General features: G+C 34.9%; 6 protein-coding genes and 1 pseudogene across 7 annotated transcripts; 3 read left to right on the top strand and 4 right to left on the bottom strand.

Annotated features, from left to right (window-relative positions):
• The first annotated feature begins 4,790 nt into the window (after window positions 1–4,790).
• Window positions 4,791–6,857, top strand: LOC126710507 (ethylene-responsive transcription factor RAP2-4-like). Its single transcript, XM_050410991.1, has one exon. The coding sequence runs from the start codon at window positions 5,431–5,433 to the stop codon at window positions 6,565–6,567; it is 1,137 nt and encodes a 378-aa protein (XP_050266948.1). The 5' UTR covers window positions 4,791–5,430; the 3' UTR covers window positions 6,568–6,857.
• A 7,953-nt stretch (window positions 6,858–14,810) lies between these two features.
• LOC126708590 (uncharacterized) lies at window positions 14,811–25,351 on the bottom strand. Its single transcript, XM_050408387.1, has 13 exons — window positions 24,956–25,351; window positions 23,796–23,869; window positions 23,346–23,429; window positions 23,015–23,095; window positions 22,536–22,616; window positions 21,201–21,293; window positions 19,249–19,428; window positions 19,018–19,085; window positions 18,842–18,893; window positions 15,809–15,862; window positions 15,631–15,723; window positions 15,407–15,473; window positions 14,811–15,304 (listed from the first exon to the last, which is right to left on the bottom strand). Exons 1-13 carry the CDS (start codon window positions 25,095–25,097, stop codon window positions 15,213–15,215), a joined length of 1,161 nt encoding a protein of 386 aa, XP_050264344.1. The 5' UTR covers window positions 25,098–25,351; the 3' UTR covers window positions 14,811–15,212.
• A 1,481-nt stretch (window positions 25,352–26,832) lies between these two features.
• On the top strand, window positions 26,833–29,887 carry LOC126708080 (pentatricopeptide repeat-containing protein At1g63080, mitochondrial-like; annotated as a pseudogene).
• LOC126708079 (pentatricopeptide repeat-containing protein At1g64100-like) lies at window positions 29,333–31,290 on the top strand. The gene is made up of 2 exons (XM_050407901.1): window positions 29,333–29,782; window positions 31,123–31,290. The coding sequence occupies exons 1-2, from the start codon at window positions 29,333–29,335 to the stop codon at window positions 31,288–31,290; spliced, it is 618 nt and encodes a 205-aa protein (XP_050263858.1).
• Window positions 31,291–51,878: 20,588 nt separating this feature from the next.
• On the bottom strand, window positions 51,879–54,109 carry LOC126709813 (U11/U12 small nuclear ribonucleoprotein 25 kDa protein). 2 transcript variants are annotated; one of them, XM_050410156.1, is made up of 4 exons: window positions 53,640–54,107; window positions 53,436–53,541; window positions 52,899–52,998; window positions 51,879–52,213 (listed from the first exon to the last, which is right to left on the bottom strand). In XM_050410156.1, the coding sequence occupies exons 1-4, from the start codon at window positions 53,851–53,853 to the stop codon at window positions 52,118–52,120; spliced, it is 516 nt and encodes a 171-aa protein (XP_050266113.1). In that variant the 5' UTR covers window positions 53,854–54,107; the 3' UTR covers window positions 51,879–52,117. The 2 variants fall into 2 exon arrangements, with proteins under 2 accessions (XP_050266113.1, XP_050266114.1); XM_050410157.1 differs by having other exon boundaries at window positions 52,120–52,267; window positions 53,640–54,109.
• Window positions 54,110–58,458: 4,349 nt separating this feature from the next.
• LOC126708078 (uncharacterized) lies at window positions 58,459–59,565 on the bottom strand. The gene is made up of 2 exons (XM_050407900.1): window positions 59,210–59,565; window positions 58,459–59,106 (listed from the first exon to the last, which is right to left on the bottom strand). Exons 1-2 carry the CDS (start codon window positions 59,563–59,565, stop codon window positions 58,506–58,508), a joined length of 957 nt encoding a protein of 318 aa, XP_050263857.1. The 3' UTR covers window positions 58,459–58,505.
• Window positions 59,566–59,582: 17 nt separating this feature from the next.
• On the bottom strand, window positions 59,583–60,773 carry LOC126708077 (uncharacterized). The gene has a single exon (XM_050407899.1). It carries the CDS (start codon window positions 60,771–60,773, stop codon window positions 59,583–59,585), a length of 1,191 nt encoding a protein of 396 aa, XP_050263856.1.
• Between the last annotated feature and the right edge of the window lie 10,690 nt (window positions 60,774–71,463).

Here is a 71,463-nt window from a genome sequence, read left to right as displayed (position 1 = left end):
ATATAGTTCCTCAGGCCATGCTGAGGGCAGATTTCCTTATCTTATTTGTGTTTAATGCTCTTAAATTGGCAACTATTATTGTCTTTCTCCTAAAATAGAACTAGTTCTTTCACCCACGCTCTACAAATTTATTGTTTGGGCTTGTTGGACTAAAACCCAATCCTATACGGGGTCCAATCCAAATTTAGTCCTTACACATTTTATAATTGAACTATTTGAAAAAAAAAATGTGGCATAAAAAAAACATTTTAAACAAATAAATTGTCTTATTTACTTAAAACCGTTTTATATCTCATTTAATCATTCTAACATGGATTTATTTTAAATGTGGTGGAATGTTTACTTATGGATTGGTTAATTATAAAAATTTTCCCTCCATAATTCTTAAAAAATTCTACTCTTAAAAAAATATATATATAATTTAGAGAAAAGTTAACAGATGTTCCAAAGGTATTTTTAGTGAAATATTTTAAGAAAATTTGAATGAGAAAAGAAATAAAACAATTAACTTTTTAACAATTTTTTATATTTTCCATAAAAATAGTATCAAACTTTTTTTTTTTTTTTAATATCTTTGAATATGTATAAATTTTTTTTTTTATATAACTTATTTTCAATTATCATAAGTGCACATATTAATGAAAAATTATTAGGTACTTCCAGAGTATCATAAATGCGTACTCCCTCCTCTCATATGAATAGTGAGTCCCACCATAAATTTAATTAGTGTGATTCACCATTCATGTGAGAGGAGGGAGTATGCATTTATGGTACTTCGAGAATATACAATAATTTCTCTTAATATAGCTCTATAATTTTATTTATTTATTTTAAAATTAATGGATTCAATTTTATTAAATTATTAATATAAAGATTCAATAATACTGCTTCTTGCCTTCTTGCTCGTTTATATCAATCAAGAAGATTAGTCCCCGGTCTTTATCAAGAAATACTCTTCCAATTTTGATGCGTAATTTGTTAATCTTTCTAACAAATGAGAAGGGGATTCTCTTTTGTTATGCGCCGCGCGTGGGTCAATGAGTAATGTCCCGATCGATCACACGATCCGCAAGATCCAAGGGTGTATCTTGCAGCATCCGGCGCCGCAATAGTAGAGCTTGTCGTCCTCCTCGCACGTGACGTGACATGCCCACTTGATGCTATCTTGCGCCGTAACCCCCGCCCGCCGTAACCAAACTAGGGTCAACGAAATTAAACCATGGTTTAAACTGTTCATTTTGGTTTTTGAGACTGTCAGTGTCATCCCACGGTTTTGCCCCAAAGTGAGAGTATTATTTGGTGCCTTTTGTTAACGTGGGTTCCTCGTAGACATGGACCATCTCCGACGTAGGATATGGTCATCATGTCGTCAGATCATTTTAGGTGGGGCCTCTTTTTCATCAAGCGGTTGTCGGGGTCACTTGGCTTTGGATTCTTGAACTTTTTGAGTCCATGTCAGCGTGACCCAACTTAATTAATTACCTTTTTTTTTGGGTTTCGGGTTAAATGATGTTGACCATTTTCGTAGCCTTATTTTTTTTTTGGAAAAAATTAACTGAATATTAGTGTAAGAAATATTTTAAAAAATTTTATATGAAAACTATTTTTTTTTATAAATATAAAATATTTCCTAAAATTGTCTAATAACAAATTCCCTAAGAGCATTTGTTAACATGATATTTATTTTTTATTTGTGGCAAATCATCACTTGTCATGTTTTCATTTTTTTTTTTCTTATTTCACTTGAGCAACTTGAATTTTTGAAATAATTTTAATTTTATTTTTGTTGCCATCTATCTCACGATAAAATATTAAGGTAGCTAATAGATTGTTTACTTAATGACAATAAAAAATAATTTAAGCAACATTAAAAAGGTTACTTTAATATTTACAACAACAAAGTTTTAGTCCAAAATTTGGGGTCGATTATGGATCTTTGACATATTAAATCAAGTTAACTACATTAAAAAGAAAAAAATAAAAAAAAAAACTACATCAACTTTTCAAAAAAATTCAGAGAGAGAGAGAGAGAGAGTAGTTTTTCTATTAGTAGAAGCTTGGGATAGAAGTAACAAGATTAAGGAGTAATGATATTAAGGAAATATAGAGGAATCATTGTGGTTGAATGAAGTGTCGTGAACAATGTGTGGATCTTTTTAAATAAAAATGATAAAAGATTACTCTTAAGCTAATTTGATAATTGGTATATTTTTATTTTAAAATTTAATTGTTTGAGTGAGAAATTTAAATCATGAATGCTTCTACTACACCATTAAAAACACAATAATATACCTGTTAAGCAATAAGGCTTTTATTAGATTTGTATAGTTAATTGTTGTCACTTTAGTTTGTGAAGTATTTATCGGAAAGGAGGGCTTATAAAAAACGCCAAAGCATACAGAGAGTTACACTGCAGGGAGGATAAGATGTGAGGATAAGATGTTTGTCATTATTAATTAATGAGTGAATTTAATGAGCTTTTGCTATTATTTTATATTTTTATTTTAGAGGCTTCTCATTATGGGTCAACTTTTCTCAAAGATGTGAGGATAAAAGTTTTTTTTTTTTTTTTTAACCAAAAAAAACTTTTCTCAAAGATAAGCTCTTATAGTTCCTTTGCTTCAGATTCCTTTTCCCACTTATTGCAAAAAATAATATATATATATATATATATATATATATATATATAAAGGATCATATTCTTTATCACGAACCAAGAGAAGAGAATTGGACCATATTCAACCCATTCAATTTTTTTTTTTTTTTTTTTTATATACAATATAGAATTCCATTATAGCCTAATCTAAGTGTATATGTGTGTGAAACTCCCTCCTGGAGACTTGAACCCCGGCTCTTACCCTCCACACCCCCCAAGCACTTATATTTATGGAGTGACTATCGCACCAAGGGTGTGCGGTGGCCTAGCCAAACTTTTAAGCAAGACTTAACTTAAGAAACTACTTTTTGCATTTTATAGTTACTCATTTTCAAATGCATCTCACATTTGACTCAATTATTATTATTATTTTTTTTGTTGAATTTGAAATGAAAAATTTGAATTAGAGTAGTCCAATGAGTAACGCAATATAAATGCTCAAATGGAGCGGCTGTCATACTCTAGCTATCTAAAAAAATGTTCTTTCAATTAGTCAAACCCAAGATGGAAGATGTGGGGAACTCATTTTTAGATCAGAAGCCCTCTATCAACTTCGCTTCACCTTGATTCTCAAAAAAAAAAAAAAAAAAAAAAAACTTCACCATTTCATCGTGTGGATAGGATTTTTATATTATATCATTTCTAATATTTATAACAAAAAGAAAAGCAGTATTTTATATAAATTGTAAATTTTAAATCTTTAGTTAATAAAAAATGCAAGAGCATGACCATAATAAAATATAGGTTAAAAGGTAAATTGTATCATCTAAGTTTGATTGAAATGTGCGGATAAGATTTTATATTATATCATGTCTAATATTTATAACGAAAAGAAAAAAAAAATAGTATTTTATATAAGTTCTAAATTTTAAATCTCCAGTTAATGAAAAATAATATATACTAAAATCCAAACTTCAGTCAAACTTAGAAAGTGCAATTAACTAATTTTGACTGATTGAAATTCATTTCAATCTTATAACTTTAGTTTTATTCAATTAAGTTTTCTAAATTTTAAATTTATTTAATTCAAGTCATTTGTCTAATTCCATTAAAAAAATTGTTGTTAAATATGCAATTAACTAATGAAAAAATATTTTTCGAAAAACAATTCTCATATAAGAAATCTATAAATATTTTATTAATTATATATATGTATATATTTTAATGTGAAAATAAATTTTTTTAATATCAAAATTTTAACAAAATTGGACAGAAAAGCTTAAAATTTAATAGAATTGAAATTTAAAGAACTCAATTAAATGAAAATAAAGTCAGAGTACTAAAATGAATTTCAATCAAATTTAAATGATGCAATTTATATCCTAGGAAACTCGAATACTGACACAGACACAAACATGGATTCGGATACAAGTATGGGTATGATATGGTGAAACAAACAATTTAAAAAAAAAATTATAACATGATACATTAATTAAGACACCATTACGATACTGATACGACAATCCAAATAAAGTGTCCCTCCATTCTAATTCATATCTTGCCTAAAATATAAAATTTTTGCTACACCTTGTAACGTGAACTATAAGTTATGCGTAAATGAGACAAAAACGGTGTATTTTGTTTTTGCTGAATAAAAAAAAAAAGTGTATTTTGTTTTGGTACACTTGTTAATGAATTGAAAAGCTAAAGCAAGTGAAAACAGTAAAAAAGTGTGAAACGTGCAAAGTGCAGTGCACCGTGTTACGATTTTCAAAAGGGAAAGGGAAAGCAAAACCAATGCATTTAACATTCCAACAACCAAAAGGAATCGCCGGTGTGAACGCACTTCTACATGTTAATGTAGTCAAGAAACTTCGGACAAATTAAGTCTCTTGGACCACTGACACCTGACGGTTTCACTAGGACAGGTGTCGGTTTTTGAACAAGACCCATGTACGTGTAACAACGCTATTGGTCATAGATCGTCAACTTGAAAATGCTCGCGTCATGAATCGTAGCTGGCTAAACGCGAGGAGGACGCTACAATTTTTTTTTTTTTTTTTTTGGTTAATGGACGCTACAATTTTAATAGTGTAAGTGTGGTTTAGAGTGAGATAATTAAGATTTAGGTTAAAATAATCTGAGATAACTAAGGACCAGGACTCCACTATATAAGAGGGCAAAGGAGCTAGCTCAAGCAGCAAAAACAAAGTGAGGTTGAGAGATATTCACTGAGAAAAAAAACTGAGAGCAGAAAAAAAAAAAAAAAAAAAGAGTGTTTCTGAGTGTTTTGGTTTTCTTTCTCATCTTCTTCTTACTCCCCCCCTCTGAATCACCCCGCTTCTCTGAATCCCTTTCTGTTAATCATCTGTCTTTCAAGTTTTGATTTTTGGGTTTGTTTTGGGAATGCAAAAAAAGCAAACTTAGAAGGATTTTCGAAAGCCAGGTGTTTTCAGAATCGAGATCCAGGTTTTTAATTATTAAAAAAAAAAAAAAAAAAAAACTTTTCTCTTTAATTTCTAGTAAATTTTAGGTGGGTTTTTAGTTTTTCTAATTTTTATTTTTTTTATTTTTCTTTGAATCAGCTTGGAGGGTTAATTTTTGGTTCCCTCAAGGTTGGTTTTTTAGGCTTCTTAAAAAAGGTTTACAAGAGGTTGTCTATTTTAAACCTCTTTGATCTTTCTTTGTAGAAAAAGGTTCTATTTTGATTTTGATTTTGATTTTCTGGTTTGTGTTTGAAACCAATACCTGTTCTTTAATTTTGATAAGAACCAGGTTGGTGTTATTTTCTTCTTTGTTTTGTCTAATTAAATATTCCTGAGTGTTTTGAAGGCATGGCAGCTACAATGGATTACTACAGTAGCAGAGCTCTTCAGTCATCAGTACCCTTCGGGGGTGAGCTAATGGAAGCACTTGAACCTTTTATGAAAAGTACTTCCTCAACACCCACAACAAGCTCTCCCTCTGAAACCCAGTCTCCATTTCTTACTTCTTCTTCTTCTTCTTCCTCACCACCTCCTCTCTCTTCTCCTCCTTACAACTATCTTTCTTTCTCTCCCTCAGTCCCAACCCAAACTCAGCCCTCTTCTTCATACCCAGATGGTTGCTCCACCTCGATGACCCACATGTTTTCAGACGGGTTCTCGACTCAAAACCTTATAGGTTTCGAGCAACCGGGTTCAATTGGGCTAAACCACCTAACCCCATCTCAGATCCACCAGATCCAAACCCAGATCCACCTCCAAAGCCAACACTTTTACCCACAAAATCAACAGCCACAGCATGGTTCTTGTTCTTCAAATACCCTCAGTTTTTTGAGTCCCAAACCTATCCCAATGAAGCAAGTGGGTTCCCCTCCAAAACCAACGAAGCTTTACAGAGGGGTCAGGCAGCGACATTGGGGCAAATGGGTCGCTGAGATTCGGCTACCAAAGAACCGAACTCGGCTCTGGCTCGGTACCTTCGACACAGCCGAAGAAGCAGCTTTGGCTTACGACAAAGCAGCTTACAAGCTACGTGGAGACTTTGCCAGGCTCAACTTCCCAAACCTTCGTCACCATGGCTCTTGCGTAGGCGGCGATTTCGGTGAGTACCAGCCTCTCCATTCCTCGGTGGACGCTAAGCTCCAAGCCATTTGTGAAAGCTTGGCTAACGCGCCGCCGAAGACAGAGAAGCAGAGTAAGAAGTCGAAGAAAGCCGAAGCCGAAGCCGAGCTGAAGAAGAAGAAGAAACAAGAGGAGGAGGAGGAGGAGGAAGTGGTGGTGGAGTCCAAGGTTTCGGAGAATTGTTGTAAGGTGGAGATTACATCCACGTCATCGGTTATAACCGAGAGTGACGGGTCGGTCGGGTCTTCACCTTTTTCGGATCTCACGTTCCCGGATTCCAATGAGCCAGAGTGGGAAATTGGTTCGGATAATTTCATGTTGGAGAAATACCCATCTGAGATTGATTGGGCTGCTATTCTATCTTAAAATTTTCCTATGTCATATGTTTATTATGTGTAATCTGTCTAATTGTAATTTTTTTTTATTTTTGTATTTTTGGGTTTTGGTGGGTTTAGTCTCTACATGTGTCTATGTTAGTGAGGTTTAGGTGTAGCTACTGCAATGGAATTTTTGGCAATTGCAGGGCTACTCTTTAGGATTTGGGGTTAGTTAATTTGAGGGTACAAAAGCAAAATTTATGTTAATATGATGTAATTCTCTACCATGGCTAGCTGGTTTTTTTTCTTTGCTAGACCAGAAGAGAGTGACTTTCATTATGTGTCCTTTCCAAGTTGGTGTTGGTAACAATTTATTCTTGTAATTGAATCTTATCTTATTTATTGTCATTAAATATGTAATATTTAGTTTGCAATAAATATCGTTTCCCTTTTGTTTTGTTCATGATTTTGATTTTGATTTTTTTATTATTTTTTTTAGGATAGGATTCGAGATCGTGATTTTATCTTTTCTGGATAATATTTTAGTGGTACATATCTGAAACGAGGACGTGGTTGATGGTACAAAAATATTATAATATGGAATATTCGGTGGTGGAAAGTATGAAGTATGAACTTCTATGAAAGCTACCTTGGGTGTTTTGTAAAAACAATTGAAATTAAGATTGAGAGTGACATGATTTTTAAAACATTAACATGATTATAAAATCCATTCATTATATAAGAAATTTAAAAAGATTGTGATATGAGAGACACTTCAATCTTCATGATTGTGAAATTTATTTATCCTAATTAAGCATATAGTTCCATCACATCAATTATAAATCAAATACTAATTCGGTTGATGCACCGATTATAAGCCAATTCATCTTATCTTATTTTATTATACATATTTGTCATGAAACGTTATTTTTTTTAAATTTATCTTCTCTAAAATCAATATTAGACACAACTCCAAGCCATTGCTATGTAATTTCGCATGCAAAAAAAAAAGGCTACATAAGAATTGATGATCAATTAAAAACCGAAAACCACGATTTGAACGATAAAACTATTGCTAAGATTTTGGTGATTACAGAAAAATATTTAATGATTGAAAATTTGAAATAATCGTAGCTAGAAGTGTGACCACTAAATTTTTTTTGACGGAATATATTGGACATCCACAGATGTGAATTAATGGTTTGGTGGGGATGTTGAAGGTATGTGGATGAGATCAATCTTCAAAATTTCAAGGGCTTTTAGAATCGAAAAAGATAATGAGGTAGCCATCGATCTTAGCGTGATGTTTTGAGGGCATGGACCATGAAATTAAAAAGAAAAAAAGACACAGAAAAGGAGTGATGCAACAAATTTTCAAGAGTTTTGAGCATTGAAAAATAAAAAATGAGGTATAGCTTTTAGGGTGGAGTTTAAAGGAAAGAATCATGAAATTCAAAAGAACAAAAAATTTAAAAAAGGCTTAATGTTATTAATAGTTTAATAGTTAATACTATGGATATGTTTGATACACTGAATGTGGATTATAACAGGAATGATAATCTTTATTACCAGGAATAAAATATGTTGTAATTGAATAACTAAAACTATTCATTAGTTTGGTTGTGAGTTGTAACATTAGAATAAAACTTATGATCTATTTTAGAAAATATCTCATTCATACAATTATATTTCCTAGAAAATAATATAATTTTAATTTTAGAGAGATGAATTATTTTTTGATGATTTTTTATTTCTATAATTGTTAGGTGGATATGGAAAGTTTATTTATTTGGAAATATATTAATGTTATAAATTATTACATCTACTAAGGAATAGATATTACAACCCTTTTAGAGATGAATAATTATTCCTCATTTTAAAGAATAGCTATTCATAAGGAATGACCATTCCCTGTAATAAAAACATAACCAAACTATTGAATAGCTAAATCATAGGAATAACTGTTACATTATAGTGATTATTACAGTCTACCAAACGTGCCCTATGTGAAAGGACCAGATTTGAGTCCCTAACCCAAAAGATGGATGGATTTAGATCCAAAAAGCGCAAAACAATGAATTTGTAAAGAATGAGTAGGAAAACTGGGCTAAAATGAATTGGACAACAAGTAAAGTGGATTCAAATGACAAGAACAAGAAGCTAGAGTGATTTAAACTAAAGAAAATCGTCCTCGGCACAATTCGAGGAGATCAATTCTTATATATTTCTCACAAGTTTGATTACAAATTTGATTTCTAATTGCTACAGTGTTTTTTTCTTGATTTTTTGATCCCCTTCTCTCATTGCTTCCTTCTCCTTTTATACTCTTTTCCCCTTTCATCTTTACCCTCCACGTGCAAACTAGATGGTTAGTGTTTGATACTTGTCCTATTAGCACATTCCTAAAGTTTTTAAGTAGTAGCTGTAAGGCTGAAAACCACTGTTCAGATATCACCTCCACATTAATGTGGCTAGAGAGTTAGCTGCAGAGCATTTAATGCGGTGGTAACAGCTTTCTCCTTAGATATTTTAGGACTCCCCCCTGTCTTACGTTTCTGCAATGCTTGCCTGTACCAACAGAACTTCCTGAAACGTTCCCTTGGACGGCAGACAGCCTTTACTAACCTCGGCTTTGGTTAGTCGAGGAGGCATTCATCTTCGACCAAACCTCCTGGGTCATTATGATCAAAACTAACTTTTTCATTTACTAACACGGAATCCCTGGATAACGTTTACTCCTCCTCGGACGACCCCTCCTCCTTGGCTTGGGCCTTAGGCTCAATATATACATGGATGATGAGCTCCCGAGTCCAATACCCCTACACTATGAATTTATTAAATAATTTTTACAAATTAAGGTGTTAATTTTAAAACATAATATAAATAAGTCATTATTATTATTATTATTATTTTTTGGATTATTGACGTGGAACCAATTATATTCATTATCATGACAGCTTATAACCACATCCCATTGTTTTCTTCTCACAAATGAACAAAATAACCCATAATAATAATTATAAAAAAAAAAAAAACCACTTGAAAAATAAACAAAGTTCTTCTCAACATAAACCTAAGAATAGTTAACAATTTCTAATTGAAAAATTCATGACCATCTTTATTTATCTTTTGCACCAGAAATTTATATTTAAAGAACTTTCAATGAGATGATAAACTTCAATTTTTTAAAATTTATCAATAAATTTAATCATACTAAATCCAAACTTGTTCAACTCATCCTAACCCAAACTAACTTATTTGAATATGTCATACATTTTTTTTTCTTAATCTAGCTCAACTTATTTAAATCAACCATAACAAATTAAAAACATTATCCACCCAACATATCATAAAATATTCCTATTCCTTTTTTTCTTAAATGTCGCATTTTTGTATTTGATATGTTTCCTTCTCTTGGATTCTCTAGGGTTTTTATTTTGCAATGATTTTACTTTTCTAGTGATCGACATAAAGGTATAGACTATAGAGGCTGGAACTTTTTCTTTTATTGTTTGGCAACTATTCTTTTCCACTATTTAAGACCTTTTAAGTTTTAACTACTTTTTAGTTTTTAGTCACACTAACTTTAGTAATTTGTAATCCTCCATTGCTATTGCCACGATTCCTTTTATGGTTTGCCCATGCATAAGCTTTCAAGTTCTCTCTTTCTTCTCGAGGTGATTGGTGTGACATGTTGAGCACGTTGAATAACTTAGTGATACCATTCATAGCATGTTGCCTTTGATGCTAATCAGAGATGGGGGGCTCATGCCCAGGCTTAGATACCAATTGTTATGAGTGATACCTCATAAATGGACAAAATCATCACTTTAAAGAAAACAATTGGTTTTCTCTGAGGGTAATCTCTAATTAGACTAACTAACAATTTGCAATTTGAAAAATCATCATTGACCATATCAGAAATTATATATGAACTTTCAATGAGTTGATAAGCTTCAACTCCATAAAATTTATCAACAAAATAATTCATAACTCATTCTTATTCAAACTAAACTAATTTAACTCATCCTAGTTCCAACTAACACAGTTAAATCTATCATAAAATATTCCTAATTTAATCTAGCATGGATGTTTTGTTACTTAATGGTGGGTTTTAGTTAGTGTAACTAATCAATTTTTTGTTCTCGAATAAAAAATGTGTGTCTTAGTTTGATTCTAAATATTAATAATCACAAATAGGGATGGAAAAAATATCCCTTCCAGCTTAACTCATGCCTCATATGTATTTTTCTTGCCCTAAAGAGATAACGGGACCATGACGAGTTTTCCTAACCTGTCTTGACTTGAATGCGTTTATATATGTTTTATTTAATATACATTTAAATTATTTATAAAAGTTATTTAATTTGTATATGTTTCATTTATGATAATATTTATATATGTACATATTATATTATTCTTCCCTAAAACATTTGTTTGCTCTCTTTTAGCACTCTTATGACTAATTCTCACATTTTTCTTTTATCTTTATTTCATTAACGTTGAAGCCATCTCATTAAGAATGAAAAGATATATTAAACCTGTCATACCCTTGTCCTATATAGGTTTTTTTTGGTCCTAGAGTGGGGACATGACACCCTCAACTTGACCCCGCTCCACTTTGTTGTCATCCATTATCAAAGCAAATGTTATGGATTCAATTCCTATCTTATCTTATGGGTTAAAAGGGAAAAATAAAAATAAAAAATGTATGGTCTACATCACCAAGTTTTGGTGGAGTTCAATTTGATATGATTAGCTTTGATACTAATAATGGATAACACTCGTCTACAAATTCATAAGGTTGCACTATGCTGGTTAATAATTTTGCTTAAACCTTTTTCTTTTCTTGTTTCATAAAGGGGAAAAAAAGGAGAACCATGGAATCTCCATTTAGAAAGCTTTTATTTCCCCCCCTGTTTTTTTCATATTTTTCCAAATGTCATCATTTTCCCGATTACTATTTTCATTATCATGCCGCACCACTTTTAATCATTCCCATCCATGGTTATAAAAAATACCGCGAAGTCGTGACTGAGGTCAAGACAAGCATGATTTATATTTTTCCTCGGACTATGCAGAGCTCACATTCATTTCGTAGTGATATTTAAAGATGCGTGGTGCTTGGGAATGATGAATTAAAAATGTCTAGACTTTAATTATGAATACGAACTTGTTCAATGGATCTGCCCAAGAATGCAGAAAACTAGAAAAAGTTAGATATTCTTACGAGACGGCCTTAAATTAAAAATGGCACTGTTCATAGCATTAGATACTTTTACTGTGGACGCATATGATATGAGTGGGGTTCACATGTCAGTTTCTTCACTCCCATTGGCAATTGGCCATTGTGTTTGTGACTTTCTTTGTTTGTTTTTGGTTTTGGTTTTTTTTCCCGGATTAAGCCAATTGCGATTTTCATTTGCATGCAAAAGCCCTAACCATTCATCATGCTTCAGTTGGAGTTGGGACCCCCCTTCTAAAATTAGCCATTCATAATTTCACTAAAGCTGTCTGATCCTACAGACTACAGAGTAACAGAAGCATCAAGTTTAATTTGGGAAATTACTTTGGATTATTTGTTTCTTCAAAGTTTTCATCCACTAGGCTGTAGGGACAAAATCTCTCAATAAGGTCAAAATTATCGTTTTTACCATATATATATTCTGATTCATCAAAAGAAGGATCATACATGCTACGTTTGTTGTAAAACATGAATTTTAAAAAAAGAGCTGTGCTTACAATAGGTAATAAAATACACTAAAAGTCCGTTTGGGTAGTGCGGCTACGTCTGCGTTTTGCAAGTTTTGGAACTTTTTTTTTAAGTCCAGCGCGTTATGCACTGTTCATTGGCCATGAACAGTGATTTTAGGCCAATGAACAGTGCTGAACAGTAATAAACAGAAAAAAAAAAAATTATTATTATTTTTTATTGTTTTCAGTTTTTAACAAAATAAGCTGTATCCAAATGCACACTAATTAATTGCAAGATTGTGAGATTTTTCCCCCTAAATTTTGAGGACAAAATAGGCTCTCCAACTCATTAATAGGTTCAAGGAAGCATCTCATTCCTTATGTGTAATTGTGGTGTAAAAAGATATTGTGGGGGTGTGTTAAAAAATGTTAAGGCTCTAGAAGCCTAGATATTTTGTATGCCCATACTAGTGTAGTTTAACCTCGAGTTAACTCATGTGTATTATGGTTGTAATTTTGGCGAAACTACATTGTTAGTCCTTAAAGTTTATCTAATGAGTGCTTTTGGTACCTAAAATTTGAATTGAGTACTATTAGTCCTTGAAGTTTCAAAAGTGATAGCTATTAGTCCTTTTACTAACTGCTGTTAGTTTTTTTTGTCTCCATGGCTAACAGAATAATGAGTTGGCATTTTTTAGTGAATATACCCAAATCAAACCCAATCTTCCCCGGATCCAAAACCAAACCCTCTTGCGGCTCCTTCCCCATGTGGAACTCCATCAAATCTCCTCCCCTTTGGCTGTCAAATAGTAGAAAATCCAAGTTCAAATCTTTACATTTCCCGAGCAACCAAACACATTCATAAAGCAAAGAAACCAATGCGAACAAACTTACCAACAGATAAGAAACACAGAAATGAATTACTCCATTAGAAAAGAGAAGAATGTTTAGTGTATGATGTTAGGTTCGAAACTGGTGAGATTTGTAAGGAGCTTTTATGGGTTTCAAACGGACTAGGAAAAGAAAGTGTGAAAAAAAAAAGTATATATTTTGAAGGTTCATTTGGATTGGCATTTGTTAATAGATTTGTTAATTTGATAATTGTTCTTTCAACAAAGGAAGCTCTTAGATTAGATAAAATGGTTGGAAGATATATACGAGAGAGGAAGAGAAGAGTTTTACAGTTGGATTGCAATTATGGTTGGTCTTACGTAATAGTCTCGTGGATTTGGTCATCCAAATATTTTCTAAATCAGTGAATTAAACAGCCAAACAATGCCATTCAGATTTGGGTTAGCAGGTATGCGTACAACCCGAAGGGGGAGGGGTGTCTCACTGTCCCTCACTTTGGTTGAAAACTTGTCAGAGGTCCAAATGGGGGAGGAGCCGTCGCCAGAGGGTGGAGGGCATGGGTCATGGGTGAGTTTGGTTTTTGATTTGGGGAAGACTGGGTTTGATTTGGTTCCATTCATGTGTTTGTCTTTTCAACATGTCCAATGAAGTTGATATTAAAAATTGTTTCACGTTACTTACAAAATGGCAAGTCATTATTCAGTTAGCCATGTAAACAAATAGACTAACAGCAATTAATAAAAAGATCAATAGCGTTCACTTTTGAAACTTTAGGGACCAAAAACACTCATTAGGTCAATTTTAAGGACTAACAACGTAGTTTCACCTTTAATTTTTAAAAACTAGATTGTACCGACTAATACAATTGGGAACTTAACCCTCAATTGGTCTAATAAAAACCATAAAACTGGTGGTTCAACCTGTATAAACCAAGAATCAAGTCCTTTTTCGGTTTTTTGTCCAAGTTGATTTTTAAAACCATGCTATATATCCATTTCTTAGGATTCATTGTAACACAATTCATTATAGTAAAGATATAGCCATTGAGAGCTTGGATATAAGTCATTAAATTGAACCATGTTAATTCCTCCTTCACTTTCCACTTTCTTTAGCTTTCTGTGTCTACATTTTGCACCAAGTTGTTTTAACACCAAAGATTACTTGGCTTGGGTGTTAGGCATAAATCCACTGGCAATACTCTTACATTTAACACTTATTCTAATATAGATTTTTTTTTTTTTTTTTTGACATTCTTCATTTAGTTTGTTTATCTAACCATGATTTCACTAGGGCTCATAAACTCTCCATGCTCATAGTAACAGAGGCTTATTATTCATTCTGAAAAACCCTAACCAACCAAATGCTAATCGCTGGTTTCTCAAGATTGCTGGGAAGAAGTTCAAATTGACATAACCTTACTTGGTCCAAAAAAGTGTCACTTAATAAAAAATACGCCATCAACGCCTTAGAACTTAATGACATTATTTAATTAAAAGCCTTCTATATTTGACACCCAATTTTAGAAGATAGAACTAGCATAACTGAAATCATGACAGTTGTAATATTACAATTGGAGTCCCAGATGCAGCCATATATTTGACTCCAAATCCGAGTAGCAACAATATATTTTAATTCTGTCTGGGTTACAGACCATATTTCTCATAAGATAAGACTTATATCAATGCCTAAGAATACGAGTGATCAAGGTCAGGCAAAGGTTAACAAAGTAGAAAGAATAGTTCGTCATTTGTCCCTTCCCCCCCTCAACAGGGAGAAATCAAATAATATAATATAAATTATCTTTCCAAAAAGCTTGATTTCTGTCTTTAACTAAGATACTTTTGTAAGTTTGCTAGCAAGAAATGTAAGCTCCAATTAATCTTAGAAAAAAGACAATCACATCAACAAAGCAGTTACAATTTGATTATAACTTGGGAAAGAGGAGCTATCAGCTAGGAATTCAACCTTCTGTGATCAAAACGATATAATGAGAATTCCTCAGTCGTTGATTGTGATCATAAGAGCCCAGTCAACCACAGGGAGAGAGTCGATTAGATAGTTCCTTTTCTCTTAATAATATCATTCTCTCCATAAAGCCATTTACTCGCACAGCAACCAAATACAACAGAACAAAAATTGAATCAATCATCAACTAAATTTACCAAGTTCGATCTTTTTCTTGATAGCCCTTTGACCATGATATATAAATGAATCTAGTATTCCTGAAACGGTAAAAACTCCTGAACACAACAGCCAAAAACCATTCTTACGCATCAAATCAAAACACTAGAAATAACAACTTTCATCAATAGATTCAAGTGTAAGGGATATTTAGTAATTACCTCCAACGATAGCACACACATTTGTTAGGAAGTGTAAAAATGAGGTGTGTTCCTCCTTATAAGTCACCTACATTATACAACTCAGAGAAAATACAAATGAGCCCTAAAGTATAATCCACGCGCCAGAATCTCACTGGAAAATTTTCAACTCAATAGCTTCAGCATTGCAAGTATATTTAAAAACTAGATCTTTCCTGTGAATAGCCATAAGCAGAAACCCTCACCTTAATTGGAGAAAGATCATAGAAGAAGAACACTCCAGGAAGGGACTGAAGGTGGCCTATTTCTGCATTCCTAAAATGTTCAGTTACAGAGAACTGCAAAATTCAAATTAAGTGTGTTATTTTCTACATATAAAAAATGAAAGTAACATACTAATGGCTTCTATGAGTTTTACTGAACCTGATTTGACTGGATTGTGTGCCCACTCACATCTGTGTACACTGTAGGTACAACCTGCAAAAAGTGAAGCAAATTTGTAAAATTCCTTAGAACTGATAGTTTCTGATGCAGATTGGTTAAGGGAGAAGAAAATATTTTAATATTTTATGTTGTTTTATCATTCCTAGTGAAATTAGGATTTATTTGCTTTTATAAGTTCAATTAAAATCCTTTTCCTAGTTAAATTAGGATTTTAATTGTTTTTCTTTTCCTAGTTAAATTGTTTTTTCCTTTCTCAAATAGAAGTAGGTTTATTATTTCTTTTCCTAAAAGGAGTAGGAGAAATTCTATTCCTATAAATACTCTTTATAGAGAGGTTGATTGTTGTTATGCATTGATTAATAAAAGTTTATTAGAGATGTTTTCTCTATTATTTTGACTGCTAGCCTAGTGTTCTTGTAGAACTTAGGTTTCGTGGAAGAGTTGTAGTAATTGTGTGTTACAGATTCTGCTTCTACACGCCTACGCTACATCAGTTGGTATCAGAGCAAGGCTAGGTTCCTACCATGGCACAAAGAGGAGCATGTGGGGGAAGACTTGTTGCCATAGATGACGTGTATGAATGCGATGATGTTGCACACGATGCGCAATTAGAGGCGTTCTTTCAACAAACAGAGGAGTGGTTTGATGTGCTTTCAAAGCAGCTCACCGCCTTAGCCGTTGAAAACCAACCTCAAAACTGCCATCCAAATCCATGTTATGTGGAGGAGGAGGAGTATTTTGATGTTGAGGAGGAGGACTACGATCTCAAAAAGGAGGATAAATACATTGAAAGAGTCTGTGTAATAAATTGAGATTCTCCACCAATTTATGATGACTATCCTGAAGATTTTAGTCAAGAAGACAAGATTGAGCTTGATAAAAATAAAGTCATATACATACAAGGTGAGCCCATAACTCACACCATTGATGAGACTTTCGACGTTCAAAGACAAAAGGTTATTGATTTTACTGATTACAATCATAGGTTGGTACAATCAGTTTGTTCAGTAGTAGACGAGTTCTCAATTGATGAACAAAGTTTCAATCTATTAAAGCTTGAACTTAAACACATTAGACACTATGATTTCATTGGGGTTGATGAGCTTCTCTCAAATTTCTTTGGTAATACAATTAACATCAATTTGAAAAGATTAATGGAAAACGTTATTGATCCCTTCTGGGAGGATTTTATTGAACAAGAATTGATAGAGGTCAACAAGAGGCGTGAACAAGTGATATTAAGTAATCTTTGTGGAGTAGGCAATATGAAGTTTATGGATGTGTGCATGGATTCTTTTTTAGTACTTGCTTCATATATCCCACCGTTGCAAAAGAAGTCAAGAATAAAAATCCATACATCGAGATTTATTATGAGTGAGAAAAGATTGATAAGTAGTATACTGATTCGTCTTGTCTTGCACAGAAGAATAGGATGGAGAGGATTATTCGGGGTTCCAATTGATCGTGGAAGATTGCCACAAAACTCGAGAACGAGTTTTCCCCAACCCCGAGAGAATGATGCAGATTGGTTAAGAGAGAAGAAAATATTTTAATATTTTATGTTGTTTTATCATTCCTAGTGAAATTAGGATTTATTTGTTTTTATAAGTTCAATTAAAATCCTTTTCCTAGTTAAATTAGGATTTTAATTGTTTTTCTTTTTCTAGTTAAATTGTTTTTTCCTTTCTCAAATAGAAGTAGGTTTATTATTTCTTTTCCTAAAAGGAGTAGGAGAAATTCTATTCCTATAAATACTCTTTATAGAGAGGTTGATTGTTGTTATGCATTGATTAATAAAAGTTTATTAGAGATGTTTTCTCTATTATTTTGCCTGATAGCCTAGTGTTCTTGTAGAACTTAGGTTTCGTGGAAGAGTTGTATTAATTGTGTGTTACAGATTCTGCTTTTACACGCTCACGCTGCATCAGTTTCTCAATTATTCCATGGATAATATGTACTCATACTTTTCTACAGTAAAAAACAACATGCTGACTTCAAACCTTTGCAGCAAGAAAAGACAAAAGCCCAGTACTCTTCAAATAACCATAAATTTTAAAAGGGAGAAAAAAAAAAAAAAAATCGAAGGCCAATACAAAATATGACTACAAATGAGGGAAACTATACGCTAATGGGCAATACAAAGCAGAAAATGTTTGCAGCAGGAAGCTATAATAGAATTCAGAAGCTAGTATAAATGCATAACATGATAAAATGTGCATTACGATTAGCTCTTTTGCTGAATACTTATTTCCTCATTTGCTAAAGGTTTGTAAAAGCTACGAGTCTATGACACATGGATACAGACATAGACATGGGACACAGTGACACAGAAATTCCTGAAAAAATTTGGACATAACAAGGTGGGGATATGACAATTAATAATATTTTTATTTATTTATAGGTATATCTTATGTTTATCTTAAGTTTCAAAATAATTAACAACTTTCAAAATCTTTTAAAACATATCTGAAAACAAAGGATTTTAGAAAGAAAGAAAAAAATCTCTACCAAGCCAATGCGCTAATGACACGCATGCAAGAGTGTCCGAAACGGACACAATTGGGGATTTTGGAGTGTCAGTGCTTCTTAGGGTAAAATTACATTTTTACCTAGTGATAATTGTTCCAAAAGCCTAACCTGTTAGGAAGTAATGAATTTAATCATTTAAGCTAACACCTCGAAAAAGTGAAGCTTTAAAAAACTATACATAAGCAAATGTAAAATAATCCTTCCAGGGGCATTAACACAAAATTGAATTCTTAAAAGTCATAAATCATAAAATGATATCATTTGTCTAAAATCATGGAAGGATTAAGTGAGTTGCAATATGCTTCATCTTTCAAAAGAGTGAATTATTAAACTAAAGCGAAAGAGAGTTTTTGAATTAGAAAGGAGCTATAAAAGGCAAATATCTAGAGACATTATACTTATCAAAATAAAGTCTAGAGGCATTGTATAAATCCCTTGGCTTCCATTAGATAAGAAGATGGGGCAATCATCTAAGATACTAACCTTGATGAAATACTGATACATCCCACTTGGTGTTTCTTGTATCCATTTCACACTGAAAATTAGAATAAATAGAAATAATGCATTTCAATATATAAAATGTCACAAATAGACAAAGTAGAAGCATTGAAATTTTCATGACCCACTAGACTTGGATGAAAGGAATAAAAAGATCTTACTTGTCCAAAGGATTCACAACACCAGGGAAATAGTCTCCAAAAGATAATCTAGTGATCTTGTGACTTACCTGTATCACGGAAATATATTTACAAGACATTCATCAGAAACCATGATGAAGGATTTAACAAAAGAAATTATGAGAAACATGAAAGTCAAAGATTTCACTTTCACAGAATGCAGGGAGTATTATCGATAATAAAACAACCAGAATCATCATGATTGTAGCTTACATTAAAACTATCCTTTTGAAATGCTAGTAGATCGTGTACATGAACACCTGATTGATGAAAGCTTTTTCCAGGCGCAAAATGAAAATTTCCTGCCACCTTGTTAACTTCTATGAATCCATATATATTACATCCTTCACCTTCTTCATCTTTAATCCTTTGTAGAAAACCTTCTCTTTTGCACTGAATGTCATATGTAACAATAGAACACCAAAGACATCATAAGATCAAACTGATGATTAAATGTTCCCATTGGAATAATTGATGAAATGAGGATACAGATAAAGATCATCTTATTACCATGCATGGGGGGGGGGGGGGGGAAGGAGAGAGAGAACCATCAGGTCAAGAGAAGTCACAAACAGAATCTCAAAAAATAGCCAAATATAAAACCAATCAGAGTTGGGAATTCACCAAGTGAAGGGAAAACTATAGCCTGCTTATTGCCTATGCATTTTTGTCCAGGTCATTTGTACAGATGCATGTTATTAGTAATAGATGTAATATTATATATGTTGCACCATTACCACTCTCTATTCATTGTCTCCTACCAGAACTGCATTTAATTCATTCACAACATCCCAGGGAGGTAGGCTAAAGGTAAGTATTGCACCATCCCCACTAAGTTTGGCAATGTGTTTGTGTGTATAGGAGACTATTTTTTTGGATAGGTATTGAGTTGGTACGCTTCCCCTTTGTCACTCTTATCTTCCACACATGTGATTTAGCTATTATTTCTTTAACACAGTTTGGAACTGAATTTGAAAAAGTGACGTCAATTTAAGTCTGGTACTAGAAAGGGGGGAAAATAAAAAGAAGAAGAAGAAAGAATTCATCACTTATCATTTCTTCTTGTTTGGAATTGTAATAAAATTCAAAATAATTTAGAGGCTCATCAGACAGAAGGTCCACAATTTTAATTAGCATTTTTTAATATTTTGAAAAAAAAAACCTGTTTTGATAGGAAAGTTTGTTGTTTAAGAACAAGATTTCAAATCTAATCTGATGTAGAACCAGTTGCCTGTTTAACAAGATAAATACTGGAAAAGGATTCAAATTATAGAAAATGTTTCAAATCAGGTACGTCCCAATTACTGTGATGAAGACATTAAGCATTTTCAGATCATTTACATGTTTTGTGAACAATTAACCTTGCAACATGGCTATCCTCAATAATTTAATTAAGGAAGCATTTTGATCCATAAGAATCTGGAGAATCATAACTACACATAACAAGTGTTCTGAATATTTATAGCAAGTAACACTTTTGCTAGTAAAACAATCCACTTTATGCTTGTAAAGGTCTCATGCAATTAGCATAATTGTTATGATCCTAGTGTCCCACATTGGTTAAGTGTAAGCTTAACCATGTGTTTATAAGCTCTTGGACACCCTCTCCTTGTAAGCCGGTTTACAAGGGTGAGTTCTACCCATGGGTTTGTAACAATAATACAGGCATGAGATCATTTGGTTAATAAAAGACAATATTTTGCTCTTGTACTTTGAAAAAAGCGTATTATAAGAAGTCTGTTTTAACTAAACTCAATTTTGTTAACTCTTTGATATCCCTCCAGGTTCCAATATGAAAGTGGTGGGAGCAATTACAAACCATCTCCATTAATGTAGTTGTGTGTGTGTGTTTTTTTTTTTTTTTTGGGGGGCGGGTGGGTGTTGGGGGGGAAGGGACAAGCTGTCTATCTAGAGCAAAGTACTCTCTAAGATCAAATGTGAAGATGCATGCTTAGTCAAATAATAGCGGAAATGATATGAACATGAAGTTATCTACTTGAACACAGAAGTACCCAACAAGATGAATTAAAAGATACACACATCATGGAGGCAGAGCAATAAAAGACAAAATACACACGTTATTCTTCCAGTATCAAGCTACTCTTCCATGCTATATTTTTAGATTCAAAATAGATATTAATAGGTAAGCTTTCATGCAAACAGACCTGGTCAATCACATCAGGGTTTGACAGTGCCCAACCTTTCTTCCGATATGCTTCGCGAACATCTTCACAGTTATTACAACATTCTTCATCTGACTGCAATAACAAAATGGGGGGTGGGGGTTGAGTAATAAATAATACAAATATTTGGATAAGAACATCTTTGATATAAAATCAATTTTCCATTTATGATATAGAACAAAGTTCAACCATGTTCACCAGCTCAGGAAAAGGAAATTAATGGACAACTTAAAGATTGGATTTTTTGGGGGGGGGGGGGGGTGTTATTCTTTTCTCTCCTCTCTTCTTTCTCATTTTTGATGGTTAAGGCTTTGTAATCAGTTTGATATTACACATAATTTAGCCAGGAAATATTGCACAAACATGAGCCCAAACCTTAGGGTCCGTTTGGATGGGTCGATTTTAGAGAAGATGGAAAAGAGAGGAGAGACAATAGGAGAGGAAATTTTTTTTGGAGTGTTTGGTTGGGTGAATTTTAAGGAGGAAAAACTGGTGAGGCCTGGGCGTTTTCTCCCTAGGCCCACCAAAATGCTATATCGAGAAAATAGAGAGAAGAGTAGTTGCAGTCAAATTACTGAACTACCCCTCCTCTCATGTTTTGGTTGTTTCTTACTTTCTTTCTATCTGTTTTTTCCTAGGCGTAATACACATGCACTGCTTCCCTTTCTTGTTTTTTGTTTTTTGGTTTGGTTCTTTTTTCTCTCCTTTTCTTTTCTTTTCCTTTTTGGGTTGTTTTTTTTGTTTTTTGGTTTGGTTCTTCTTTCTCTCTTTTTCTTTTCTTTTCCTTTTTGGGTTTAACTGGACGTGCCTTTTTTTTTTTTTTTTTTTTTTTTTTTTTAATTTTTTCTTTTGTACTGGGCATGATTTTTATTTTTTTAATAAACTTGGGTGATTGCCTTTTTTTTTGGTTGGTTGTTAAGCTTTTTTAAAAAAAGGTTTTCCATCCCTCCACTTTTCCACCCTCCCAACCAAACACAAATAAGGGAAAATAAAATCTCTTCTATACTCCCACTTTTCCATCCCCTCCAAATTTTCTATCCTCTCACTTTTCCATCCTCTCAACCAAATGGACTCTTAATAAATAATTATATCTCTACATCCAGTTACAATTCTGTTAAGAGCACTTAAGCGTCCATAATGTAACAAACCAAAGTACTGAATTAATTAGCTGACGTTTACCAGTAATCCATAAGGTAACTGACTCATATCATACAAACAACATCCAACAATTTTTGTTCAACAACTTACATACAGCTTCCAACATATAATTAAAAAAAAATTGAATCAGCAAAGGAGTCCAGAGACAGACAACTATACCGTTTCTGCACCATAACAGGAGCCACAGTATGTCTCATTATGCTCGAGCCTGCCACCATGTTTCTGTAGTGGTTTTTCAATCTGATTCAAACAGAAAGAAACAAAAGGTAAAAATAAAGAAGAAAAATTATCACCTGAATTGGTAGAAAGAACAGAGATATATGAGCTACATAGCATTTGGGAGAAAATTTTCACTTAATTTCACAAAGCCACCTCACTCTGTTGTGGTCCTAGACTTGAGCCAGGTTTAGCAACCAAAGACACCTAATATTGAGAGTTCCAACTCCTGGCTCGTCTAACTAAAAGGACGGATAAAAAAGAAAAAAGGGTACAAAAAACCACTACTCCAGGCATCATCATGCCCCAAATGTAAAGCTCAGTTCTATCCAAAGAAATGTGAATCAATTTCGGGAAAAAAAAAAAAAATGTAAGAACTAAGAGATGAACTTCCAATCTTCCAGCAATACTGCAATACAAACCTTAGGAGAACCAATTCCATCTTGCCTTTCTTCTATAACATCTCCATGAGTATCTAATCTCTTCTTGATTATGTCATGTTTCTGCAAGATAAATAGGTTGTAATTCAAAGTCAGCAGATGGTCACAAGCAATAAGTGTGGTCCTTTCTGTTTCTATACATCTTATTGTCAGCAGAGAGAGATAGAGAGAGACTTAATCCCTAGCATCAGAATTTACAACTTTTATTTGAAAGGAAGAAGGAATATGCATGCAGATATACATACGTATAGGTTCACATATCACTGATGACGTAGAATGAATTTAAAAATATATAAATATTTGAAATGCATACCACATCAAGGTGTTGTTCTCCACTGATGTCCATGGCATCAAGACTGAGTATAGAGCATGGAAGGGCAGGAAATGTGACATCAAACTGCATTTTCATACATCATATGGAACATGAATCAAATTCTGAAGTGGACAATCGTAGTGTATCACACAAGTACAAATTTTATAAGATAAGATTACCATAAATACTATGGGGAAAAACACTAGGGAGATTATGCATCATAGACTTTCCTGAATCATATATTCTCGATTTGAAAGGAAAAAAAAAAATATATATATATATATATATATATTAATACAGATTCAGGAGCTCTCAAAAACAAAGGACTCCTAATGTTATAAAAAAATGGTTACACCAGCACCTCAAAAAAATTTGAAGTGAAATCCTGGTTTTATAAAAAGAGAAGAAATTTAATTTATTTTTTTTCCAAAGAAAAGAGAACAACATTACATTGATACGTAGAGTTTCTCCTCTGGAAGTATCTACTACAAGTGTTGTGTCAGTTACAGCATGTAGATACAATCCTGTAACAAGCAGAAAATGCATGTCGAGACACAATAAAAAGCATAGTTAGCAATTTAGACAAAAAGCCAATTATTTACTATAAAGCAATATAATGGTAGTAACATTTTTTTTTTTTTGGGGGGGGGAAGGGGTGTGGGTAATTATGGAATTTTATTGACAGAAAAAAACAATTTGTGTTCATTATGATGAACGCAAAGTATTTGAAGATTACACACAATTAGATAGAAAACCCTAATGAGTTTGGAAATCAATAATAGAATTATAAAATGTATAACCCCATGTCTGAAGCCAATCAAGCAAGGTGCAGATCAACAAAAATTGCAATTAATTAAGAGATCTCTTGGCATCTTCATAATACGGCTATTCCATTTCTTCCACACACTAACCACATCATTACTACCACTCCCATTCAAGCACCATCTCATCCTATCACCGTCCCCCCCCCCCCCCCAAAAGGCAAATGAAAATAAATAAGATCAAAGAAGGAATACACCGACCCAACTCTCAATCATGAAAATCTCAGTGAAAACATAGTCAGGTGTTCACTCCAATGATCATACCAAAAACCTTACTCGATTGCCACCACCTACCTCAATTACCAACTCGCTCTTATACTACACCACATACTACATCCACGCGTTCCTCTACAAACTCTCTCGTCGTACACCATCCCCCCCTTTCCTCTCCATACTTAGATGCTATCAACCCACACCACAATATTTGGTCATTCCACACTAAAACCATTCATATTTCATACAGTTAATAACAAAACAGAATTATGACCTTTCTGACTAATTAATTTTGCAAATCATTGCTCCCTAACCAAACATTCTAGCTTTCCTAAGACAAATAAATAAATACAGCAGGGGCAAACCCTAGCTAAATATTCAAAGCCCTAGCCAATTATTCAAATTTCAAAGGTTGACTTACATATCATAATCAATTTAAACAGATCATATTCAAATTCACATAGAGCAAGTAACCGTTAACACAAAAAAACCTAGCAAAATAGAGAACTGAACAAGTACATAGAAAGAGAGCGAGAGCGAGAGAGAGAGAGAGAGAGAGAGAGAGAGGAATCTTACGGAGCTCGGAGAAGAAGAGCAAGAGCATGACGATGGAGGAAACGAGAGTGATAAGGCCACCGGAGAGTGTACGGCTGTAGAAATCCTCGTTGATTTTCGGATACGCGTCCAGGCTCCGAAGCTTGCTCATTATATTATCCATTGTTGCTCCTCTTAGATTTTGATCTCGATCTATTTATTTATATCTAAAATCTCTAATCTCTCTAATTTTAAAAATTAATCAATATCTACCTTTAAAATTAAACACCCCGCTCGATAGTAAACGAATTTTTGATCTGGAAGAACTAAACGGGGGCGTTTAATCTTGGAGTTGGGGCTGCCTACCTTTTAATCTTGTTTTGTTTTCTTTGCTTTTCTGGAGACTAATACAAGAGCAAGGAGACCCTTTTACGAGATTGCCGTTCGCTGTACCGGTATTTACGGATATGTAAGTATGATTGCTTCTATTTTTTTTTTTTTTTTTTTTAAAAGGATGTTTATTTAATATAATAAATAAATAAATAATTTTGGGTTGGGAAATTCTTAAACCAGGTTCTAAAGATAAGCCCAAACCTTAGACTTTCACTCAACCATTTAAGCGCACTATCTATAAATGATTTTGATATGTATATAATTAGATTTAAAATTTTAGCTTCTCTATCTGTATTGTTAAAAATACTTAGTATTATAAAAAAGAAAATTTTAAATTTCAGTTTTAGTAAAATTAAGTTTAAAAAAAGAGTTTTAGATGTGGGTTACAGTTAGCTCAACTGGTAAAGTCTCTGATAGTTATATAAGAGATCTGAGTTCAATTTCTGCCTACACCAAAAACTGATTGGTATCTTGGTATGATGATAAAGAATTATCATTAAGAATGAACGTCATAAGTTGAAACTCTCTCTCTCTCTCTCTCTTTCTCTCTCAACAAAAAAAAAAAAATGAAAAAAAAAAAAAAGAGTTTTGGATGAACTAAATAAATCAAACTAATAAATTTAAATTGGAGGGACCTTAAGTCTTGAACGTGAAAATTATGAGATAGGCCATCCTGGGCCTAAAAATAAAGTCTTCGAAACCATAGGCCCAATCGCAGTCCAATAGTCCTATGAAAGGCATCTCATATGAGCAAATGGCCTAATCGGATGGTATAACCTGCCATATACTTATCGCAACGGAAAATTTAAATTTCACTACTAGTTAAAAATCACTACTTCAATAAGCCCTATAATCGGATTGAATAGATTATTGACCTCTTCAAAAGAGTGACCTGGAGCATTGACAATCGTATCTCACATTTCCTTCATGCAATTTTCTACCGAGAGTGTCCTACACATTCTGCATTTTCCACATAAAGAGAAAGTACGAACAACTTTATCACTGTAGCTTATTAGTTCCATCTAAGAGCTTAAAAAAAAGAAAATGTTGAGCACCCACATATATATTTGTTCATGTGTAAATAATAATAATAATAATAAACTTATTGAGAAGCAATGAGCTAATAAGACAATTGCTCTTCTGACTTTTTAACTAAAAATTGACTTGATTGTTGACTTGACTCTAAAGTGAGCCCAAAAGTATAATCCGTGCACCATAATCACATTGTAAATTTTTTAGCCAAATAGCTTCTCTGGTTCAGCATCACAAGCATAGTTAAAAACTAAAAAGATCTTTCTTGTGAATTACCACAAGCAGAAAACCCCACCTTAATTGGAGAAAGATCATAAAAGAGGAACACTCCAGGACGGGAATGAAGGCGGCCTAATTCTACATTCCTATAAAGTTGAGTTACAGAGAACTACAGAATTCAAATATGTTTAGTGGGTGTGCCATTTTCCATATATAAAAGATGAAAGTCATAAACTAACGGCTTCTATGAGTTGTAATGGACCTGATTTGACTGGATGGTGTGCTCACTTACATTTGTGTACACTGTAAGTGTAGGTACAACCTGCAAAATGTGTGGCAAATTTGTAAAACTCTTACAACTTATAGTTTCTCAATTATTGCATCCATAACATGCATGTGCTCTTACTTTTTCCCCCTAAGGTAGCTACCACAACCTCCAACCATTCTTACAGAAGCAGGTTGGAGTAGAATTTAGAATGTACGGACACGAATACGGATATATGTATGCTATAGCGACATGAGCAATTTTTGAAAAATTATAATATGATACGGCAAATAAGACACCATTACAACACAGATACGACACTCCAAATAAAATGTCTATACATCTTAGAGTAGAACCCAACAGCCAAAAATATTCTATATATACCAAGAACAACTCAAAGGATTTGATATAGGGGCAATCCATGCATTGGGGGCAAAGTTCTACTATATAAACGGCTAGGTAGAGAAATTTCAATTTATGTATTTGAAAGTAGAGTAGTCCCTTTCTTTTTTGGGTTTTTTTTTATTCCTTGCATTGCTATTTTTATGCAATATTTCAACTTTGAAACGATAAGTGTATAACCAATATTTAATATACATCATAATTAGAGCTAACCATAGTCTTACTCTTCTCAGGTTGTTTGAGTGATAGAAAAATCAACTCTACCAGTAACAAAAATAAGTAATCTTTTATGAATGACCAGACCTAATTTTTTTTTTTTTTTGCTAACATGAATTGTAAATATCAAAAGTCATTGGGCCTACGTTTTTTTTATTTACTTTTTATTTCTCACCTAGCTTTCCTTTTTATGGACAATTTTTATTGTTTTTTTTGGGGGGAAAAATTGCTTCTCCTTTCTTCTTCCTTCCTTCTTTTTCTTCTCTCCAGCTTCATTTTCTTTTTTCCTTTTCTCCACTGCCGTTCGTTCCACTTTTCTTCCAAGCCCCCAAACTCAAGATAGTTCTTCCCTTGAAATAACGTTCTCAAGAGCGAAGCAGAAAAACCCAAACCCAAAAACGTGATCTCGGCCCTGCTTCGCTCTCCGATCTGCCACTCCACCACCATGATTTCTCCTTTCGAAGCTAAGCCGAAACCAAACCCGAGCCACCCTAGTTGGTAGCTGAGACTGTGTGTCGTCATTGTGAAATGGGTAAATCAACATCCTCTCTTCTTTTTATATGCAATCGTTTGATTATTAGAGTAGAAGCCTTCCATTTCCATTTCGTGCTTTTACTTCTCATTATTGTTCTACTATTGGAGAAAATGTGAAAATCCCTAATCAGAATCGGGATCAGTTGTTGAAATCTGTGAGAGATCACTGCAAATCTGGAACCTTTAAGAATCTTGATCATGCCTTAGGCCTGTTTGATACAATGCTTCCCATGCACCCTTTGCCTTCCATTTTCGATTTTACTCAATTGTTGGGTGCCATTGCAAGAATGAAGCATTACTCCATAGTCATTACTCTAATTAGAGATATGGGCTCCTTTGGAATTACTCCCAATGTTTATACTCTCAATGTTTTGATTAATTGCTACTGCCATCTGAATCGGGTCAATTTTGGTTTCTCTGTCTTAGCAACAATTTTGAAACTTGGCTATCAACCAACTCATATAACTCTAACCACTCTTGTCAAAGGCCTCTGTCTTCAAGGAAACGTCGTTGGAGCTGTAAGGTTGGTAGAAGAAATGGAGAAGAAAGGGTATGAGCCTAATGTGATTACTTGTGGAACGATAGTAAACGGTCTGTGTAAGATTGGCCAGACTGGTGTGGCTATTAGGTTGCTCAGGAAGCTTGAAAAAGGGAATTTTGAACAAAATGTGGTGCTCTATAGCATGGTTATTGACAGTTTATGTAAGGACAGATTGGTAATTGAGGCTTTGAACCTTTTATCTGAAATGACGAGTAAAGGCATTCAACCAGACGTTGTCACTTACAATTCCTTAGTTCAAGGCTTGTGCAATTTTGGCTGGTGGAGGGAGGTGACTACTTTGTTGAATGAGATGGGGCAAAGGAAGGTCATGCCAGATGTACAAACATTTAACATATTGGTGGACACACTTTGCAAGGAAGGGATGTTGATTGAGGCAAAAGAAGTTTTTGATGTGATGATTTAAAGAGGCATTGATCCTAACATAGTCACTTATGGTTCTTTGATTGATGGTTATTGTTTGCAAAACAGACTGGATGAGGCAGTTAAGACGTTTAATATGATGGTTGAGAAGGGTTGTTCACCTGATGTGGTTAGCTATAACATATTGATCAATGGATATTGCAAAAGTAAAAAAATTGATGAGGCAAAGCGTCTGTTTCATGAAATGTCCAACAAGGGAATGATTCTTAATGTAGTGACTTATAACACTCATATAGGTGGGTTATGTCGAGGGGAGAGAGTCCAGACTGCATTAGAGCTATTCAGTACAATGCGAGCTTGTGGCCAACACCTAGATCCCCAAACCTATGCCACCCTGTAAAATGGCTTTTTTAAGAATAGACGAATTGCTGAGGCAATGGCATTGTTTTTGGAGATGGAAGACAAAAGGCTGGATTGTGATATTGTGATTTACAGCATCTTGATTGATGGTTTCTGCAATACTGGGGAACTTACGATTGCAAGAGAAATCTTTAGTGGTCTTCTTGTGAAAGGATTGCATCTTGATGTTTGGACTTACACTATAATGATCAAAGGATTTTGCAAGAATGGACTAGTTGATGAAGCGAGTGAACTGCTTGAGAAAATGGATGGCAATGGTTGTTCACCTAACGAGCACACATATAACACAATAATCCATGGGTTTTTGCAACATAGAGAGACATCAAAGGCAATGAAATATCTCAAAATGATGGTTGACAAGGGATTTTCAGCAAACGCAACAACTGCTGCCTTGTTTATTGACTTGCTGTCGTCTGATCAAGTAGATAAAAAATATTCAAGAGCTGCTTCAAAAGTCTGGGTGAAGGTTATTTAGTTTCTCAAGATCAAAGAAAACTTTTATATTTTAACCTATCACTAGTCATTATGTGAGTGGTATATTTGCTTGGAATAAAATTCTATACTTTTATGAGATGGTATTTCTTTTCATTTATGTGCCCAAGATTGTTCATTCCTTTTATTGTTCGATACTTTGTTGCAATTTTCTATTGCATGCAAGTTGTTGCCAAACCTTTTGACTAGCCATTGGGTGTATTATACTACCCTTTTAGGTGGATACTTAGGAGTCCTAGTTCGAGACTAGATTCATAGATTTTATTTCTTGAACTATGTTCCAACCCTTATTCAAAGTTTTCCAATCATAAAAACTAGTATTCCAATTCAAATATAGCTTGAATATCAAACCTTCAATAGGTATCCTCCTTTCCCCAAACCAGCCCCAAAATTCTTGAATGCTTAGTGATTAGGTTTTGGACCAAATTATATCTTGAATTAGTTTCAGTTTTACAAAAGTAATCCAGTTGTAATTAGCTGATCCAATTTAGTCTTAAAACAGGTCATGGGTGCTAGCAAGTTAAACTATTGTTTTAAAACAACTATGGATTGAGTTGTCAGGCCTATACAATATCAATCAGTTTAAGATACTTTCTGTTTCACTTTCATATCTTTTAGTTTCCTTTTGTCAAAATGCTAGATGAAATTTGTGTCAACCCTTACTAATTTTGATTCCTGTCCTATTTGCACTTACCACTATTTGAGTGTTACTAGGGGTTCTTGAAACTTTATTTATTTGAGGGTACATAGGATAATAGTTTTAAAGTAAGAATGCCATCATTAGTAATTTTATTTATTTTTATATCATACAGCAGTAGTGAAACAAATAATAATTAGTTTGGCGCTTTGGTTGCTTCATGCCTCCCTTTGGGATAAAGCCATCTCTACAATGGAGAAAATTTATTGTTTTACTTTGTACTGTAATCATATCAACATAATGACTAATGATTAATGGGACCTACCAATGTTAAAGTTCATGGGAAATCTTAAAGATTTTTTTTTTGAAGGTAAGAAACACTAGAATGGCCTTGTAGACAACCCAATCTGTCCCTATTCTAGAAAATGATAGTAATAGTATGAACTATGAAGTCTTCAAATATTTCCTCTTTTGTAGACAATTGACTGAGGGAGGTTAAAACCAAACCATGTTTGGGGATAGTATTGAGTGAAAATGTGGAGGTTCAATAGTTAAGGAAAAATCTATTAATTTGTTTGGAATATTTGCACAAAAGGCACTACTTATTAGATCTGCAAGAAGGAAAAAAAAGGCATTCCCTGCTCCTCTAACATTTCAGGTTGCAATCTTCATGAAAGGTGACAGAGGAGGATGGGGTTGGCTTGGAGGTGAGGTCTGAGAGGTGGATGGACACATCCTCCCTTGTGGAGAGGGCAATGGCGATGGCTGTAGCGCAATCAAAGGGTCCAAATAAATCTTGTATTGCGGCGGCAATAGCACCCTCCCTAAGCACGATATTACGCTGACGGCCATAGTTTAGTGTTGGTCGGATAGGTGGGTTATGACCAACTTGTTTTGTTGGGTCTCTGTCGAATACATGAGCCCTTCCCTAGTCAGGAAGTTGAATGTGGGAAAGGGTAACTCTTCGCTTCCAAAGACCATGTTGTCGTGGACATTAAAGGTTTGCCTTGGTGGTGAGTCGGGAACTCTTCTTGTGACCCGATGTCGTGGGCGAACTTGGCGGGTTCGAACCGAAGATGCTCTTGGGGAGGGAGGTGGTGTGGGAGGCACCAGTTCTTGAGTCATCATCTTCTTCCAATCCTGATGAGATGTATAGGAACTGTCCATGCGAGTGGGAATGATGTGTGATTGCCATTGTATCAGAGTGGTGGGATGGAGAGCTGCTTGAAGGATCGGAATGGGTTGTGGCGAGCAAGGGGGGTGGATGAGGGACATGTGGGGGGTCAGTTAGTCCACTAGGATTGAAGGATAAAACGGTTGTGCGTTGGGGTTGAGGGTGCTGGAGTTGGAAGTCTGGGGATGGTGGGTAGGTGAAGATGGTGGGGAGTCGGAGTCGAGGGGGTGTGGGAGGTTGAAGGTTTGACATGATGGTTGTCCGAAGTGTTGAATTTGTGAGATGAAGAAGAATGAAGGAGTGTAGGATCTTTCGGCTTAGAAATACGAGGTCGAGTGCATGTAACAGTACAACCATGAGGGTGAGGCACGTCCACGTGTTCTTCAGTATTAGCTGAGGTGGAAGCCAAAGAAGTAATTTGTGTCAAGGAGGTGCTCTCTTCACGTGTTGAGTTCAAGCCGTCATCCGAGAGGTCTGCCAAGTGAGAGAATCTATTTTGCAGCAAGGCATGATGGTGTGAATCAGGATCATGAGGCTTAGATGGAGATTGGTTCACTTGATCGGTGTGGCGCAGAGGCTCAGTCAGTCCAACAAGTGGAGTGGGCAAAATTATCATTCCACTCTCGGTTTGGTGAAGGATATGCTCAGCATGCCATGTGGTCAGTCCAACTGTCCTAACAGGTTTACTCCTCGCCTCAAGACGTTGCTTAGGTGTCCTCCGCGTCACTAACATCCATGGACCGAACTCTTGAGAGGTCAGGCCTTTGTCAGTTTGCATTATTATTTTTTTCCTTCATACCTTTCCACCGCCCAAACTACCTATAAATATCCACCCCACCCACATATTTCGTTACTTTGTTTTTTGGGTTAGGTTTTGTATATTCCGATTAGGTTTGGTTAGGGTTTGAGGGATGGTTTTATTTGGGCATGTTCTGGGGTTTATGGCCTGAATGATAATAACTTGAGGTGGCAGATGTGGGATGAGCTGATGGGAATTCAGCAACTTTGGGAAGTTCCATGGTGTTACATAGGGGATTTCAACATTGTTCGTTTCCCAAGTGAACGATTGGGGGGATCACATCTTACCCCGGCTATGGAGAATTTTTCTGAGTTCATTGAGGAACTTAGCTTGATAGATTTGCCTTTGGAAGGAGGGAGTTATACATGGTCGAGTGGTTCGGATTAGCCCTCGATGTCTAGGATAGACAGGGTTCTGGTTTCTCATGACTGGGAGGATCACTATTCGGATGTGATCCAACGGCTTTTACCTCGTCCTATTTTAGACCACTACCTCATATTAGTGGAGGCAGGAGGGATATTAAGGGGGAAAAATCCTTTTAGGTTTGAGAACATGTTGCCAAAGATGGATGGTTTCAAAGATAGGGTTCATTTTTGGTGGAATCGATATTCCTTCTCAGGTACTCCCAGTTTCGTACTTGCCAAGAAGTTGAAGGCATTGAAGGAAGATATTATTCAGTGGAACCGGAGTGAGTAGCGTCAGAAAAAAGAATTGTTGGAGGCTTTGAAATTATTGGATGTTAAGGAAGGGGAGCATGGCCTTTCTGAAGTGGAGTTAGGTGAGAGGGCTGTGTTGAGATCTCAAATATAGAACTTTCTCTCATTGGAAGAAGTCTTGTGGAGACAGAAATTGAGGATGCTTTGCATTAAGGAAGGAGATAACAATACCAAATTCTTTCACAAGGTGGCCAATTCTCGGAGAAGGTATAATTATTTTAGTATGTTGGAGGTGAATGGGGTTATCTATGAGGACGAATCTGAGATAGCAGACCAAGCTGTACAGTTTTATAAAAACTTGTACAAAGAGACGGAGGAGTTGAGGCCTTTTGTGGAAGATTTGGAGTTTGATTAGATAGAGGGGTTGGAGAGGGACTGGCTTGAACAGAGATTTGAACAGGAGGTTCTTCGAGTTGTCAAAGAGTTGGAAGGAGATAAAACCCTAGGTCCTGATGGTTTCTCTTTGGCTTTCTTTCACCATTGTTGGGGAGTTGTGGAAAGAGATGTTTTAGCTGCGTTTGAAGAGTTTTATCTATACAGTAATTTTGAAAAATCTCTTAATGTAACTTTTATAGCCTTAGTCCCTAAGAAGAATGGTGCATCCAATATTCGAGATTTTAGACCTATTAGTTTGGTGGGGGAGTGTCTACAAGATTTTGGCCAAGGTGTTGGCAAACCGCCTGAAAGAGGTTTTGGATTAGCTGATATCTGAGTCTTAGAATAGTTTTGTGGGTGGTAGACAGATACTTGATTCAGTTCTTATTCCTAATGAGTGTGTTGATAATAGGGTGAAGAGTAAGATTCCGGGGGTTATTTGTAAATTAGATATTGAGAAAGCCTATGATCATGTGAACTGGGAGGCTCTACTTGATCTGTTGAAAAGAATGGGATTTGGGGTGAGGTGGTGTAGGTGGATCCGCACTTGCATATCTACTGTCAAATTCTCGGTCTTGTTTAATGGGTCTCCAGCTAATTTTTTTGAGAGTTCGAGGGGATTGAGACAAGGGGACCCGCTATCTCCCATGTTGTTTCTAGTTATGATGGAGGTCTTCAGTAAGATTATGAAAAGAGCTAAAGGGGCTGGTTTGCTCTGAGGCTTTAGGGCTGATGGTAGACGGGGTGGAGGGGTATGTGTCTCGCATCTTTTGTTTGTGGATGATACGATTCTGTTTTGTGATGTAGATGAGGAGTAGATTCTACATGTTTGGATGCTTCTTCTTTGTTTCCAGGCAATGACAGGTTTAAAGGTTAATACGCTGAAGAGTGAGATGGTTCCCACTGGGGAGGTTCCTAATGTCCATGTCTTGGCAGAGATTTTGGGATGCCGGATTGGTCTTTGCCTATGTCCTATCTTGGTATGCCATTGGGGGCATCACACAAGTCCCCTACTGTTTGAAATCCTATCTTGGAGAAAATTGAGCGTAAGTTGGCCGGTTGGAAGAAAATGTATTTGTCAAAAGGTGGAAGACTAACGTTGCTTAAAAGCACATTATCTAGTCTCCCCACTTATTATTTCTCTTTTTACCATCTTGACGCATGTGGCCAATAAAATTGAGAGGTTGCAAAGGGATTTCTTGTGGGGGGACTCCAAGACACATTTGGTGGGATGGGACAAGGTGTGTGCACCTTTGAAAAATGGGGTTAGGAGTAAGGAAATTAACTACTTTTAATAAAGCCTTACTAGGGAAGTGGTTATGGCAGTTTGGGATTGAGGAGACAAGACTTTGGAGAAGGGTTGTAGCTCTCAAGTTTGGGGAAGAATGGGGGGTATGGACTTCCAAGCTAGGTAGAGGGGTACATGGGTGTGGCTTGTGGAGGAGTATCCGCATGGGTGGGAGGATTTTAGCAAAAATATTCGCTTTGTGGTAGGGGTGGGAGATAGAGTTAAGCTTTGGACAGATCAATGGTGTGGGGATTCTCCACTTCAATTGACATTTTCGAGTGTGTTTGGGATTGCTTCCAATAAAGAGGCATCAGTGGCCTCTTCTCTTGAACGGTTGGGGATAGAGGAACAGAGAAGCTGGAATGTTCATTTTACTCGGAGACCAAATGATTGGGAAATCGGTGGTGTGGATGAATTTCTCCGTACTTTGGGTTCTAATCTTCCTCCCACTGAGAATGGAAATTGTATGTGATGAAAGTTGACAAAGAATGAGAATTTTGATATCTGTTCGTTTTACAATAAGTTGAGAAGCCCCTTGCCCATTATTTTTCCTTAGAAAGGTGTATGGAAGGTTAAGGCTCCTCGGCTTGTTTCCTTCTTTGTGTGAACTGCTGTATGGGATAGGATCCTTATAGGTGAAAATTTGAGGGGTAGATGGATGGTTTTTGTTGATTGGTGTATCATGTGCCGTTGTAATGGGGAGACGGTGGATCATTTGTTACTTGTGGAGTTTGGTGTTTAGATCTTTTGGGATTTCTTGGGTCTTGCCAAGATCGGTTGCGGATGCTCTATTTGGTTGGTGGAATTGGCTTGGAAAGCATGTGTCTAGCATTTGGAATTTAGCTCCATCATGCTTGATGTGGTGTCTTTGGAGGGAGCGAAATAGGAGGATGTTTGAGGACATGGAAAGTTCAGATGACCAGCTATTGACTTCTTTCAATGGCTCTCTATTTGACTGGTCTAGGGTTTGGGAACTCGCCTCTAGTGATTCTCTCCCTTTGTTCCTTAGCTCCCTCCTGTGTAATTAGTATCTTTTCCTTCCTTTTTTCTTTTTTCTCTCTCTTTCCCTTTGTACTTTTTCTCTCTGCCTTATGTTTTTTTGCATAAGGTAGTGTTCTTGAATATATATCTTTATTACTTGTCAAAAAAAAAAATTTCTTGCTTTACCGCTAAGTAATAGTTTTGTTTGATTTCTTGCTATATCGTTCAGTAATTCTGCAATTCTGAGTTGCATTCTTTAAATATTATTGCTCTAAATGTCAGGAAAGGAAAGTATTTCTCTTGTAGAGAAGAGTTTTCTAATTGTTTTTTTATTTTTTGGCAATTTCTGCAATTTGGAGTGTATGACTTAGGGGTGTCAATGTTTGACCCAACTTGTAAACATGACCCGAACGCAATATAGGATTTTGTGGGTTAGTGTTAGGGTTAGGCCTTGGCGGGTTTGGGTGATAAATGGGTTGACCCGAAAGTGACTTGATAAGAAATCTGTCATAAGCGAGTCAATCTGCGTGATCCGTAATAGATACGTTTGACACACTAATTTAGTTGTGTTAACCCAAAATAACTCATTTAACACAGCCCATTTAACTCATAGTATAACAAATAAATATTCATCTTATTTTGGATTGGTCAAATATCTTTTATATCTAACCTATATTTTAAACTTAAAAAGAAAAATAAGTAATTACAAAAACTTACAAGCGATACAATTGTAAACTAATACTTTATAAACCCTAGTCATGACCAGTATACTGTTTACACTGACTCTTTCAATATTGATATTTAGCATTTGACAAATTCTGTTTGTTGAACTATGTTATTTTAAATTTGGGTTGAAGTGCATGCACTTTTTTTGGAGTGTAAAGATTTTATTTTTAGATGAATGTTATATTTTTTTTGAATTATGTTATTTTGAATGTGGGTTGAAGACTTGAAGTGTATGCATTACTTTCGGAATGTAAAGAACTTATTTCTATATGAATGTTATATTTAATATTAAGCAGGTTGAAATGAGTTGTGTCATGTTCGTGTCAACCCAATATGACCTATTTATTAAACGTGTCAAGTGGGTCGAGTCATGTTAACTTGCTTCATTAACAAGCCAGGTTAGGCTTGAAGAGTCATGACACAATTATTAAATGGGTTGAATTTGAGTTGAGGCATTTAGTCTAGTACCCCTATCTCGACACAACACAACACGACATGCTATCCCAAATTGAGAAGCTAGTAACGTATGTTAAAATTGCAATCCGAATTGAGAAGCTAGTAATGTGCACAGGAAGCAGATTTTTTTTTTTTTTTTTTTTTTTCATTTTCATTTTTGGTGGAGTTTGATTTGTCGATGATATTTCTTTTCTTCCCACTTTCAATTATTCTCTCTTACAATCCTAGTCTCATTTGGTTATGGTTTGAACTTACATTGAATTCTTTTCCCTTTGTACTGCAATCTTGATTCTGTCTTGGTTCAAATGCAGTAATGCAGGTAGATTGGTGGTGGTGATTGTGACCCGACCATGGTTGCTGGAGTAGAAAAATATCGAATAAGCTTTGCCCTGTTGGGCTTTCTAGGAATTAAATGTTTTTAACCATGTGTCTTTGGATTTGCACCATAATTCGTAAGATTAGCATGTTAACTTGTATTTGAATGTGGTTATTTCTCTTATTTGTGTGGGGCAGGTAGATTGACGCTGATACTGTTGTTGCCAGGGGAGAATTAGTCTAGTCATTGGTTTGTCCTGTGATTGGCATTAGTTGGGCTTTCTGTGAATTAAATGCTTTTAACTTATGTCTTTGAATTTTGCATCATTATTTATGAAATTTATGTATGTTCTCTAGTGATTCTCTCCCTTTGTTCCTTTGTTCTCTCCTTTGTAATTAGTTCTTTGTTGTTTTATGTTTGTTTTCTTGTTCTCTTTTCTTTCTTCTGTTTGTTTCTTTCTCTGTATTCTCTGTTCTGCCTCTGTTTTCATGAGGTAGCTTATTGAATATACTTCTTTCTTACTTATCAAAAAGAAAAAAAGAAAAGAAAAGAAATTTGTATATGTTGCTGATTGATTTCCAAGTCATAGAAAGTGAGTGAGCAGATGCTATCATGACTTCTTTATAAGCTGGTGATGTGGTAGGGGAATGCTTGAAATCGGACACTTTTGCCATGAACTAAGCTTGCCCTCCAATTTAAGAACCTGCTTCTCCTGATTTTGTCCCTAGATGTTTGTTTTATGGTTTTGCGACGAGTACTTTCCTAGCTCCTACAATTGTTTGTATGTCAAGACAATGTTTGATTATTTAAACTTGATATGTATGCTGGAGGGGAAATTGTACTTATCAAAAAAAAAAAAAAAAATGCTGGAGGGGAAATTGTCATTTGGGCTTTCTTGTACTTGAGCAACATAGTTTTTGTAAATGTCTTACTTCAAAAATTGTGCTTGGGCTGTATAATTGAATTTGACAATGGAAAAACTCCTTTTATTCTCTCAGCTTCACTCTTCTCTTATATATCTTTTGATATACTATTCCTCGAATGTGTTTTTCTATTCCTGGTTGTTCAATTTGTTTTATATATTTTGGTGTTTGGCTACTTTTCAAGCCATTAGTTGCAGCAAATTCTAGGTCAGTTTGGCTGTCTTGTATAGGAGGATAAATATGGTAATTATTGTTCTAAAAAATTAAAATTTACTTTGTAAATGAAAATTGGTGCTTGCATTGTGTGTATTTCAGTCTTTATTTGCGTAACGCTCCATTTGTTTCGATGGAAAATCTTGTGTAAAGATAGTTTTCTGTGTTTTCCAATGTTTGGTAGCATAAAAAAAGATAAGTCAAAGGAAAACTATCTTTGATCAACATAAAAAGTATAACTTATTTTTAGAGATTGTTTTCCACTAATTTTTTTTGGAAAACAACTTTATCTCACAGCAAACTAAATAAGGGAAGTTAGGAGGTTATTTTTCAACTCATTTAAAGTTACTACCAAACATTGAGAAATGAAATAGTTTTATTGAAAATAATTCTTGGAAAATGACTAATTTTCTAGAAAACATCATTGTTGAAACAAACAGAGCGTAGTGTTAGCTGGCTGGTTATGTGTTTAAAATATTAAAATTCACCATGGAAATGGCAATTTGTGGATTGTGTATATTTTGGCTGCATTTTTCCGGTTTCAACCAGCTCCAGTGCTGCCAGCATTTTTGTTCTGCTTCCGTTTTCTATTGCCATCAACTTGACTTAATACTACTTTTCAGAAATTAATATCATCAATTTGTTAAATTACAACCTATGTATTTTTGAGCTTGTTCAGTATTGTGATTTATTTTCATTTAGAAATTATTGATGCTTTTCTCTATAACTACTTGCTTGACTCTTTATTCTTGGTTATCTTTGACTCTCTTTTTAGGACATATTTCAATTTGTATTCTTTTAATTTGAGACTGGATTCTGTGTATTGTCAGTCTGCATTATCTGGATTTATCTTTTTGTATGGGTCTTGATGCAATGCATGCATTTTCAATTTGCTCTTGTGGGAGATTAATGCCTGCACCACTGAGTGATTGTACTTTCATTCAGTGCTTGTGCATTTGTCTTAGTGTCTTTTTTCTGTTGCTATTCTCTGCTTTTATTGATACTTGCTCCATATCTAATTTGGATTTTAATCTGGCATTGCTACTTATTGGTTACAGGAAGTTGGATTTTTTTCCTCCTTTGGGCAGATTAAGTAAGTGGATTTGATTTGGCAATAAGCTCTCCTTTCCTCCTGTTTTCGTTGTTCTCTCCTACAATCGTTAGAATTATAGGGAATAACTTCTTCTTTATTTAATTCTTTCTAATATTTAGGCCTACAATTTGTTTTCTAGGCTTTTGTTTCCAATTGGATTATAAGGGTTTCTTGGAATTACATGGATTTAACTTTTGTCTCTGGATATCATAGATTTTTTTGATTGATGCCCTCGTTACTGAATGTGAGTGAGCCAGATGCATCCCATGTTGAACCATGTTTGTTATTAGTTTGAAGATTTCACAACTATCTACTTGAGCAACAGAATCTTAGGTCTTTCCTGTACCTTTTCACCTTTTGTTTACAAGTATTTGAATTTTTTTCCTTGAACATGATCCTATTTCATTTTAATTTATTTTAGTGATTTTGGTACTTTTCAGTTTTTAAGGTGTTTGTTGCTGCAAATTTGGTTTTATAGATTGATCTGGTTTGTCTTCTTTAGTGGCACAAATAATTAAATTTTCCTTTCCCTTGTTGGTGGGTGGCTGATTCTTGTATTCTGTGTATTTCAGGCTGCATTTCTGCAGTATTAACTGATTACAGCACTGCTCAGCATGTTTGTTACTGCCATCTATTTGAACTTATTACAACTTTTTAGAATTTAAGATAATTGATTAATTCGTTATACATTAAAAACTCTTATGGTTTTTGGAGCTTTGGTAGATATGGTGATTATTGTCTTTGGGCAGTCATGGAAGATAGCAGTAGCTTTGTTTTAAACATGTCTGCTCTTTAAATGCCCTAAAAGTATAGGTTTATGCTTCTCTTTTAAACTTTTTTTTTCCTTTTACTGTGAGCTGGCTGGTTACTAGGGATTTAGAAATTGATATTCTCTTTTTCAATGACAATTGGTGCTTCTATTGTGGGCATTTTAGACTTCATTTGTGTGGTTCTAACTAATTCTAGCAATCTCAACATGTTTTTCCTGGTTCCATTTGTACTCATCACAACATTTTAGAATTTCTTAAGATTTGCAAGTTAAATTTGACAACCTCATATGATATTTTTTGGTTTAGTCAATGGTGATTTGTTGTCATTGGCAGCCATATAAGACAAGATCTGCATGCTTTAAACATGGCTGTTCTCTAAATACCAGAGAAGTTTAGGTTTGTGCTTCCTTATACTCACTCTATAGGTGATTTGGTAGGGTTTCAAAGTTATGTAGTCTTCTCATGTATTGTTGAATTATGCTTTGGGATATGAGGGTTTTTATGATTTTGTTACCCCTAAATCAGTCAGTTTAATATTGTAGGTATGGTATGTCTACTTGGGATGGAGTTTGATGAGGACCTAAGGAAATAATCTCTCTTTATCAATTGATTTCATTATTCTCTTCATAATAGTTGAATAATAATGTTTCTGCTTGTGTGTTTTTTTAGTTTGTTAGCCTGTAGCTTCATTTTTGTTAATTGAAGTCTTGCTATTTGTTGTCTATTTCTTCATCAATTGTCATTTTTTGTCAGCCTGCAACTGGAGTTTTATTATGTCTTGCTATTTGTTGTTAGTAAGTCTTGAATCTTAATGTATCTACAGAAAGGGAAATTGTGATTTACAATCTTGATGTGTCTACAGGACTGGAAATGGTGATTTACTTGTGCAACAAAGTGCGTAGAATCTTTATATGAAGACCTAAGGCAATAATCTCTTTTTATTAATTGATCTCACTATTTTCTCCCCAATATGTGAAGAATAATGTTTCTGCTTGAATGTTTCTTTTGTTTGTTGGCTTGCAACTTCATTTCTGCCCCAAAATACACAGTCCAACTTCTATGAATGTAGTTTGTATAGTTGGACTGTGTGGGGAGATAGTTTGGGGCTCATGTCTCCGTCACCCCAATTCTTGTGCTTAAAAATTGGATGCGGTATATCAAATTGAGTGACAATTTAATGGGGGACCTCAGGCAATAATAAGCTCTCTTATTGTCTTGATTTCATTATTCTTTTCCTTTAATTTGAAGTTTTAAGTATTGGAGTAAGACATTTATCAGTTAGAATAACAATTTGTTTGACTGACTTTGGATTGAGAATAGGCTTCTATTGTTGTTGTGTTTTAGTTTTAGTTTTTGATCCTAATAGTCCCTTAATTACTTGCTTGACCCTCCAGAGATTTTTGGTTTTCTATTATATATTTTCTTTTCTTTCTTTGTAGTCTTTTTTTAAAATAATAGTAACAATAATAATGACACTTATTATTTTAATCTACATTTTTATTAGTGGAGATTGGATGTCTTCCTAGTCTGCATTGTCAGGTTTTGTTTAATTTAAGTGGTGATGCATTTGCGGTACTTTAGCTAGGGTTGGTCTTGTTTTGTTGCTTCTCGATGAAACATGCTTTTGAATAGTGTTGCTCTTTATTATTTTTATATTTTTTTTTCCTTAAAAAGAATATTATAATTTAAAGTTGTCCTAAACTATGTAGTTGGAATTCTATGTTTTTCAGTTTGCTCATGTAGGAGGTCAATGCCAGCCTAGAATGCATGGACACAGACATGGGTACAGATTTGACATAGCGACACGAGCAATTTTTGAAAAATTATAACATGAAACGGGAAGTATGACACCGGTATGACACGGGTACGATATAGGTACGGCACCCTAAATGAAGTGTTTGTGCATCCTAAATGCCAGCACCACGAAGGGTTTGAGCTTTCATGTGGCACTTGTACATCATTCTTCTTGTCGTTTTTCTATTGATGTTTTCTTGCTTTTCGTGGAACCTGGTTATATTATGTTAGCAGCTATGTTTCTAGTTTGTATTGTCACATTGTTTGTATGCAGGAAACTAGAATATTTTTGGGTGCTTTACAGCTTAAGCAGCTGAGTTTTATTTGGTGATAAACTTTTTTCTTGCCTTTTGTTTTTCTCTGCTTCAAGCATAAGAATTTTAAGGATACATTTTTGTTGTTTTAATTCTGTCTATTACTTGGGTTTGTGACTGAATTTCCTAGGTTTCATTTTCGAGAAGGATTATAATTCTGAGTCTTGCAAAGTGAGGGTTTGAAATTTCTATTGCAGTTCTTCTCCCTTTGTATTGCTATATTATATTATTTTTGGTCATTATGTGTTGGCAACCTCAATAATGAATTCATAGCTTAATCTGGCAATGCCTCGTATTGGCGCAGGCCAGAATTATTATTGTAGTGCGACCTGAATATGGTTGATGAGGGAATGCTTTTGCTTTCTCTTCTCCTCGCATTTGTTGGGCTTTCTGGGATTTACGTTGGTATCCATTGTAATTTGTTTACTTGGATTATTGCTAATGAATTCCTTGTCCCTCAATATCTGACGACAGAGAAGAGCTAGGCTTTCTGAGTTAGAAGCATTTATCTTTATATTTGTTGCATTCTTTGAAATATAGTAGTTCTTTCATTTGTTGTTTTGCAACTTATGTGGTTCTTTGTGCATGTTAAAAATCTATTCCTTATATGTCTACAGGAACTGGAATTTTTTTTTCTCCACTTGGCAGCTTAAGCAGGCAAGTTTGTATTGGTGATAATCTCTTTTCCTTCTACTTTCAATATTCTCTTTTGCAATCATGAGAAATTAAAAACTTTTGCCTTGTTTTAATTTCTTTTGAAATATATAGTTCTTTCACAATCATTATCCGGATTTATCTATTTGTATGGGTATGATGTGACGCATGTGAATTAAGGCTAATTTGATTTTGTTTCTTTTCAATCATACATGATTTTGTGTTTTGAGTGGTGTTGCTCTTTGTTTTTTTCTTTCCTCTTTAAAAAATTAATTTTTATAATTTAGAGTTGTTCTGAATTTTAGCTTTGGAATGCATGTATTTTACAGTTTGCTCTTGGGGGAAATTAATTCCTGCACCACTGAGGGATTGCACTTTCATTCAGTATTTGTGCATTTTTCTTAGTATCTTGTTTCCGTTGTTAATCTCTGCTTTTAGTGATACTTGCCCTGTATCTTATTTGGATTTTAATCAGGCATTGCTACTTATTGGTTACAGGAAGTTGGATCTTTTTTCCCCTTTTGGGCAGCTTAAGTAGTGGAGTTGATGGCAATAAGCTCTCTTTACCTTCTGTTTTCGTTTTTCTCTCCAACAATCATTCTAGGCTTCGGTTTTCCAAGTGGATTATAAAGCTTTTTTGGAATTACATGGATTTAACATTTGCCTCTGGATATCATAAATTTTCTTGATTGATATCCTTGTTACTGAATGGGAGTGAGCCAGATGCATCCCATGTTGAACCAAGTTTGTTATTAATCTGAAGATTTCACAACTATCTACTTGAGTAACAGAATATTTGTAACATTTTAAGTCTTTATTGTGCCTTTTCATCTTTTGTTTTTAAGTATTTGAATTTTTTTCCCTTGAACATGATCCTATTCCATTTTAGTTTATTTTAGTGATTTTGGTACCTGGCAGTTTTAAGGTGTTTGTTTCTGCAAAGTTGGTTTTATAGATTGATCTGATTTGTCTTCTTTAGTGGAACAAATAAATAAATTTTCCTTTCCCTTATTGTTTTGTGGCCAATTCTTTTATTGTGTGTATTTCAAGCTGCATTTCTGCAGTCTTAACTGATTCCAGCACTGCTCAGCATTTTGTTACTGCCATCTACTTGAACTTATTACAACTTTTTAAAATTTAAGATAATTGATTAATTCATTATACATTAAAACCTCTTATGGTTTTTGGAGCTTTGGTCGATATGGTGATTTATTGTTTTTGGGCAGTTGTGGAAGATAACAGTAGTTTGCTTTAAACATATCTGCTCTTTAAATGACTTAAAAGTATAGGTTTATGCTTCCTTATGTCTTTTGTATTGGTGAGATATGGTTTTGAAGTTATTACTGTGTGGGGGGATACAAGGGTTGTATGATATACTGTTTCCCCTGATCCTGATTTCTTTTTCCTTCCCAAATTGTGAAATTATAATGTTTGTGCTTGTGTGTGTTTCTTTTAGCGTGTCAGCCTGCAAATTGCATTTCCTCGAATTGGTTTCTGAGTGGTTTTTACTTTAGAAAACCTCATGAATGTAAATATTCTCCTTCCTTAAAGTGCGAGCTTTAGAAGTATTTGATTAAAAAAATTTAGTCAGCAAGTCTCTTAAAAAATTAATAATTTTTAAATTTTATGTTGACTTTAGTTATCTTACATTTACTTTTTATATATTTTATGTTCTTTTGACATAAATATAGTATTCACTTCTCCCTGAACTACTTGACTTTTCAGGGTTGTTGATTTTCTCTTATATTCTGTCCTCTTATTTTGTTTGCTTGAGAATCATTGTATTTTTTAAATTAGTACTAACAAAATTTTATGTTGACCATAATTATTTATGGTAAACTTTTTGTTTCTCTTGATATAATATTCATTTTTCCCTTAATTACTTTTTTTTTTTTTTTTTTTAAATTTTTTAATTTTTTTGTAATCTCCTTATTATTTATTTATTTATGGAGCTTAGATTAAATGTATTATCAGGCTGCATTGGGGCTGGGGTTATGATTCAACAACAAATGCAGTGTTTTAACAAATGCAGTGTAGATGACTCCTCTCTTTTTTTGCTTGTAAATATTCTTGTGATTTACACTTGTCCTGAAGTGCTTCTTGGATTGTGTGTATATTCAGTTTGCTATTGTGGGAAATCGAGGCCATCACCTTTGAGGGTTCACGCTTTCATACAGTCTTGTAACTTTGTCTTAGTTTCTTGTTTTTATTGTTAGCTTCTTGCTGTCAATGCACAACTCGATCATCCTGTTTTGGCAGCCCGTTTCCAGTTTGTATTTTAGCTTGGCAGTTCCACTTATGGCCTACAGGAACTGGATTTTTTGGTGTTTGGAAGCTAATGTGTTTGATTTGGTGATGAGCTCTCTTTTCCTCCCATTTTCTCTTTTGGTATTTTCTCCTACAGTCATGAGATTTAGATGTATAATGGTGTTGGCAGCCTCATACTCGATTTGCAGGTTAATTTGGCAATGCCTCTTATTGGTGTGGGGAAGAGGTTCTTGCTTTATTCTGTTACAATATGCTGATTGTTTTCTTAGTTACAAAATGTGATTAAGCTGATGGCTCCTCCTTTTCTGGACTTATATTTGAGCATTGTGTACCTTATGCTTGTCTATATGCTGGGGATGTTCATTTTGTGATTTTGTGTTGAATACTTTTCTAGTGTTATGCTTTGGGGATTAAGTATGGGTTAATTAAAAAATTTATATTGACAATTATTATTTATTATAAGTGTTTTGCTGTTGTATTTTATATTTACTTTTGATCATAGGTATAGAACTAATTTAACTTTGCCTGTGTTTGTGCTTAATTGTTTGCAGCTGATCCCAAGCCCGGAAAAAGGAGGGGATATGGTATTTATTTCTCCCTTAATTACTTGCTTGAGCTTATTTATTGATATTCTCTTCTCTTTGTGTTCTTTCTTGCTCCTTAATCACTCGTTTATTTTAAACAGATAGTTGCTTATTTTTTTATTTAATATTTTTATAATAGAAGCCTGGATTATCTGTGATTTGCCAGGTTACATTTTTGGGTTTCCTATAAGAACTGCAGCCTTGTGCGGTGTGATTCAATTCCGGGTTTTTAACCTAGGCTGATTTTATTTTTTTCTTGCTTCTCAATTATTAGGCCATCAGTTTAAATTTTCTATACAATTCTGCTGTAAATTTAAATAAGAGCTTTCGAATTAACTATCAAATGGCTCTAGTGGAGTAAATCTTGTATACATTTCTTCTCTTTTGCATCTTCCAAATCTAATGTTCTATTAAACATCTATCAAATTTATAAATTGAAATTTATTTTCCTTGTGTTAAGGAGTCCTCATAATGGTGACAATTTTGTCTTCTTTTATAGAATTTGTAGCATTTTCCATCTTTTCAGCTACCCATAAAATGCACAAAGAAATCAAAACATACCAAAGAACTGAGTGAAAATGTGTGTGAATAAGTTCAAGGTTTTCATATAATTTCTAATTTACTTTTGGCAGAGTGATAATTGGATGGGAAGGAGGTCAGACAGCGCCATTTCAGTAATCCAAAGACCATAGTCCATATACCAATAGACCATGTCTTTTGTTTTGGATCTCCTGTGTCAATGTGTGTACCAGGATGTCACGCAAGATACTATGGCTTGCACCTTTTATTTCTTTCTTCTTTACTTAATTCTTCTTCGTCAATTGGTGTATAATCACTTAATGCTTTTGAAATTTTCTGCACACTTTGAGTGCTGGCAGCATCAGAGATACTTTGGTGAGAAAGTATATAAAGTGTCTGGAGGTTATTTTCCTTTATTTGAAAGAACAATCTTAAGTCAAAGATGCATATCAGTATTTTGATAAATGTACTGCAAGAGAATAGGAGCTAAGTGGCACTAAAATGAGTGATCACGTTATATTTTATGGATATGATTTCCATCCTTTCACTTCTTTCTTTTCGCTCATCATAGTTTGCTCATTTGAAGCTTTGGATTTTTGTTTTCTGAAATAATGGGGGCTCGATTGAGTTCTTATTGTTTGCATTTGCTACATTTTATTATTATTAGCTTAAGTAGTAATTATTTACTATGTATTGGTGGTTTGAACAGTCAAGAAAGGAACTTGAGAAATCATAAAATAATTTTATTATTATTATTTTTAAAATTCTTACAGAATTGGAGGTAATAGAAGAGGACATGATGAAAGGAGAAGGGAAGAATCTAAAGAGCGCAGCAGAAGACAACATGTTGAGCATTATGCAAGTTGTGTCTCTTTGTGGTTCTAATCTCATCGAGGTACTCTTTTTTCATTTTCAACTCAGATGCTACTAGTGTGCTTCCTCTGTCTGCTTGTTCATTTGTTTTATTAATTTTTCATATTACAGATGGTGAATTTGGTTCTACTCAATATTGATTATCTGCCACCAAGGTTGATTACTACCAAACAAACATGGACCTCTCCTCCTTCCTCTCTACAAAGGAAAAAGGGGAAATGAGAAAGAAATAGAAAGGGAAAAAAGGGTTCTCTTTCATGCAGTTGGAGTCTGTAGAAAAATGCACCCATTTGATGATCTTCTCTATCTTGAGGATATTGTGGAGTCAAAGATCCAATTTCTTTCTGAACATTCAAGATATTACTCTTAATTTTGCAATTAGAACCTACTTATTAATAATCTTGCACCAGTCATCAATACTATGTATGTAATATTAACTATTAAGAAAGTAAATTTCCGACAGCTTTCATCTCTATTTTTTTCTTTCAAATTAATCTATTTCAAGGATCTCTATTTTTTTCTTTCAAATTAATCTATTTCAAGGAAATTTTCAGATGATTTAGATAGACTATGATGAGATGATGTCAGTATTTTAAAGAACTCTAAACCATTCACATATTCCTCTCTATTTCTCAATTCCCGTTTTGTTTGTGGTTGTTCTGCTTTGGGTGGGTGTGTTTAGGTGTTTTGACAACATGTGCATTTGGGTGTGCATTTAGGTGGTTTTGTTAAGGGGTGGCACTTTGTGTTCATGTGTCTTAAGCATGCTCCATGATGACTTCCTTTTCTTTTATTGCTGAAGATGCAGACAGTTAGTTGGCAGATTTCAAAGAGTGGTTTGATTATATTTCTCATAAATTCTCAAACCCAAAATTATGTTCCACCACAATTTTGATGATAAAATATATTTTGTATCTTCTATTTAATGGTGTTGACAGCTTCCAATTTTCATAGGATCTTTCTTTGAGAAGACAGTTTCAAATTTAGGTGTTAATTATTATTTAGATTTGGGTATTATTTTGGTTCGATTGTTTATGATTTAGGTTTTTCAGTTAGAAGTAGTTTTGTTTTGGGTATTTTGGCTTTGCTTAAATTGGTGTAGGGTATCTCATCCATCTATTTTGTTTGTGAATGGAAATCAATTTTGCATATTTGGGTCGTCTTGATTTTGGATTGCACATTCTAATTAAGAGAAAGATGAAGATTTGCTCTATCACTCTGTTGATGGCCATTTTGGAAGTCCAAGTGGAAAGGAGAAGTCCAGCAACGCGGATAGAAAAGAGTTGGTAAATGGATAGAAAATCCATTAAGCCCAAGCGGCAAAAATAATGGATCACAGACCCATGAGATAAACAAATGGGCCTTGAGGAGGCAAATGGGCTTAAAGGAGCCTAGAAAGAGAGAAAAAAAAAAGAGCAAACCATGGGTGGTATATGATATGGAAAAGTGAGAATAAGCCACGACAGACCCAAAGTAATGAAAGTAAAGAAAGTAAAGGGTTGATGGCAAGCCCATGAGCCCCAAGGATGAGGGATAATGTAATTGGGCCGGGGAAGCCTAAAGAATTCAGTAAAAGCCCATGAGAATGCAAAGTTAAGAAAAGGGCCAAGGAAGCCCAAGGAAAGCAAATGGGCTAGAGACGCCCAAGAGAAAACAAATGGGACACAGGAGCCTGCCAGTGATGTAATAAAAGAACCAATGGTCGTACTGGGCCACTGGGATAAGAATAAATGGCAGGTCCAAAGAGACCTAGCAGGATTGGGGCAAACAACTTCTCAGCAGGAATGATAGAGTGGTATGGCAGGAGATGGTAGCAGAAAAAGGGATGGGCTGAAGAAAGGCAAAGCCCATCGTCAAGCAAGGCCCAGCCCCTGAGTGGGGCAAGCCATAAAAGAAAGGGAAACCAGAAAATGGTAAAAAAACGGACGACAGACTGTGCAAGCCAACCATGGTGAACGCATGAGCAGTAGATAGATTTTGGATATACATGGAAGAAAGGCACGCGCAAGGCCCAAATATCACCAGCCTGTACTCAACCAATACAGGACATGGTGAGGTCATGGGTCAAAGGTAAGAGGGCATGGTTTGGCGGTGGGGAGAGGATAAAAACCTATTCTGAGGTTCCTGCTCGGACTCTTTTCGGGGAAGTGTCCTGCTGAAATGACATACCATCCAAAAGAAGTAAAGTTGAGTTGGAACCACTAGGTGCATGCCATGAGGGATAGGGAGAGAGAAGGCACCCACAACATAGCAGGGAAGGATGTCACGGCAGACAAACAAACAAACAAAATAATTTTCTTTTGTTTGGTAATGGAAAGTGGGACACAGACGGACTAGTGGTGGTCGGCAAGTACACTCAGACTAGATAAAGGAGGTTAAGGGCTAAAATAGTAAAATTCGGTCAAGGCAGGCACTATAAAAAGAGGCCCTTGCCGTGAACAGGGGACGACACTAGGACCAGGGGATAGGAACTTGAAAAACCGGGGAATAGAAAACAAGTATTGAGAAAAAGAGAAGAAAGAAAAAAAGATAAGAAAGGGGAATACTAGAAGAGAAGGAAAGAAAAAGATAGAGAGTTAGAGTGGCAGGCATGCACCAATAGGTTGATTCCCTCTCTTCCTCTCAAAGTCCTGCTCTCTGTCAGAAACAAAGAATTCTCTTATGCACCAATCATTCAGGTCCGTTTCCCTCAAAGTGATTAATTTTCATGGCAAAATTTCCCTAGGAGATTATTCACGTTGAGAAGAGACGTTCTTCCCTCTCTGATTTTGGTCTTGCGGATAAGATTTAATCTGATTCATTTCTTCTTTTGATTAACCCATATACTACCCACTTATTTCCCTTGCTTTCTTTATAGAAGTAATTGTTGTTAAACTGTGATTATCTTTTCTTGATTAGGGATTATTTATTTACTTTAATTAAGAAGTCAAAGTACTTTCTTTTGTCTTATTATTATTATTATATCTACCTGCCATGACTCATCTAAAACAGCTCTGCTTGTTGTAAGCACGCTCTTGGCGAACGAGACATAGTTTGCGCATAAGTCGGATCAAATTGAGTTGCAGCTGGACCGGTCTCAACTCCTTTACTCAGAATACTTGGGCCCAGTACCGCAGGAGATAGCCTAGCCCGATATAACCAAAAAGGCCAACTACACACTCAAAACACAAACCTTTTAACAATCAAAACTACACCAAAGTTTTATTTTAAAATTTAATTTTTTGGGCAAGGTGATGTTACTGAACCTTTAAAAATTTCTTTCAATTCCAACTAGTCACTTGGAAAATTTTGTTATTAGGTCTCAAAAGGGTTGTTAATTAGTTCATGGCATTCCAAAGTGATTGGTCCCTTTTTTTTTAAGCCATTGGAAATATGCAGTTTAATCTTGAACCACAAGAAGTATTGTTAAGAATGTCATTTGAAATTGAATGAGAAAAATAAATCAGAGAAGAAGACAACATTTGATGTTTAGAGTGTTGGGTCAAATATTTTCAAATCTTAGCATCTATCTAGAGATTCTGTCTTCGAAAGTCTCATATACTGTTTTTCTGTATCTTAGTTTTTTTATTTATTTTTATTTTATTATTTATTTTATTTATTATTTATATATATATATATATATATATAAAAGAAAAAGAAAACTAAGAAAAAAAAATTGCTAAATCCTTAAAGCATTACAATACAACAATTAAAGCAATAAGAAGTAAAAAAACAATTCAAACATTACAATACAACAATTAAAAAATATAAACAACGTAAATATTAAAACATAAATGTATAAATTCAATAATATAATATAAAAAACATCATAAATTTAAAGTTAGGAGACTAAAAATACGTATGTATGTCTTATAAAAATATACAAAAATATTTTTTATTATTAATTATATATAAATGGGGCGAGTGCAGACAGGGCGGGTATACTCATTTCATTAAGGGCAGGTGAGGCAGGTATCCGCGGGTGTGGGTTTAATTGCCATCTCTATATTTTAGTATCATTTATTATTTTGTAAGTTTTTCTTTGTTAATTTGCGAATTTTGGGTTACTAAGTAAGTTTGTAGGTTTTTGCAGAGGTTTTTTTTTTTTTTTTTTTGGTGGTGGGGGGGTGGGTAGAGAAATTTAATGCAGTGATCAATATCACTAACACAGGATTACGATTAATGAAAATCAGAACAACTATGAATGGTTCAAAGGTTAAATTCAAATGTTTTGCTCAAAGAATAATATGTTTATGTTAATATAGTCACAGTTCAAATTTTATTGTAATTTCTTTTAGTTTATTTACAATTGATAATTATGTAACGTATATCACACAAATAAAGGTGGATCTTCTTCTGAGAAAAAAATGTGATAGTATTGCATTTCATTTGCCTATAAAATCTTTTTTATTAATGCTTTTTTCCATCCACAACTGAAATTCTGATTCGGCCCCATATGATATGTTGATTACCAACAAAAAGGAAAAACGGCCCAAAGCCGATGAACCCTTGCAAAGGAATATTGAAAGAATCGTAAAATTTTGGGTAAGTTACAATCAAGCATCTTCTATGCCTCCATCCATGAGTGTTTTAATTTCAAATACTCTCACTTTCATGATTTCATTTAATCATTCCTGGCATGTAATAGATGAACAAATTAATCATCCTTAAGCAATGTTTTATATTACATTATTACATTGTTGGTCAGCACAAAAAAACCAAAAGGTCGAACAGCTTATCTATATTTTGGATTTGACAACAAGAATTAGCATGATTGGCTACAGTTATAGAAAAGTATAAACAAAGGAGATCCAGAACCCGTGCAGCACCATGAGATCAAGCAACATGATTGATTTTTCAAGCATACTTGTTAAGACCATGAAAGAAGCGGTGTTTTCTACCCCTTGAGTGCTTTTGAGAATCCTTTGACATGACGTAGGGGATGAAGTGTACCTACATTGGCACAGCATATCGCCATTTACTTACACAAGTACCCAAGCATTATATCTTGAGTAATAATATCAGAACAATTCCATGAATACACATATACAAGACAATGAAAGAGAGAACCAATTATGAGGAACTTATTAAGGGGATTTGGATGTTCCACAAAATTTAACTACCCCCACCCTGTTATTCATGGCCTATGAAGATAGAAATAAAGTGAAACATTAAAGAAGCCTGATAAAATTATATGTTTTCATTGGAGCAACAAAGTTTTAACTTTACCAACACTTCTAGGGAGGGCTCCCACTTTCCAAAATGGCTCAATGAAGAATGCAGATTCCTAATTTTTAGTTCTGATGGATATGTATGACAAAATGAAAACATAAAATTTTGTAAGTCAACTAGCTAAACGGCACTTCCTCCCCCACAAGTGTGGGTAGAGGATGAGGTCGTGTGTTTCAAATCCACTGGGTGTTTGTGAAACTTACCCGTCAAAAAAAGAAAGAAAAATTGTAAGACAACTAGATGCACCCATACTTAACGAAATCATCAAAATGGAGTAGAAATCCATGGAAATCAAGCCTTCATAATAAATACAAGAATTTTTCAACAGGACATCTAGGTAGGAAAATTGAAGAAATGGTACCCATGCAAATTTTTTTTTGGAAGTTAATAAGGTGTAGAACTAAACCTGAGAATTATTACGTATGCCGTAATCCTGAAGCACAGAGTTATCATCAAGTAGCTTCTCCTTATTGTATGATAGGCAAAAATTTGCCCAAACATGCTTCCTGCACATAGGTGACATACAAACATAGTACATCAGTATGAACCAGTTGTTTCAGTTTCCATATGGATTAAAAAGGAAACAAAAATGCTTCCCATAAAAGCTAATTTTAGCATTTCTTTGTACATTTTATTTTCTCCATTTTTCTATCTGAGAGACAGCATTCATTAAATATAACAAAGAGGTTGATAGGCTGCTCTAAATACAAAATTTGACAAGTACTAAGAAAAACTTGTGATATTTGCAAATTCCCATTATTTATGTTTCAAGGGATCAACTGGGCTTTGGCTCAAGCAGTAAAGGTAGGATTGGGATTGGGTCTTTTAATGAATCATATTGTAGTGAAATAAAAGAAAAAAAATCGCAAAGATTATACAAGTAACTCGGTATGCTTCATAGGTTGCCAATTTATGTACTATATAATTAACCAAAAAAAGTTACCACGAAATGTGACGATGACCCATTTTGGATTGCTCCACATTGTTCACTTTCTTCTTGATTGCAAGCTTCAAATCCTTGACCGTTGCCGAATTCATCAGTGCCACATCTTCATCACCACCAAATGAGAATGAAATTTAAAATATTTTTAGTTGACAGTCACATGCTTGTCAAAATGCCAAGCTGAGAGGGAGAAAGAGAGAGTACCGAAGGAAGTGTCATCCAATTTGAGGATGGAGATACGCATGGCGCTACCCAATTCGAGGCTGATGAGAGTGTCCACGTCCGATAAGGTTGGATTCTTGGGCACATCAGCAAGTATAGGATCATGGAGTAGAGCGGCAAGCGTTGAGTTTAACCTTGCCTTCTTCACGTAATCTTCCACGTTTTCTTCCCTTTTCACACTAGATTCCATCATCATCACGTGTGCGTCTCCTTCTCTCTTCCACTCTGAAATCTCAAATGATCAACAAGCAAGCAAGGTACTGGAATGGAAAGATGATTTTTCAACGTCAAGCTTAACTAACTCGACAAAAGATGAATCTAGGCTTGAAATTTGACTATAGGCTCAGCATTCCTTTATCATTAATTGTTGGGTGCCTAAAGCACATGGTTCAGCCCACAAAGTAAAAGCCCACATATGGACTTGTTTTTGTTCCGTGGCTAACTAGTATTCCAAGTTCAAGTATATTTTGTATTTGTGTGATACAAGGATGGTGTGGCGGCTAGGGTTATTTAAATAAGGATTATATGTGATTTTTTTTTTTTTTGGGTGTGTGCCGCATATGAAAAAGAAAGGGGTAGGTGCCGCACAGTGAAAAAGAAGGGGTGCCGCATAGTGAAAAAAGAAAAGAAAAAGAATTGTTGTATTTGAGAAAGATAATTTGTGTGTGTGAGAGAAAAGAAAAATAAGAGAGATATTTTTTTTAGTCGTGAGACATACACAAGAATTATTATAAATATTTGTGTTCTTGTGTGTGATTGCTAATATTTGTGATAATATTATTTGGGACTCAAAAAGTGGTATTTGAGCTAAGGTTAGAGTGAAAGCGATGGCCGGAGAAGAAGGCAAGGGTACAGGAATTGAGAAATTTGATGGAACAGACTTTGCGTATTGGAGGATGCAGATTGAAGATTATCTCTATGGAAATAAATTGCATCTACCTCTTTTGGGGACGAAACCGGAAACTATGAAGGATGAAGACTGGAACCTTCTTGATAGACAGGTATTGGGAGTTATTCGATTAACTTTGTCAAGATCAGTTGCACACAATGTTGTGAAAGAAAAGACCACTGTGGATTTGATGAAAGCTTTATCTAGCATGTATGAAAAGCTGTCGGTTAACAACAAGGTGTATCTAATGAAGAAGTTATTTAATTTGAAGAAGACAGAAGACACTCCTGTAGCGCAGCATCTTAATGAGTTCAATACAATCACAAATCAATTATCCATGGCGGGAATTGAATTTGATGATGAGGTTCGTGCATTGATACTTTTGGCTTCTTTACCAAATAGTTGGGAAGCCATGAGAATGGCGGTGAGTAATTCTGCAGGGAAAAGCAAACTCAAATATGACGATATTCAAGATTTGATTTTAAGTGAAGAGGTTTGCAGGAGAGATGCAAATATAGACAATGCACAAGACCAAGCTTTTGTCATGGAGAACAAGAGTAGAGGTAGAAGCAGAGGACCTAATGATCGGAAATTCAATGGTAGGTTACAATCAAGGGATATATCTCAATTCAAGGAAACTAGAGAATGCTTCCATTGTGGGAAAAATGGTCACTTAAGAAGAGATTGTTGGCATTAAAATAAGGAACAAAATAAAGGAAAATATGAAAAGAATGATAGTGAGAAAAATACTACAGTTGCTGTGATTGATGAGGATGTTGTGGTGCTCTCTATTGAAGAGCAAAAGTGTGAGCATGTTGCTAATAATGATGTTGAGTAGGTTGTTGATTTTGCAGCCCTCTACCATATTATCCCTACGAAGGGGTTGTTTACCACATATAAAGCAGGAGATTTAGTACAGTGAAGATGGGTAATTCTAGTTACTTAAAAATTGTGGGAATTGGTAATGTGTGCAATGAAACCAATGTTGATAGTATTATGATATTGAAGGATGTGCGACATGTTCCAGATTTAAGGATGAATGTGTTTTCTACATTGGCTATGGATTGAGCAGGTTATTGTAACTACCTTGGTAATGGAAGATGGAAACTTACTAAGGGGCCATTGGTTATTGTAAGAGGACATGCATGTTGCGGTTTGTACAGTGTTAGGGTACTTTTTTTTTACACCTAATTTTATTTGAGTACCACCTATTTATTTTTCAAATACTATTAATAAGTTATTGGGTTTTTCCAAATATTTTTTGCTCTATTATTATGTTAATCATAAATATTTCATATCTCATTATCTAAATTGAATCATGATATAAACTATCACAAAAAACCCAAAAACTCATATTTTATCCAATTTTATTATCATTATTTGGCTAAACCCAAAACCGACCCTATGAACCCAATGCACACATCCTATTCTATTTAAAGCCCAAAAATACTTATGCTTGACAATATTTGAAATGCCCAATTTTCATTGGCAATATCAAAACCCAATTCTTATTGACATTATCAAAACCCAGTTCTCGCTGGTAATATTTAAACCCCAATTTTCATTGGCAAAATCAAAACCATTTCTCGTTGGCAATATCAAAGCCTAGTTCTCTCTAGCAATATTTAAAACCCAATTTTCATTGACAACATCAAAGCCTAATTCTCATTGGCATTATCAAAGTCCAGCTCTTGCTGGCAATATTTAAAGCCCAATTCTTATTGGCAGTATCAAAACCCAATTCTCATTGGCAATATCAAAAACCCAACTTATGTTGGCACTATTAAAAACCCAAGCTAACTATTTGGCACTATTTTATCAAAAGCCCAGGGTTATTAATATTTAATACTATATCATAGTTATTTCACTTAAAAGTCCAATAATGAAAAATACTTTAGATTCTTAAACCTATTACTATAATATTACAAGCTCATGGAATTTATGAATTATCTATTCTCAAAACCCATGGCAATCATCTTATAAAAGCCAATGGAAAGTTATGATTATTGGACCCATGTCATTTATTTATTTCATATTATAAACTCATGTTCATTATCTATCTTACATCACAACATTCATAATATTTATTACTAAAACTCATGGTAATTATTCATCCTACATGTCCATTATGATTATCTATAGAGAAACTCATGAGAACATCACATTATTCCATTATAGTGGTTGTTACCATATTTATTTAAAACCCATGGTAAATATTATTCTCAAGAAAAATATTGGAGGTCATTATTTAAAAAAGCCCCAAAGAAAATATCATTTACAAAGTAATCCATAGTAAAAATTATGAGAAACTATACAAGTTGTTATTTAAAGCTAATGAGAATTAATACCAAAAATCTATCATAAATATTTATTAAAGCTCATGAATTCATTTTATTTCTACTAACAACTAAAGCCCATGAGGGGTAAAAAACTCATGGCAAAGCATGTCTTTAATGCCCATTTTGTAGGCCCAAGAATCTCGTAAAGTAGGGAACAAGCCCAAGCAAAGAAAGGGCCATGTGGCCCAACTAAAAGTGCTGAAATGGAGCAAAGTTCCAGCCCAAAAAGGTCCCTAGCAAGAGGCTTGAAAGTGGGCAACCAGCCCTTGTTCATCTCTAACCAAAGTATAGCTAGAAGCCCCTACAAGAAAACCAAGTCTTTGAGGATGAACTAGGGGCTATCCCATCAGTTTTCTGCCACCCTCTACCTGACGTGAACAGTGCCAGAGGGTTGTCATATCAGCTGAAATTTAAAGGATGATGGAACTCCATCATCTTCCTCAAGACTGTACCTCCAACGGAAGGGGAGCTGAAATCAAATTATCCGACTTCAACAAATTGATATTATAATTGTCAAAAACGTTCAAGACATGATTCATGTGCCAAGCCCATGAATCCTAAAGGGGAAAATTTGGGAACATGTGGTTTGGAGGGCATAAAGGGATCTCCAGTGGAATCCTTTGAAGTGGACTTAAACTTTGACACCTGACTTGGGGTGTTGAATCCTACTTCCTAGGGTTCAAATCTCAGTTGCAGCACTAGGATTCATCCTTAATACTTGCCTTAATCCCATTGGCTGAACATAATCTCAGCAATCTTAGCATTTAATGCAAGATTACTCCAAATACTACCTTGCCCAAAGAAGCAAAATAGCCCCAAAAGTAAATCTCCTATTTTTAGGTCAAATCCAAGTTATTAATTCAGCTGACCTGCTCCCCTAAATCAGACCAACGTTTTTTTGGATGCTTGTTAATTAATGTTTCTCTAAACTCCATTATAAAAGTATAAGCACCTCAGCCCACAAGGAGACAGCCACTCCCTCTGAAACTCTTGATTTGTTGGCTATTTTGTTGGTGGTTTAGCTCTCCTTAAGCTCACCACTCATTTCTCTTAGGCCACACCCACCTACCCTCAGATATTCCTTTCCCTCCTCTACATAATTACAGCTCATAAATGTCTTCCAATTAGTCACAGACAGCCCACCACTCACTAAAGCCTTAATATTAGTCCTATCCCACTCACTCAAAACAGCCCACATTACCAGTTCATACCTTATGTACACATACTCACCAAAATCTTAGTTTAATACTTGCTGCACTAAGCTGGGATCTTATGTTGCACGGACACGGACATGGATATGGGGATACGACAATTTTTGAAAAATAAGGACACGACACGGCGACGACACGACGGTTAAATAATTAATTAAATTTTATATTTAGGCACATTTTTAAATATTTTTAGACATAAAATACATTTATGTCTAGAATTCAAATTATGTAAGAACTACAAATAAGTAAACTAACACCCAAAGTAGTACAATAATACACATAAAATGTTTAGAGTACAAACCAGAAAAGGATAACAAGTTCAACATCAAACTAAAAACATAAAAGGATAACAAGTTCAACATCAAACTAAAAACATAAAAGGATAACAAGTTTTAAACTTTCAAGATTATCACAGAACAACAACATCATCGTCATCAACATAGTCATTATTCTCAACAATACTTGTCCCCATCTTTGGCTCATCTAGTGTGAGATAAGCAATCTCAAGCAACCCAGGTCCTCCAAATGGTTCATCCCAATTATCTCCACCAATGTCCCACTTCTTAGATTCTCCTGTAGTGTACTCGGGCCTCCTCCTTGAAAGAAGTCGAAGATTAGAATGAACAAACACTAAATCTTCAGCACGTTTAGGAGTAATTCTATTCCTCCTCATAGAATGGATGAAGTCATATGTACTCCAATTCCTCTCAGCACATGATGATGAGTAAGGCTGTTCAAGAAGCTTTAGAGCTAAAGTTTGAAGCAGTGGTAAACTAGACCCATAAGTTGACCACCAAAGCATTGGATCGAATCTCCACCTATCCTCCATGTTATCCTTATCATAAGTCTTAAATGCTGAAAACAAACCAAACTCCATAATAACATTCTGCCAATCATCAGGATCAGGAAAGATCCTTTTAAGGCACTTGTTTCTCTCCACTGAAATTTCAGCATCCTTATGTGGCGTAACACGGCCTCTGACTTCCTCAATCCATTGACTAGTATAATACCTAGTTAAAAGCAAATAAATAAGTGCAACTAATGAGTTTAGTTTATTTGTTTGGAAATGCCTAAAGAATATAAACGAAAAGATTAAAGAGATTGAAAAATTACTTCGGATTCAAGGAGTGGGCTAGGCAATGAAGTGGTGTGCAATTTTTAGTCCACCGGTCAATGAGTATATTGTGTACCACATCATAGAATGGAGACTCCTCATAGTCTTCCTTGCCTTCATGCTGGTATATTTCTTTCTTCATATTTTCTATCATGGAATCCCACATTTTATACTCCTTATGGAGAATAGGTGCATCTGTGTCAGCCACTCGAAGCATCTCATAAATAGGTTCTGTGAATCTCAGAATATATGTAACCTTGTCCCACCACAAATCATTCAAAACATAATCCCTCACAGTTTGAGCTTTTCCTACATCATCTTCTCTATGTGACATCCATTCCTCACTAACGACCATATTTTGAAGATTTTGTTTTACTTGAAACAATCTTTTAAGCATGATGATTTTGAAGCAAATTGTGTTTCAGCAACAACAAGTAACTTCAAAGGGGAATATGAATTAAAAATTGCTAATCTCATAGAATGATTTGTGATGAAAATATGAATGAAAGTTGCCTCATCTGAAACTTGTGCAATCCAATTACATTCATTATATGCAACCTCATTTTGCAAAGAGTACTTAGGTGCATATATATTCTTTAAAGCCAAATTGAGGGTATGCACAACACAAGGTGACCAAAATATATGAGGATATTCAGCTTTAACAATAGATCCTGCAACCTTCATAACAGACGCATTATCAGTAATAATTTGGACAACATGTTGATGCTCAACCTCACCAATGACCTTTAGAAACAAGTCAGCAATGAAGTGCTTGTCTTTGTACTCTTTGGTCTCATCAATGGATTTGATAAAAAGTGGCCCTTTCTGTGATGTAGCCATAAAATTGATAAGTGGTCTTTTTTGTACATCTATCCACCCATCACTTACAATGCTTAAACCCTTTTCTTTCCAAGTGTCTTTAATTGACCTCAACAACTTCTCAATATGTGCCCTCTCTTTTTGCAATAGAGTTGTTCTTAATTTATTGTAACCCAGAGGAATATAGCCCATTAAATTATTATTAGCTGCAAACTTGATCATCTCAATCCAATACAGGTTCTTAGCAAAGTGAAAGGGTAAACTAGCAGAATAAAATGTCCTAGCAATAAGAGAATCTAATTGCTCTCGACATTGATTGTTAAAAGCCCTCTCCAAAGGAGAATTCCCAACCCCTTTTTTTTTTGGAAAAATGGGATGACTTGTAGCTGTACTACTCTCCCTACTGTCCAAATTAGGACTAGTAGGAGAATCAGTTGGTAAAGACACTAGCTTAGGCTTCTTCAATCTACGTGAAGATTCCTCAAACGCATCTTCTAATTTCTGCATTTTATCATGATACTCATCTCCAACCTTGGCACATGCTTGTATTCCAAACTTAAGCAGTTTTAACAAGTGTGCCTTCACCCTTGAATAAGACCCCTTGAAAGTTTTTTCACAATAATTACATTTGAAAGAAACATTCCCACCACTAACACTTACTTTTTCTAACCTAGTAACATATTTCCATAGAGGAGCAGCAGCTGTCTCAGCTGATGATTTCTCACTTTCATTTTCAGTATTCATTTTAGTAAAATCATTTACAATATTTAACTTCAATAAATAAATAAAACTATAGCAGGACACATAAAAACAAATTTATAAATTATAAGTTATAACTAATTAAAAAAAAAAAAAAAACAAACAAACAAAACGCGTTATAAATAAGTGAGTAACAGTCCACCCACCCATTTACCAAAATTAACATCTAAAAGATAGAAAGAAAGAAAAAAAAAACAGAGAGAGAACAAAGAAGAGAATCAGACCTGTTGTTTGCGCCGAGAGAGATAGAGATCGGAAGGGACAGAGGGCACGGTGTCGATGTCGGAGCTCGCCGATTGGCTTGATCTAACTCTAGCGAGGGACAGAGGGCAGCGGCAGCGACAGAGGGAGGGTGGGTTTTAGCGACAGAGAAAAACTTGAGAGTTGAGATGTGTGGTTTCAACTTTCAATTTTCAGACTCTAAACATGCTTTATTGTTTTAGGGTTATCACAGAATCAACGGTATTGGTAAGTCCACTTGTCAAAATCTGTGATTTTTTTTTTTAATACTGCTGGCGTGTCGGACGCGTCGGAACACGCTTGGTGCCGTGTCAGAGCCGCGTCGGCGTCGTGTCGGAGAAACGAAAAAAAAAAAAAAAAAAAAAAAAAAAAAAAAAAAAAAAAAAAAAGGACACCGCCGAACACCGGAATCTGGCGCGTTGTCCCCATTCTGGTGTCTGACACGTGTCGGACACGGACACGACGCCAAAAATGGCGTGTCCGTGCAACCTAGCTGGGATCTCTCTCTCCTTTCATACCATGCCAAATAACTCCTTTTTCATCACTATGCAGCCACTAATATTTACTTATTGTTTTACTATGGGAGGCTATAATGTATTTGAGACTTTTAGGATTTTTTTTTGTTCATATTAATGTAATGATGGCTGAGAGTACTGTGGACCCTATTGAACAAAATACACAAGAATTTCCTAAAGTTAATGCTTTATTAAATTTATTTAATAATTGAATATAATTTACCATACCGTAATTACCCTACCGTTGGAGGACTGATTTGAACTATGATGCTGTAAAAAGACTAATAATATAACAAACTAACAATAGTAACGTGTTTATTGTGCTTTGTTGTTGTCTTCTTGTCAGGGTGCAGCCTCTATCTCTTGCTTGGGCGGGCTTACACGACATCGAAAGCCTTTGGGCTTTATTTCAAGAGCCCATCATTGAGTCTTGGCTTGGCTACCCTATATTTTATTTGGGAACATCAAAATTTTCCCCTTAACAACAGGACTCATGTGAAGATCTGTAAGAAGAAGTTCAATGAGATTAAAATTTTTGAGAAGACTCCAAAGATGAATGTCGGGATTAATGGTGTTGAAACCAAGAGGATGAAATTCTCATTGCCTAATAGTGCTTCAGAAGAGGAAGTGGTAGGTGATGAGGAATATGAAGATGCTAAGGCTACATGGGATGATGATGAAGTGAAAGATCCTAGAGGTCTTGAGTAGGGGGAGCAATATCCTCCACTAAAGATTGTTGAACTTTTTGAGAAGAGGACTACTGGAAAACATCATACTGTTAGTTTCAAGAATAATTGGCTTCTGATGAGGGGGAGCCAAGGGATTGAGTCTCGGCTTGGCTACCCTATATTTTATTTGGGAACATCAAAATTTTCCCCTTAACAACAGGACTCATGTGAAGATCTGTAAGAAGAAGTTCAATGAGATTAAAATTTTTGAGAAGACTCCAAAGATGAATGTTGGGATTAATGGTGTTGAAACCAAGAGGGTGAAATTCTCATTGCCAAATAGTGCTTCAGAAGAGGAAGTGGTAGGTGATGAAGAATATGAAGATGCTAAGGCTACATGGGATGATGATGAAGTGAAAGATCCTAGAGGTCTTGAGTAGGGGGAGCAATATCCTCCACTAAAGATTGTTGAACTTTTTGAGAAGAGAACTACTGGAAAACATCATACTGTTAGTTTCAAGAATAATTGGCTTCTGATGAGGGGGAGCCAAGGGATTGGATTAAAGAAATCCAAGATGAGATGAATTCTTTGAGAATGAAAGGTATTAACATTGATGAGGTGTTCTTAGTGTTGGTGAGGATAATGAAGAAGGTCAAGCTTGAAGTCGATTTGACTGACATGGATTTGAACCGAAGAGCAAGATTGAAGATCTCCTCCTATTAGTGGGCTGGAGGGGGAGATTGTTGAGTGCATAAAACACTTGGTCCAGCCCACAAAGTAAAAGCCCACATATGGGCTTGTTTTTATTCCGTGGCTAACTAGTATTCCTAGTTCAAGTGGATTTTGTATTTGTGTGATACTAGGATGGTGTGGCGGCTAGGGTTATTTAAATAAGGATTATGTGTGATTTTTTTTTTTTTGGTTGTGTGCCGCATAAGAAAAAGAAAGGGGTAGGTGCCGCATAGTGAAAAAGAAGGGGGGTGCCGCATGGTGAAAAAAGAAAAGGAAAAAGATTACTGCCTTTGAGAAAGATAATTTGTGTGTGTGAGAGCAAAGAAAGATAAGAGAGATTTTTATTTTATTTTTTATTTTTTTTAATTTTTTTTTAATCGTGAGATATACATAAGAATTATTGTAATTGATTTGATAATAGTGAAATCATTCGAAGTTTGTCCTGTGGTTTTTCCCTTCAAAGAGAAATGGTTTTCCACTTAAATATTTGTGTTCTTGTGCATGATTGCTATTTTGGATATTTAATATTTGTGATAATATTATTTGGGACCCAACATTAATTCCTACTGAACCATTTAAAAAAAAAAAAAAATCAATTGAATACTTATCCATATTTCCAGCATTTAAAAATTCAAGATTAAAATTTCCACATTATTTTTGTAATGACTTACCATCTTGGTTATCAGGCAAAGGGAAGAAAGCAAAAGAGAGGGATCACTTCTAACATCAATGACAACTAAATATCCAGCTCCTGTATACCACTTAATCATTTAAAATACTAAGAAACACTACCTCAAGCTACTTGGGAGTGCAAATTGATAATTCAAAATATTGAGAATGTGATAGAGTCACTGCCAGGGGATTGTGTTTTTTAACCGCATCAATAGGAATTGTCACAAGCTTGTTTACCTGTAAAGTTGGAAGGAAAAATTATTGTCAAGACTCAAAGAGCAAGCAAGGAAGTTTTGATCAAGGCCGTTACTCAGTCAATACTTACCTACTCTATAAGCTGCTTCCAATTACCAAATAGGCTGTGCAATGAGGCGAATGTGTGTTATGTACAAAGTTCTGGTGGGTGCAAAGATTGGAAGAAAAGAAGACACATTGATTGAGTAGGACCCATTATGATTTTTAAGTTTATCAAAATCCCTTTCTTTCCCAGGAAAATTTTAGGGACAACAAATGCCACATTTTAAAGTTTAATTATGGGGGTTATTTTTGTCCATGAGAATTTGGTGGATCATAACTACACAGAACCATACGGTTTCCTAAATTTAACAAATGATCTGGAAATGTATAGCAGGTAATGTACGCTAATAAAACAGTCCACTTAATGCTTGTAAGGGCCATGAGTATGAAATTTGCACGATGCAGGAATGAGGGAATTTGGTTAATAAAAGACCATATATTAGTCCTTGTATTTTGAAAAAATGCCAGAGTATTATGAGAAGACTGTTTTAATTCGACCTCAGTTTTGTTAACTCTTTGATGTCCCTTCAGGCTCCACCAAAGTAGTGGGAACAATAACAAACCATCTCATGTTTATTTAGATAGTGTTTTCTTTTTTGGGGACGAGCTGTCTATCTAGAGCATACTAGTCTCTAAGATATAATACTAACAATAAAATTGGAACAATGCATGCTTAGTCAAATATTAGAAGAAAAGATATGAACAGGAAGTCATCTACCGGCACACAAAAGTTCCCAACAAGATGGAATTCAAAGACACACACATCATGGAGTCAGAACAATTAAAATATCTAATAGACATGTTATTCCAGTATCAAGTTACTTTTCCACACTAAAAACATCAATACAAAATATTTGTAGATTCAAGATAGATTTGGATAGGTAAGCTTTTGTGCAAACAAACCTGGTCAATCCTATTGGGGTTCAGTGCCCAATCTATCCTTCAATATGCTTTGTGAACTTCTTCACAGGAATTACAACAATCTAAATATGACTGCAGTGACAAAGAAGGGGGATGGCGGTTTGAATAATAAGTGATTGAGTATATCTCTGGATAGGAACATCTCTGATATAAAATCATTTTCCATTTATGATATAGAACAACTTTCATCCATATTCACCAACTCTGCATAACTAAATCACAATGTACAACTTAAAGATTTATTTTTTTGAGGTGGGGGTATAAGGCTGCCTAAAGAAATGATATATCATTGATATCAAGTTAGAATATTGCACAAACTTGAGCCCAAATTTTAATACAAAAATCTTAATCAAATAACTATCAACACTCTACATTCTATTGCATTTCTATTACAATGTACTTAAGTGTCCATAATCTAGACAATCACACTAAAATACTGAATTAATTAGCTGGCATTTATTCAGTAATCCATAAGGTAATAGACTCATATCATACAAACAACTTCCAACAATATTTACTCGACAATTTACACACAGCTTCCAACAGAAAATTGAAAATATTTTGAATTAGCAAAAGGGTCCAGACAGACAACTATACCATTGCAGCACCATAGCTGGAGCCACCACGTCTCTGTAGTGGTTTTTCAATCTGAATTGGCAGAAAGAACTGAGATATGTGAGATAATAGTAGACCAACTGGGATAAAATTTTGTCACTGAATTCCACATAAAATTTTCTTGACAACTTGGACTTGAGTTCTTAAAATAATGCATCTGTCTTATGATCTGCAAATTGACACTAAATAATCTAAAACAATTATTCTAGCCAATACTAAGTGTGAGGAAACAGCCACCATATCCTAAGTCTAAGATAATGCAGTAGCCATATCTCACACAGGCATTTAATCAAACAGTGCTATGGCATACTCAAAAGCAACAGCTCTATAGAACCTCAAAAAATCAAACAAACAACCAAGAATTTCTACTATAGAAATTCGCACATGGATATTAAAAAAAAAAAGGAGTTTCTTTGTGGATTTAAACTCAGGGAAAGAATGAAAGGAAAAAAAAAAAAAAAAAAAAACCAAGTGCTGGGTTCTTGAACGGTGCGGCTGAACCACCACCAAGGCACTGCCGGGACAAGGGCGGCGAGACGGTGGAGGGAAGCTCTGCGGTGGCTCTGATTCTACCACCTCTCTCTCTCCTTTCTGCTTGTCAGAGGTTTTTTCTCAAAAAAAAAAAAAATATATATATATATATATATGTATTGACTTATTCGGTTCGACCCGGGACCGAGAACTGGACTATTTGTTATGCCAAAGCCCAAAAGAAGGTCCAATAGCTCCCGAACGTTTGGGCTTTGCTCTTTCATGTAATGAGCAGAATAATCACGTTCCATTTATTTTCTTCTTTTTTTGAACATATTGGAGCTTCATTTAACGTAGGGGAATAAAGGGTCGTCAATGGGCCGGGTCAGCCGGCCCGGCCCATTTTTACTTGGCCCATGGGCACAATGGATTGGGCATAATGGGTTATTAACTAATTAAAGAGCTGGGTCGGGCTAGGCCTAATGGGCTACTCATAGGCTTGTGTTAGCATATTATTTTATTATTTTTAAGGTAAACTACATATTTGATCCCTATCCTTTACAACATATTTCAATTTGGTCCTTAATCTTTTAATTGTGTCAATTTGGTCCTTAACCTTTCAATGTCGTGTCAATTTAGTCCTTATTGTTATATCTTGGATGAAAATTGATGACATGTCAAATGGTCAAAATAAAATTTTATTGTATTGTCACATCAATGAAAGCTGATTTTTTATTTTGGCCATTAGAGGCGTCATCAATTTTCATCCAAAAATTAACAGTAAGGACTAAATTGACACGATACTAAAATGTTAGGGACCAAATTGACACAATTAAAGGGTTAGGGACCAAATTGAAATATGGTGTATAGGATAGGGACCAAATACGTAGTTTATCCTTATTTTTATAAGGAAAAAATCAATTTTTTATAAAGGAATAATCAATCTATTTTTTTAAAGGAAATAATTAAAGAATTTAAACTTAATTACAAATTTTTTAACAATCAAATCTATTTAATTTTTTGTTTTGTTGATGGAAACCTATTTAATTTTTTTTATCAAGGCTTTAAATAGTTTTTTATTTTTATCTTTAATAAAAAAAAATGTCAAATGGTTAATTCAAATTTGCTAGACTACTAGAAAAATATATATTTAGTAAACTAAGTTTAGCACAATTACTTTGAATATCTTAATGGTTGAGAGAGTTCGCTTAAAAAATTCTTTTATAATATCTCAGGATCAATCCTTCATACACTTCCTATATATTTTTGTTATAAATTATAAATTATTAGGCTGGGCCAACGGTCTGGGTCAGGCTACGGGCCGTAGGCTATTTGATGACCCTTAGGGAATATCTTTTCAAAAAAAAAAAAAAAAAACCTTGGTTAACAACTATAGTCTATAGGGGAAAAAATAACGGTATGTTTGGTAACTATTTTTTCCCCCTTATGTTCTGTTTTCAAAAACAATTTTCTATTTTTGAAATTAAAAGACTTGTTTGGCAACTCAAAATGGACAGAAAACAAAAACTGTATTCAAAACTCAATTTGTGAAGAAAACTGAAAATATGCAAAAGACTGATTTTAGTTTCTAGTTTATAAAAGTCAAAGAAAACACGCATTTGATTTAATGAATATGTCTCATTAATGAGTTAACATTAAAGTTCAAATCTTAATAACAACATATTTTAGTATTTTTTTTATTTTTTTCTTCAGAAAACTATTTTTTTTAAAAAAAAATTTATTTCAACTAACCAAACATGTTTTTAATTTAAAAAATACATGAATTTTTTTTTCTTTATATTTTCAAAAACAAGTTTTTAAAAATAGAAAATAAAAACTGTTACCAAACATAACCTAAATCTCCCTTTTGCATTATGTCGCAATTCTGCATCTATCTCTATGTGACAAAAGATTGTTTCACTTATCTTTTATTTTTATTTTATTTTTTGCATTTTTTTGAATAGCCAAATCGGCTAAGGTTATAGAGTTTATGTGTGAAGGAACATCCTCCATCTACACCAAATAACCACTAACATAATTTTTATTTTTTATTTGAGAATTAACCATTAACATATCTAGTAAGGTTGTGAGGCGTGAGCAATACTATTTTCTTATCTTCTAATATGAGAAAAATTACAAGCAACAAAGGAATCAATAAGAAACTTCGCCTCCTCAATGAAATTGAAATTGTGTGGTTGTTGAATGTGAATATTAGAAATACTGAATGATTGTATTATATTTTTTAATCAGAGAATATAAATGAGTGCCTTTATATAGGAGGCAAATGCGTGCGGTACAAGTAAAGTGTAGTACAAGAATGTGTGCTATATAAGTAATCTAGCTGGGCCTAAAGCCTATAACATAATATACGTTAACAGCCCCCTTCAAACTCAAGGTGGATGTGAGACTAGTTTGAGGTTGTCAACCAAATCACGAGTGCGTCCGTTAGGAAGTGACTTGGTGAAGATATCTGCAAGTTGATCTTTGGAGGAGACGAAGAAAAGCTTGAGAGCACCATGGACAAGATGATAACGGATAAAATGACAATCAATCTCGATGTGTTTAGTCCATTCATGGAAGACATCATTGTGAGTAATATGAATGACACTCTAGTTGTCACAATAAAGGGGAGTAGCAGAGGATGCGGACACACCCAAATCCTTAAGAAGTCATCGTAGCCAAAGGAGCTCAGATGTGGTATCAGAAAGGACACGATATTCTGCTTCAGTACTGGAGCGGACCACAAAAGTTTGTTTCTTACTTCGCCAAGAAATCAAAGAAGAACCAAGGAGAAAGCAATAACCCATAATGGACCTGTGATCAGTGGGATCTCATGCCCAATCAGCATCAGAGAATGCACGGAGTACAAGAGGAGATTGAGCTGAGTAGAAAAGGCCATGGAAGAGAGTGCCTTTTAGGTATCGAAGAATGTGTAGAACAGCAGCATAGTGAGTTGATCGTGGAGTAGAGAGATACTGGCTCACCTGATGAACATCATAGGAGATGTCTGGACGAGTAACTGTGAGATAAACTAGGTTGCCAACCAATTGTCTGTAAAGAGAAGGATTAGATAATGGTTTCCCCCTCGAGGGTGTCAGATGTGCATTAAGTTCAACTGGAGTGTCAACAGTCTTGCTGTCAGTGAGTTCAGCTCGAGACAAAAGGTCAGAAGCATACTTGGCTTGAGTAATATAAAGACCATCTGTGGAATGAGTAATTTCAAGACCCAAGAAATAGCTGAGATGTCCAAGCTCTTTCATCTCAAACTACTAACTGAGAAAATCCTTAAGTTCTTGAATGCCATTGAGGTCATCACCAATTATGATCATATCATCCATATATAGAAGAAGCAAAATGGTGCCTTTATTAGTACGACGAAGAAATAAGGCAGAATCATACGGACTCGCAGTGTAACCCAAGTGAAAGATAGTAGAGCTGAACTTGGCAAACCAAGCTCGTGGAGCTTGTTTAAGGCCATAAAGTGCACGTTGAAGGCGACAAACCTTGTTTGATTCAACAGAGAGACCAAGAGGAGGTTGCATATAGACTTCTTCACTCAGATCCCCATTAAGGAAGACATTTTTAACATCTATTTGAAAAAGATCATATTTACTAGCAGCAGCAACAGCTAAGAGGGCACGAACAGATGAGATACAAGCAATTGGAGCAAAGGTCTCTTCATAATCAATCTCATACTCCTGTGGGAAACCTTTTGCAACAAGACGAGCCTTATAGCACTCAATGGACCCATCAAAGCGAATCTTGATCTTATAGATCCACTTACAACCAACCATAGACTTTCTAGGAGGGAGAGTGACCAGATCCCAAGTATGGTTTTTGGTTAATGCATCAAGTTCCTCTTTCATTGCAATCTACCATAAAGGGTCAGTGGAGGCCTCACGATAGGTGTGAGGCTCGTGAAGTGTAGCAAGGGCAGTGTAACAATGAAAGTCAAGTAAATGTGCAGGAATGGAACTTACCCGGGTTGAGTGGCGAGGTGGAATGTCTTGTGGAGGATCTTCAGGTAGAGCAGGAGCAGGGGACTTAGGCTCAAGGTGGAGTAGCTCGTCACCAACCTGTTCATGTTCAACTTGTCTAGGAGAAGCATAAAAAATATCTAGAGGTTGAATAGAGAAGTCCAAAGGAGGATCAAAAGTATTTGTAGAAGGAACAAGGGACTCATCTGGAAAGATTTCTAAAACAGAGGAGGAAGTTAGGGAAGAAAGAAATTGAGAGACTTCAACAAACAATCGGTGTTCCCAAAAGACAACATTACGAGAAACACGAAGACGATGAGAAACAGGATCATAATACCTATACCCTTTTTGAGTTTCGCCATAACCAAGGAAACAACAAAGTCTAGATCGAGGCTCAAGTTTGTTGTGCTCATGAGGTTGAAGAAGAACGAAACAAGTAGATTCAAAGGAGCGAAGGTGATGATAGTCAGGGGGTGACCCAAAGAGACGCTCATATGGAGTCTAATTATGGATGACAACGCTTGGAATGCGATTAATCGCATGAACAGCATGAAGAACAGCTTCACCCCAAAATGGGGCAAGAACTTTGGCAAAAAGAAGAAGAGCACGAATAGTGTCAAGAATATGACGAAATTTTCTTTCGGCTCGACCATTTTGTTGAGAGATACCTGGACAAGTTAGATGATGTACAGTGCCATAGGAATGTAACAGAGCTTGAAACGCATATTGAGTATATTCAAGAGCATTATCAGATCAAAAATTTTTGATACGTTTGGAGAATTGTGTTTCAACCATTTTTGCAAAATTGCTGTATATTGGTGAAATTTCAGAACGAGATTTCATAGGAAAGATCCAACTATAACGAGAATAATCATCAATAAAAACAACAAAATATCGAGATCCACCAATACTAGCAACAGGAGAAGGTCCCCAAATATCAGAATGAATTAACTCAAAAATACTATTTGAAATGGATTCACTATTATTGAAAGGCAAAGCTGGCTGTTTTCCTAACTGATATAAAGTACAATCAAAATTGTCTTTGGACACAGAACACAACAGACCCTTAGAAGCTAACTGTTGTACCCGAGAAGATGGTGCATGACCAAGACGAGAATGCCAAAGTGCGAGAGATGGTAAGGAAGAAACTATAGCAGCTGTAGTAGCAACAGAAACAGGAGCAACAGGTGGGAGATGAAGATTGTCCACGGGAAACATACGCCAAACTCTAGGACCGGTCCCAAGCTCTTGCCTCGTCCTCGGATCCTGCACAATACACCCAGAATAGTAAAAAATAAAGCGATAACCCAGTTCAGCTAATTGTCCCACATAGCACAAATTATAGGATAGGTTAGGTACATGAAAGACTCCAGGAACAGAGCCACTGCTCTGACCTTTTCTTAGCAGTCTTGTCTCTATTGGTATTACTCCATTCTCAACATCGCTTCTGCCATCACAATAGTCGCCGCAGCCTCTCGCCATTGAACCTTTGACGTCTTCCAGCCGTTGTCTTTGTGTTCTGGACCTGCAGCTGCTGTCGTTGAGGAGTCCTACACCGCACAGGCT

This window comes from Quercus robur, chromosome 12, assembly GCF_932294415.1.
Source record: "Quercus robur chromosome 12, dhQueRobu3.1, whole genome shotgun sequence".
NCBI lineage: Eukaryota > Viridiplantae > Streptophyta > Magnoliopsida > Fagales > Fagaceae > Quercus > Quercus robur.
This window is presented reverse-complemented; position numbering and strand designations above follow the sequence as displayed.

Excerpts from the sequence above, each read along its gene's own strand:
- LOC126710507 (XM_050410991.1), top strand. The coding sequence starts at position 5,431 with ATGGCAGCTACAATGGATTACTACAGTAGCAGAGCTCTTCAGTCATCA.
- LOC126708590 (XM_050408387.1), bottom strand. The coding sequence starts at position 25,097 with ATGGATAATATAATGAGCAAGCTTCGGAGCCTGGACGCGTATCCGAAA. Across the intron at positions 23,096-23,345 it reads GAGAACAACACCTTGATGTG|AAACATGACATAATCAAGAA; the intron begins GTATGCATTTCA and ends TTTATCTTGCAG. Across the intron at positions 21,294-22,535 it reads CCTGTTATGGTGCAGAAACG|TCAGATGAAGAATGTTGTAA; the intron begins GTATAGTTGTCT and ends TTGTTATTGCAG.
- LOC126708079 (XM_050407901.1), top strand. The coding sequence starts at position 29,333 with ATGGCATTGTTTTTGGAGATGGAAGACAAAAGGCTGGATTGTGATATT. Across the intron at positions 29,783-31,122 it reads CTTCAAAAGTCTGGGTGAAG|GTGACAGAGGAGGATGGGGT; the intron begins GTTATTTAGTTT and ends TCTTCATGAAAG.
- LOC126709813 (XM_050410156.1), bottom strand. The coding sequence starts at position 53,853 with ATGATGATGGAATCTAGTGTGAAAAGGGAAGAAAACGTGGAAGATTAC. Across the intron at positions 52,999-53,435 it reads GGTCATCGTCACATTTCGTG|GAAGCATGTTTGGGCAAATT; the intron begins GTAACTTTTTTT and ends ACCTATGTGCAG. Across the intron at positions 52,214-52,898 it reads GCATACGTAATAATTCTCAG|GTACACTTCATCCCCTACGT; the intron begins GTTTAGTTCTAC and ends GTGCCAATGTAG.
- LOC126708078 (XM_050407900.1), bottom strand. The coding sequence starts at position 59,565 with ATGGTCGTTAGTGAGGAATGGATGTCACATAGAGAAGATGATGTAGGA. Across the intron at positions 59,107-59,209 it reads GCCCACTCCTTGAATCCGAA|GTATTATACTAGTCAATGGA; the intron begins GTAATTTTTCAA and ends GCTTTTAACTAG.
- LOC126708077 (XM_050407899.1), bottom strand. The coding sequence starts at position 60,773 with ATGAATACTGAAAATGAAAGTGAGAAATCATCAGCTGAGACAGCTGCT.